The sequence below is a fragment of the Chionomys nivalis genome, chromosome 17 (assembly GCF_950005125.1).
Source record: "Chionomys nivalis chromosome 17, mChiNiv1.1, whole genome shotgun sequence".
In the NCBI taxonomy this organism is placed as follows: Eukaryota; Metazoa; Chordata; class Mammalia; order Rodentia; family Cricetidae; genus Chionomys; species Chionomys nivalis.
Window position 1 is genome coordinate 17,364,164 of NC_080102.1, and position 72,089 is coordinate 17,436,252.

A 72,089-nucleotide genomic window follows, 5' to 3' on the forward strand; every position below is an offset into this window, starting at 1 on the left:
CGCCTGTATCACATGGAAACTCTTGCCTACACAGGTTCCAATTTCACTAAGAAAGCGTGAATAATTTGGATTTTTCCCGGACCCAATGTGTCCCTAAAAACAGTCTACTCCAAATTCTTGAACCGCAGACATTTTTTGCTCCCACCACCACCCCCCAGCAATCAACCTGTGGATCCCTGGAGGAGTCTGACTCCCTGTAGAGACATGCCTGAGTCTCAGAACTGATTTGTGCAAATCGCGCTTCTGAACTTTTTTTTTTTTTTTTTTTTTTTTTTTTTTAATGAGACAGCTAGAAAGGAAGATATTTGTGAGGGTGGTTGGGTCCCAATGTTTCTGGAGATATTTTAAAAAATTAGTGTAAGAAAGAAGAGTCTTTGACTAACCAAAGGGTAAGAATTTTCTAAACATAGGGCTCATCAGGATGTTTCCTAACGAAGAGCCTGCACACAATTACCCATCACATGAGTTTAAAACCCAGAGGCTAGGCTGTGTTCCATAGTCTCGCAAGATTTGCTCCTCATTAGCTCTCTAGAAACATCTGTTGTCAATCTCAGCCCTGCTCACCAATTTCTCAGCAAACCGGCCCACCAGCAGACCTATAAACATGGCCAGGGAATCACACACTGAATATACACATCTTTCTTCGGACAGCCTTGGCATGCTTTTTATATTTTATCTGTTTCCATTCTTCTAGACTCTACTTAAATGTCCCTTGCTCTGATATTTTTCTAATTACCATACCACCTAAAGTGTTCTCTGTCTCTTCCTTTCCCAGACCCTGTGATTTAGCAAGAAGCACTACTTAGAAGTATTTGATTAATCTCTATATTTACTTGTCTTATGTTTAAACCAGAACAATACTACCAAAATGTATTTTAAACATTTGTCTCTACGCTTAGATTCATGCTGTTCTCAACTTTGATAAGATGGGCTTCTCCTTTTTGCAATATGTAGTAGGTAATACAGAGATTCATTGCTGATCAGAGTGCCAAGTATAAATGACAGAGTGTGCCCAGCTGTGGATGGATCATCAATATTAACCTTCCACCGTCCGAGGCTCAGGAATGTCACAGAAGAGGGGCCAAAAAGAAATGTAAGAGCTGGCAGCTTGGGAAGAGAGCCGTGAAATACTGCCTTCTGGACATGCCTAGACTGTTAACGTGAATTAACTTATAGAAGCTGTGGTTATTGCACAAGACCCACATGGTTCCAAGACGGTAAAAAAATTTCAGAATGGATTTGTGAAAGGTTAGTAAAGCCCCACCTCTAAATGAAGAGATCTTAACATCCGATGGCTGCTTCTTTCTTTCTTTCTTTCTTTCTTTCTTTCTTTCTTTCTTTCTTTCCTTCCTTCCTTCCTTCCTTCCTTCCTTCCTTCCTTCCTTCCTTCCTTCTTTCTTTCTTTCTTTCTTTCTTTCTTTCTTTCTTTCTTTCTTTCTTGGGTTTTGGTTTTTCAAGACAGGATTTCTATGTAGCTTTGGTGCCTGTCCTGGAACCAACTCTTGTAGACCAGGCTGATTCGAACTCACAGAGATCGGCCTGCCTCTGCCTTCTGAGTACTGGGATTAAAGGCATGTGCCACCATCGCCCAGCTCAAGTCACATTCATTAGGATAGTTGATTGCTGGTAAGTAATTCACGGCCCACCAGATAATCCTATATCCCTGCGCATTTGAACAACACTAATTTGATTTAGTGGGCTAAAAAAATAATATGAACTAATTTTTAAAAGAGGACATGAAATTGGGGTAGAGGTGCTGGGGGAAGTTAACTATGTGAGTAGTGGATTGATATGATCAAATACATCTTAAACATAAAATGTAGACCAAGCTAAGAAAAGTCCATGACATTCCTACATACTCTCTTCTCTCCCAGACCTGCCCCATGCAGAACATGCATTAGGCAGTCTTAGAACATACTTGATAAGGAAATCCACAGGAGCCCATTTCTGAAGGACCTCCTTGAGCAATTAGCCTGGCTACAACACGCACTGCCTGTGAAGTGAGTTGAACAGTTATGGTATTGAAGCACTGAGACCTGATTCAGCAGCTACTTGCCGTGAGTTATGCAGAATACATATCTCTTCTGATAATGTCAAAATGTACTACTTAGCGTTGGGGGAGTTCTTATTATTGTAAATAGTGACTTTGCAGCCAACATATTCTAGTTAAGAAGTTCAGACCTGATTACCTAATTCAGATGGAAGGATACTCCGAGATAGTAGATTCATATTTTTTTGTTTATCTCATAAACTTTTCACTTACTTGCTATAAATTTATGAAACCATTTAAGCCTATAGTTTCCTATTTATCAAACAAAGTAACACTGCCATGTACGTAGTAGCAACAATGGATTGGCAGCTACTGTATTCCTATTGTTTCTATTTAGGGGTTAATACTAATAACTAATATTTAAAATAACTCACGTTAACAGTATAAATAATACTTCTAATTATACTATTACATGTCAAGTATCATCAATATACAGTCACAAGTGCTATAAATATGCTAATGTCATATCTCATTGAGATATTAGTTATTTTATATAGAAATACATGTTAGTTTTAGAAAAATCTTATATGTATTTTTTCTTGATCAAATATTCAGATTTTTCAAATGTAATTTTACCCTATCTACCATGTATTAATGTTTTGACACCATGTTGAATATTCTTTCTGCTAATCCACAAGATTGTTTAAAAATATTTTTTATGACGATTGATTGTATCCTTAATCTGAGTACACGTGTGAGTCTATGGAGGTATTCTTAGGATGACTACTACTGGCCCAGAATGCACAGGCATGTTTTAGGCTGTTAGCTTCCTCTTCTGCTAACAAATTGTGAGCTGTGTCATGACATGCCTTCTAGGCTTATGTATCTGGTTAAAGAAAATACCTTACTTTGGATCTTGCCCACAGATTTCAGCAGGGTGTCAAGTCAAATTCAGCGATTGTGTAGCCTAACTCCCTTCTAACAGCATTGCATGAGAACCTAGTGTTCCTCAGCGTAAAAACCTTGGTTCAGAGAAGTTTCTGCTTAAGTAATTCGAGGGGAAGAATCAGCAAAAAGTGATCATCTCATATAACAGATAAGCACAATCTGTGTATGATCATAAATTATATTAAATGTATGCATTTAAATAGTTATAATAGTTAACAAATAAAAACATTTGCTTTAACTGTTTTCTGGAGGTAGATGTGCCACACATGACGGTGGACATATCTGAAGTTCACTTTTGATGGATGATGGCATAAGCAAATGCCCATGAGCTTATCACTGCTATACGTGTCACACAGAGAGTGAGAGATGTAGTCAAAGTCAGTATCAAGTGTCTTTGGTATGAGGAACCTTATAAAATGTGGTGGTTCCATAGGAAACAAGGGAGTGAACTTTAGAGTATTTGTGTTCAAAACCTGATTATTCCACTTAATTTGTAAGTTGGAATACATCCTTTAATATTTCCATATCTCCATTTCCTTTACTAAGTAATACATAATAAGCTTTTATTTGGAGACCATCCATGTGAGAAAGAAATCATGTACCTAAAAGTTACTATGTAACTAAGTCTCAAGTGACAAATTTTCACCACCCAAGAAACAATGGAAATAGAAGAGGGAGAAATTTATTTTAAATTTTGGGTCTCATTTCAAATGTATTGCTAACTGTGACAATTAGTCTTGTCAGATTGAATGCATTTAGGATATGGTGATGCACAATGCTGCGTAGGTCCGGGTATGAGATGATTGACATGTTGGGAGCTAAATGATAGGAAAAACCTGCCTTCAATGTAAGTGGCACCACTTAATTAGAATTAGGTGGGACTTAGATGAAGGAGAATTGGCAGGAGAGATCACCAGCGCAGATGTACAAACTCTGTTCTGCCCAAAGAAATGCCGTTTCAATGCTCCCATTATCCAGACTTCAGACTTGCAGTATCTTCAGACTTTCACCATGGTCTCAACAACAGTGAGTCTCTAGGCCTTAGACGGTTGGACTGGGACCACTGAGGCTAATGTCTCCTTTGAACCAAGTTGTTACATGTGTGAGAATGGGAATTGTTATACTAAGAAGCTCCTATTATGTAAGGAAACCAGGCAAACTCCCATTTTATTAGGGGTTGGTTTTGTTGCTCTAGAACACCAGTTCTTGACCTATGAGTCATGACCCCTATGACCCCTTTAGGGCTCAAATATCAGGTATTCACCTTATGATTTATACCAGTAGCAAAATTACAGCTATGAAGTAGAAACCAAGTAATTTCATGGTTGTGGGTCACCACATGAGGAACTTTATATTATAGGGTCTAAGCAGTAGGAACGTTAAGAAGAACTACTCTAGACAAATAGCACAAATTTTGATACCAGGAGTAGAGTTGTTTTTCCATAACACATTTCAAGGGATAATAACCTCTCAAATGTAGTATGATTCCTAACTGAGTTTTTAATAGTTAAATTTTTTATTGTGTGCTATTTTTATTAATTTTTGAGAATTTCACATATGCACACAATATATCTTGGGCATATTCACCTGAATTTTTCCTTCTATTTCCTCCCAGATGCACGTACTAGAGGCTTTTTATCAAGACTATGTTGACAATTGACAACAAAATCAAAGCATAAAGACATAAAAATAAGATTCAGATGAGGACAGTGGGAACTACAGAGAATTCAGATGCAGATTAAGCAACTGTTATTGTTAAGGCAATTAGTAATTTTAAAGAGAATCAAGGTACTTTTTCATAGGCCAGTAGAAAGATGTCTTGAGAACAAGAATGCACACATCAAAAGCTTTAAGATATGTAGATGAAAACCCATGTAAAAACCTTGATTAGAGTGCCAGAAAGCAGAGCTATTGACAAATACTTCCTCAGGTTCACCCATGCAGTCACCGGAGGCCACTGCTACTAATTGATTCCATTTTACCAGTAAGTTGTGAGTTTTGCAAGTATTCAAAACTCAAAGTGACTGGGGTTTATGTGAACCCCAGAGCAGCCTAGGCTGTCTCTAAGGCTATTGGTTACTTTTCATAAAGTGGTGATAAGGCCCTGTGATGACTATTCTTAGTTGTCAACACGGTTACATCTGGAATTGATCAAAAGTCGAGAATGGATGGGCACACCTGTGAAGAATTTGTACTTATTTTGAAGTGGGAAGATCTGCTTCTAATCCAGATCTTGGAGGCAGGAAAACACTCCTTTAATCCTGATCTTCTGAGCTGGGAAAACCCACCTTAAATCTAGGCCATGCCTTCTGCTGGAAGCCTATATTTGGACATGAAAGAAGGAAGCTTTTGCTCTTTGCCTACTTACCTTACTAGCAAGTGCATTCCTTCACTGGCATCAGAGCCTATTTCTTTGGGGTTCTGATATATACTGAACATCAGCTGAGACATCCAGACTCATCAACTGAACAACTACTAGATTCTTGAACCTTCCATTCATAGACAGTCAATGTTGGACTAACTGGACCGTACATAGCCTATAAGTTAGTCTAAAAAATAATCATACACGTGTGTGTGTGTGTGTGTGTGTGTGTGTGTGTGTGTGTGTGTGTGTGTGTGTGATTGGGTGGGTGGGTGGGTGGGTGGAGAGAGAGAGAGATTTATTTCATAAGTTCTGGCACTCAAAAGAACCCTGGCTAACACCTTTGGGCATCAGATGTGGTTCTACAGCAACAGAAACATGAGGATGACATCTTCAAGTATCTGGAATACCTTTCCAATTTGCCAACACCTTCAGTTACAGAAGCCTCTCCTATTGAGAAAGTATCAAAAGCCCATGATGTGAACTATTTTACAAACTTAAGGAGATAAAGGCATTTGATTATCCTAATGGTCAAAGTAAAGGTATTAACTGGAAAAGACCGAAATCCTGTAACTTGAGATGGAGATGGGTAGGAGGATGCTATTGAAGCTGAGAATTTTGAACCCTCAGATTCTCCAGGGTTTAGCCCACCTGAAGTATCTCTCCACCCTCAGCAGAAGATATACTCCCACCCCCATCCCCTGAAATGTTGCCCTTTTCACCTTTGACTGAAGAAATTCATTCTTTATTGTCCGCTAAATCGACAGTGACTTTCTCTGAAGAAAATGCCAGGAGAAACGATACTGATGTCACTCAGAGCCCACCAATAATTGCCTCTAGACCTATAACCAGACTCAAGGCAAAGCAGGCTCCTAGAGGGGAGGTAAAACGTAAAGTCCATGAGGTACACTATATTACTAAAATCCTAATGAGCTTGGTAATTCATTCAAGCAGAGGAAAATTGTGGGGATGGCTATTAAAAGTGTAGGGACAATGGAAGGAACATGAAACTGGATCAGGCTAAGTTTATTGATAGAAGATTTCTGAGCAAAGATTCCAAGTTTAGTATAGAAGCAAGCAAACATGGTTTTTTAAAAGTGCTTAAAGGTTCTTTGAATGGTTGCCTGAAACATTTGTCAGAAGATGACCTAGTGAAAAGGAGTTGGAGATGCCTGATATTCCTTAGCTTAGTGATGATGAAGAGACTTTAAGGCCTCAGGGAAATTCCAGTAGAGAGTACAGTGAGTATGCTGTGTGTGACCTAATCCTCCACAATGGGAAGGCCCAGAGACAGACACAATCCCATATGATACAAAATGGTGAGAGGGACACAAGCACATTTGAAAAGCTCTGTTGTCAGCCTGTTTCTTGTACCAGAGCTTAGAGCTGGAGACCATGCTGCTCAGTTGGGTGAGCTAAATGCAACAGGTTTAATTGGGGCCTTAGGTAACAGGGGCCAGGTGGCAACACTGAATTGTTAAAGGTAAGATAACCATAGTTATCCTATTGGGCAGCATAGACAAAACAAGCTCATAACGGCCTAACCCATAATGATCAACATGGGCAAAGTGAACTTTATAGTGTCATGACTCATATGGACCTTTGGTACTCTCTAATCAATCATGGTGTTTTCAGGAATGAAATAGATAAGGAGGCTACTAAAATTTTAAGCAGAAAAATTCTCAAAACAAATGAAAGGAAGAATAGCCTGGATCATAGCAACAGGGAATCTTAGCGCATGAATGAATTTTCAGAAGAGCCCATTTGCAGACCCAGAACCCCTAAAGGATGGCCAGGTTCCCCTGAGGAAGGGCCCCAATAAAATCCCTAAAAGTTTTACTGCTAGCCTTTCTCTAGTCCTTCCCCAGAAGGACCTATGGTCTTTTACAAGGGTAACTGTACACTGGGAAAAGCAATCAATCAAAGTTCTCTGAGTCTATTGAATATTGATTCTGAATTGACTCTGATTCTGGGGGATCCCAAGAAACATTGTGGCCCTCCAGTTAAAGTAGGGGTTTGTGGAGGTCAGGTAATTAATGGTGTTTTGGCTGAAATCTGATGCACACTAGGTCCAGTGGGTCCCCAAATACATGCATCTTTTAAGTCTTTGATAGTGGCACTAATTTCTGCAATATCTCCATACTGTTTTTGGTTTTCTATTTTTCTTTGCAGAGGCAACTGTAAAGACTTCCATTCAGTCTTTCTAACCATAACATTCCTCATTCCACAAGTCTGTGAACCAATGTGAAAATTCTGCCAACTTATGCCTGTATCTATCCTAATTATACATTTGAGACATGATCCAAAAGACTCAATGACACTTGACGTGTCAGTGACAGGTAGGGATGTTCTTTGGAAACTTTGGTGGGCCCCTATAGGTGAATTACAGAAGAGATCTTTGGAATATTGGAACAAGGGTCTACCATCATCTGCAAACATCCCCCATTGAATGACAGCTCCTGGCCTGATATTGGGCCCTAATGGAAATTGAACATTTGAAAACGGGTCACCAAGTTCCCATGTGACTTGATTTGCCTGTCATTAGCTGAGTGTGATCTGACTTGCCAAGTCATGAAGTAGAACCTTCACAGCAGCAACCTATTATCAAATGTAAGTTGTATACATGTGGTTGGATCTGAGCAGGCCCTGAAGGCATCACCCGGACACCCTCCTTCTATCCATTGACCAGAAAACACAGGTGGTTGATTACAGAGGGCAGTCATTGTAGAGGTAGTACCTCTGAAGTGCTGCTAGTTCTCACCACTTGGACTTGTTTGGTAGTCTTGTACCTCTAGCTCCACGATAAATACTTGGTAGACCTACAACACGGTTTCTGATTTTGCATTTATGGATTTTCTGTTTGTGTCTCAAAGGCTCTATGTGTTTCTTGTGCTTTTCATTGGCTATTATTTTATTTGATTTGGCTCATTCTGTTTTGTTTTCGTTTGTTAATATTATGACTGTTGTTATTGTTTTAGATGCATTTTTGTACTCCAATGAGAAAGAGAAAGAAAAAGGTATGGATTTGGGTGCAAGAGGAAATGGGAAGACTAGAGAGGAGTTGGTGGAGGGAAATAATCAGACTATCGTGTATAAAATATATAAATTTTCAGTTCAATAAAAAAGAAAGTGACCAGGTTACTGTCACCAAAGTTACAGTGAAAACCCCAGGAAGACTCCTGTAATGGGTAGTAGATTCTCCTCACTCTAGTGTATCTACTGAGAGAGCTGTATGTGATGCGTTGGTAATAATAGACACTCCAAGAATTTGGAGACCCTAGAAATGCACAACAGCCACCAAGTAAAGCTGTGAACACGTGGTAGAGCCTTCAGCCCAAGAAAGAGACTACTTCTGTTACAAATGTCAAGGCCATAGGAGAAGTACTTCACACACCACTGAAGCAAAGCCAATGCCACTGTATGCCACAGAAAATAGATATAAAAGTGTTTTGGGCTCTTACTTTGTATTCCTTCTCTTCCTGAATTTTAGAATGAGACTATTGATTTGTGTTGTCATATATTGGAAACAGGTAACTTATATTTTGATTTAGAAAGATTGGCAGCTAAGAGTTGATTTACCTTGAATCTCAGAAAGGACTGAGTTTTCAGTAGTTTAACATTGGTGAAAATATGGGAACTTTTGAACTTGCACAGAATATATTTTTCACTCTCTTGGACATAAGCCTGTGGGACTAGGGTTGAATACTATAGTGTGAGTGTCAAATGTGCCCCGTGGGCTGATGTTTTTGAATGCTCATTTTCTAGTCAGTGGTCCTATTTGGAGAAGTTGTATAGCCTGTAGTTAATGGGGCTTATCTGGCAAGGGAAGTCCACTAAGACTTGACCATATAGCTCATATCTGTCTCTGATTATAGGTTAAACCCTCTGCTTGCTCTTCCTGCTATTGTGTGAGGCTCTGAACCACACATTTTCACTGCTAAGGAACTATTCCACCTTCCTACCTTCTGAAATCAGCAACCAAAGTGATGCTTCAGACCTCAAATAGCTTCTCTTGGGTAGCTTGGCTTAAGGATGAGAAAAGTAACAGATACGTTAACGTGTGTTGAGATTTCTCCTTGTAGTAAGGATTTGTTATTTCTGTTTTACAGATTAAGAAATTGGAGGAAGATTGACCAGCGGGCAAACCTGTGGGGTATTTTCTCAATTGGTAATTGACATGGGAGGGCCTGGTTCAGGAAGCTCTCTTTTTGTCTGCTTGCTCTTCCCCACACTAGAAAATTCTTTTCTTTACTAGTATTAGGGCCTACTTCAGAATTCTGCTGTGTACTGAAAACCATGAGACATCCTGCCTCATGGACCGAACAAGTACTGAATTCTTGTGCCTTTTATTCATGAACAGTCATTGCTGGGTTAATTGGATCATAGTCTGCAAATCGTAATCACTTTAATAAATCCTCTTCATACACATATGTGTTTAAAATATATAATTTTCCTCATCTCAAAAATAAATTTCAATTGCTCAGTTATTGAGATTATAAGTCTCTGGAGCATCCAGGAAGGGAGGTCTGTAATGACACGAGGCAAAAATACAGTATGCATTGGGTGGATGTAAATGTTTGAACAAGGGTGTTTACAGTAAACACAACACAGAAACAAACATCCCTCTAATGCAGTGAGATCTTAGCCAAGTAAAAATGGCATGTAGAAAATGTTCTTAATGGAAGAGAGAGTGTGGAGAAGGTCTTTTGCTCTTCCTTCCCTGTATAGGAAATGGCACGTTGTCATGAGGGAAAGAAGCTTGGAAATGATGAAAATGGTCATTTCCAGCTCTGTTTCATATTAAAGTATCAGAACAATCACTAGATAAGCTTACTTCTAATCTGCTCTCATTTTGTTTTCGTTCGTGTTTATTTTCACGCTCCTCTTTTTTTATTATTATTTTTATTCTTTTTCAATTAAAATTCCACCTGTCCCCGTTTCCCATTTCCCTCCCCCTCCTCCCAAATATTGCCCCCTCCCCCCACTCCGCTTTCCCTATCCCCACTCCTCTTCTCCTCCCCCCACTCCATTCCCCCTCCCTCTTGATACTGAAGCTCAGTACAAATTCCCTGCCCTGCGGGAAGACCAAGGTCCTCCCTCCCACTTCTACTTAGCCTGTTTGGACAATCACGCTCCTCTTTTGATTGTATTTGCAGGATATGCCTCCCAATTACCAGTGACAGTCATTTCCTTCTATGTAAATGTAAACCACTACTTCTAGTAGAAGAGGGGTTTAAAATGGTGTCCAGAAAAGACAGTGTCCTAAAGAAGATGTGAGGTGATTTAATGATGGAAATTCTTATCTTGAAACCCCCACTTTGCTAAATCTATAGTGAGCTGAGAGACCTGTATGTTATATTGGGGGAATTGCTTGTTCAGAGGAGCAATCAATTGTTTTGCCCGTGGCAAGTATACAGCTAAATAATTTTGACAATATTCTCTCTCCAAACTTCCCATCTTCCTCTTTGATGATCGTTCCGTGTAAGCCTATTATACACATAATTCACCAACCTATCAGTTCAGCTCTGAGAATGTCTCGCCTGTTCGTCTGAGTGTCACAACTCCGTCACTCCTTTCCTGTAAGACTGAAAAGCCTCTCTCCCGACACTGAAAGGAAGACCACAGGAAATAATACATCATGCTTCGCTCAGCTGTGACTTTTTCTAATTTTTCTTTCCCAAGCAGCTTGACTGCTCTACTCAAAGAATCCTTCCTAGGAACAGTGAGAGAATGCTAGCTGAGAACACTGCCTTCCATCAAAGTGACTGCAGGATATTTCATGTTCTGTTGCTCGTCATCTTTTCCATCTTCACTTGGGTGTGTCTCCTGCGCTCGGAAACTACACAGCTGGGTTCCAGATGTGATTAAGCTCTTTTTGTTAATTGGGTGCAGCAATTGGCAATAGACATAAATTCCGAATAAAAAGAAACATAGAAAGGAGCTGTAGGATGAGTCCACCCACTTTGCTTGTGCAATGTAATAGACACCACATAGCTAAGGAATCAGCCCTTCCAGAAGTGGCTCCTTGCTGCTGGAAACAGAACATTATTAATCTAAAGCCAGCCACTATTGTTCAGTTCCACAAATCTGTGGCAGATCATTCCTACAATGTTGTCCAAAAACTCAAACCTGGAGTCACAGTCTGTCTAGTTGTTACAGAATGTCTTAAGCACCATAGTCTATGGATTCAAAGGCAGTAAGCACAGCAGTTAGGCACACATGCTCCATTACCAGAATATTCACATTGAAATGACAACTCAGGCAGTGGCTATATTATTTTGGCCAATTCTGACTAGAGTGCTTGTCCTCTGTAAAATTAGAGAAGCTACTTCTTTCAAGGATTATTATGAGAGGAAATAAATCAGCCTATTTATCTAAACTTATATCTGGAGCTTACAATGAGGAATCAAAAATAAGTATGAAAACAACAGGCAGTCAACTGTAGTCACGTTCGAATTATGTTTGAAAAATTACCTGAAGTCAACAATTTATTTCATTCTGAATACCTAACCCTATACCTTCATCTAAGCAATTTATTTTTATAGCAGATAGAGATCAATCAAAATCATACTTAACAAAAGGTGTTAACAGTGATTAACACTTAACTAGAGGGTGATTGACTGTGTGGTGCCCAGTCCAAATCAATACATCTATACACAATCTTAAGTATACTAATTTCAGGAAACATCATAGAGATAGATTAAGGAAATATTATACAAGCCAACAGACTAGGGCATCTACTTTGAAAGAGCGTCTTCTATATATAACAGGGGTGCTGCTCACATGAAATATCAACAAAATTATTGAATAAACAATGTCTGAAAAATAAGTGCTCCAACTGACCTGGCAACATGGAAATGGAAATGTGACAAGATCTCACCCAGAGATAGAAAGCCACATGCAATTAATGGCTACTTAGACAGGCAGAGTGATTCTTCTTGAGGGACAAGGGCTTCGGCAAACCGCCCAATCACCAGCAGTCTCCTCTACACACATACACATAGGAGCAATGATAAATGGACTCAGCATGCTAAAATTACATACACATGTGTGGGAGTATGTCTAACAATAATCAAAGAAGAGGTCATGAGTTTGGGAGACATTGGGAGGGCACAGGAAGAGTTGAACACAGGAGAAAGTAGGATGTAAATAATGTAAATGTTGTACTAATATATGAAGTACTCAAAAAGCTAAATAGTATAAATGGAGAGAGAGAGTAAATAAAATTATTAAATTAAAAATATTACCATTGTCAGACAGTTATAAGTGGAAAATTGTAGGTAAAATATGAAGTAGGTAAAACTAAAGTCCATGTACCATGTGGGATTTCCCCTCTGAATGCTGCGATTACCATTAATGAATGAAGAAATTGCTTTGGACCTATAGCAGGGTAGAACTTATCTAGGTGGGGAAAACTAAACTGAATACTGGATGTAAGGAGGCAGAGTCAAGGAGAAGCCATGGAGCCACTACCAGAGACAGACATGCCAAAACTTTGCTGGTAAGCCATTGCCATGGGGCAATACACAGAATAATGGAGATGGGTTAAATTAAGATGTAAGAGTTAACAAATAAGAAGCTAGAGATAATGGGCCAAGCAGAGATTTAAATAATATAGTTTCTGTGTGATTATTTTGGGGCTGAGCAGCTGGGAACCAACAAGCGGGCCCCCCTCCTAACAACACACTGACTGAATTTCTGCTTCATACCAGCACTGAGGCCAAAGAGCACAAATTTTCAATTCTGAGTTTTTAGTTAATAGTAATAATATATATTTCACATTTTTAAGAGAAGTGATTTCAAATGTGTTACTACTAGGAATAAGATAATGTTAATTAGCACAACTTGACCATTCACATTGTCTACACATATTAAAGTACCACACTCATTACCTACACATACATAACCACTATTTGGCAATGAAAAATTTTAAGATTAGAATAAAGTTAATTTTGCCAAGTGTTAATCTTTATGTTTAAAGACAATGTTATGCTATATAGGACTGCATGTGCATCCTTACACAGGATAACTAGGGTGCAGACAGCTAGCCGAGAGAGCTTTGAATAACATTCATTTGCTTTTCAACCCAGGAGCCAATTTCCTTGTTTAACTGTGTGTGAGATGTAGCAATTTATACACTATGACATATTCACTCATCCATACAGAGGTAGAGCCGTTAAGATGCCGAGTGAAATTACATCCCTCTCATAAAGCTTAAGCCCTCTCAAGTTCATTGTAGAATCGTTGCTATAGAAGAAACAAAGAATGACTTATTTTCACGGAGTCCCTAGGCTTCCTCTTACCTTCATGTTTTCAAGGCACTGCATCGTGTACTATCCACCAGAAAGGAGTACTCACACACAAGTTCCAGCCAATAAAAAATCTTTATGAGCCAACCAGCAACCCCACGAGATGTTTGGGACCCGAGTACAGTCTTGTGTCTTCTGGGGGTGGGCATTTAAGCAGAAAAGCCACACCCTGGATTGAAAAATTTCCATCAGAAAGAAGAGTTATCCAGGATTGGGAATACGAAAGCAAAAGGTTTGTACATGTAAGATTTTTATCAGGATGATGGAATTTGATGGATTAGTCCTTTATTCTCATTTTGGCAGGTGGTGCAGCTACCGTGCTGGGTTCCAAGGCCTGAGTGGTATTTCCATCATTGTGTAAGTTGTGCTAATATCTGGTAGTCAGCTAAGGTGTTGGACCTACCGGACTTGCGATTCTTAGTCTCATAAAATATTCTGGCATTGTTAAATACTGAAGCTTTTTGGTAACACAGAAACATTTTTTTTTTGTTTTGTTTTGCAGTGTTTTTAACCTATAGTTTATAATAACTGGGGAAGTTTTTAGGTATTGCTAATCATTAAATTTTAGAAAATAGGAATTCATTTTCTTATCAAAGTATATGCTAACATTGATTATGGAAAAAAATATCACTTTATTAGAATGTTGGTTGAGCCCTCCTGGCAGGTAGCCTAGTTACAGATCTTCATCTCTCCCTCCTTTCTCCAGAATCCAGTTCCCCAATCTTATCTGAACTCTGTAGTAGATACCTGTTGTATCCTCCTTTCCCCACGTGAACCCATCTCTTGTACTTCCCCTCTAAACTTCCTTTCCCCCATTTATTTTTTTATCCCGGCCCCTAAATCCAACTGACATCATCTGTAAACCCGAAGGCCTCTCCAACCCGAGGTTCCACAGGTAGCCTGGCTGTGGATTTTCCACTTGCCCTCCTCTCCTCTAAGACCAATTTTACAGTCTCATCCTCAATTCTGTAAGAAACTAGCTGATGCAGCCTCCCCATCCTTTTTGCCTCATCTCCAGTGTATCTTGTAGATCTTCCTCTCCTAACTTCCTCAACACCCAGGTTGTTATTCCTGGCCCTGAATCCAGCAGATACTCTCTGAGAACCCACCCTCCAATCTCCCAGAGCAAAGAAGGTAGGTAAGTTTCAAAGCTTTACTCTCCTTCTTTTCCTCAGTATCCAAGCCTCCAGTCTCATGCCGAAATCTACAGCAGACTACCTGTTGGGGCCCCCATTACCAGGGAACTAAACAGGTCTGGAACCTCCTGCTTTCGTTTGTTTCCTGTGGATCCCTTCAGACATCTACTCTGAACCCATTCTCATTCTAAGTGTCAGCTCCCAGCAACTAGAAATGCACCTTATTCAGAACCCCAATTAGCCACACCTGTCAGGATCCCACAGGTATGATTCCCTACCAAACAATACACAGACACCACAACCTCCTAAGAAGTAGAGGAGGCAACAGAAACCAAGGAACAAAATCATCCAACAAAGAAAAGACCAGATATCAGCTTTCCAAACCCAGAAGCCTGGATACAAACAAATAAAAGCCAGGACAATATAATATTTCTCCACCAGACCCCAGAAACCCTACCACAATAGGTCTTAAGAATTGTAACATAGCTGAAACACAAGATAAAGACCTTAAAGTAAACTTTATGGGTATTATTGAGGTCCTTAAAGAGGAAATGAATAAATCTCTTAGAGAAATCTAGGAAAACACAACCAATAGAAAAAATGAGCAAAACAGTTCAAGACTTTAAAATAGATAAATAGAATTAATAAAAAATTATTAGATCAGATTAGATAACTAGACTTAATAAAGAAAAACCAAGCTGAGGAACACCTGGAAACAAGAAACGCAAGAATTCAAACAAAAACCTCAGAGACAACCATCTTTAACAGAATAAAAAAATAAAAAAATCTCAGATACTGAAGACACTGTAGGAAAAAGGGATACCTCAAACAAAGAAAATGTTAACTCGAAACACACCCTGCCATAAAACATTGAAATAATCTGTGATACTATGAAAAGACCAATTCTAAGAAAAATAAGAATAGAGGAAGGAGAATCAATACAGGTCAAACACAAAACATTTTCAAAAACATCATGGAAAAAACATTCAGAACCTAAAGAAGGAGGTGCCTATCAGAAGGAGATGCCTATTAAAATATGAGAATAGAAGAAGCAGACATAGCACCAAACAAACTGGACTGGAAAATAAATTCCCCTCGGCACACAATAATTAAAAATAGTAAATGTACAAAGCAAAGAAAGATAATGAACAGCTAGCTTTAAGGGAAAAAGACCAAGCAACATATAATGTCAGACTTTTTTGAATAACCCCTGACTTCTCAGTTGAGACTCAAAAAATTATAAGGGCCTTGATGGATATCCCACGCATTAAACCAAAGATGCCAGCCCAGACTAGCTAGTATACATAGCAAAACTTTCAATCACAATAGGTGGAAAATATAAGACATTCCATGATAAAACTAATTTTCACTAATATCTATCTTCAAATCCTGCCCTACAGAAGCTTCCAGAAGCTAAACTCCAACTTAAAGTGTTTAATCATACCAAAAGAATAAAAACCCAAAATGAATAAATAATTCATACCAACATATCAAAAGCGGAGACACACACACACACACCACAACAGCAAAATAACAGACACCAGCAAACACTGCTCATTGATAACTATCAACACAAATGGTCTCAATTACATTAAAAAAGACTAAAAGACTGGATAAGAAAACAGGATCCATCCTTCTGCTGCACTGAAGAAACACTAAATCCTGGTTAGACGTAGCCTCAAAATTAAAGAATGGAAAAATATATTCCATGCAAATGAATTTGGGGAATGAGATGGTATAGCCATGTTAATATTTGACAAAACGGAGTTCACACTGAAACCATTCAGAAGAGATAAGGAAGGATACTCCATGTTTATCAAAGGAAAAATACACCAAGAGGACATTGCAGTTCTCCCCCCCCCCCCGTATGTGTGTGTGTGTTTCTTTCTTCTCTCTCTCTGAAATACATTTTTTATTTAATTAAATAACATTTTTCATTTATTTTACATACCAACTAGTTTTCCCTTTCTCCTCCCATCCTGTTCCCTCCCCGTTCCCCTTTACCTCCCTCCTCATCTACCTGCCTCATCCATCTCCATTCATCTCAAGAACAATGGCAATGGGTTTTTGATCCTACTGCACGTACTGGCTTTGTGGGAGCCTAGGCAGTTTGGATGCTCACCTTACTAGACCCGGATGGAGGTGGGTGGTCCTTGGACTTCCCACAGGGCAGGGAACCCGGATTACTCTTAGGGATGATGAAGGGGGGGACTTGATGGGGGAGGGGGAGGGAAATGGGAGGTGGTGGCGGGGAGAAGGCAGAAATCTTTAATAAATAAATAAAAATAAAATAAAATAAAAAAAGAAAGGGAGAGGCCTCCAATGGACTTGCACAAAGCATGACACATAAGATTGAGGCAGGACCAAATTTTTCCCTTTACATTCCTTACATCTAGGTAGGGTCAGGTAATCCACCACAGGGAACAAGTTACCAAAAGCCCGCAAAGCACCAGGGAGAGGTCTTGCTCTCACTGTTAGAAGCCTTACTAAGAGATCAAGCTACAGGATTGCCACATACATGCAGAGGGCCTAAGTCGGTCCTATGCAAGCTCCCTGACTGATGATCCAGTACCCATAAGGTCCTGTGAGCTCAGATCAGCTATGCCTGTGGGTTCCCCATCATGACCCACACCCTTGCCAGCTGGTCCAAGCCCTGCTCCCTTTCTTCTGCAAGACTCTTGAAACTCAGTGTGGTGCTTGTCTGTGGATCTCCAGCCTCTGCTTCCATCAGTTACTCAATATTCAGAGTAACTCTGATGGCAACTAGGGAAGTCACCAATCTGCTTAGAGTAGATGGCCAGAATGCTTAATTAAAACCTATGCACCAAAAAAAGGGGGAAAAAATCTATGCACCAAATACAAGGGTACCCAGTTCATAAAAGAAATACTACTACAGCTTAAATCACATATTGACCCTAGTACATGGACAGTGGAAGACTTCAATATCCCAGGCAAAAACTAAACAAAGAAAGGCTGAAGCTAATTGACAATATAAATCAAATGGATCTAACAGATGTTTACAGACCATTTCATCCAAATAGAAAAGAATATACCCTTTTTTCAGCCCCTTATGGAGCTCTCTCCAAAATTGTCCACATAATTGGAGAGAAGGCAAGACTCAGTAAATACACAGTAAATACAAGAAAATTTAAATAAAACCCTGCATCCTACTGGGCCTTTCTTTCTATTTGTCTTGTTTTATTCTGATGTCTTAGTTTTTGTTTTATCTATTATAGTATTAGCTATATTATATTAATTGTATTCTGTGAAGTACATTTTATTATGTTATAATCTCTTTAGAAACCTGTCTGTTTTCTAACGAGGGACAAAATTGGTGTGAATCCAGACAGGCATGGAGGTGAAGAGGAGCTAGGGGAAATAGAGGGAGGGGAAGCATAATTATGTAAGAACATGCTCCATTTTCAATAAAAGGAAAATAAAAGGAACACTGGGCTGAATGTTTAAATTGCTAGTTATTTATCTGTTATTACAAACTAGAGGCCTTAGCAGACACTGTGGGAAACATTGCCCCTTTTTTCAATAATTAGCAGAAGCCCTTTAGGGAGAAGCCAAATGAAACATAAAATAAATATAACACAATCCATTTGTCTTTATGAGTGGCCAGTATTTCTGAAAACAGCATGAGAGAAATTTGAAAACAAACAAAATGGATACAAAACATGGCTATTTTCTCAGCTTCACTGTGATTTTAAATTTCAAAATTATTAAAACATAGTTACACTGAAGTTGAAGTTTTCAACTTCTAAAAATAAAATGAATGTCTATGAGTAGCTATATTGCTTTGTTTTACAAAATGGAGTTAAATTTATATAGACTACGTGAGCAAAGTATAAATGAAGAATTGTGCCAATATTTTAATACTTTGGGCAATTTTTTAAAATGCATATATATATAGAAACCAGCATGTTTAATGACAAAAATAAACAGTGCGCATGAGATCAAACCATACTAGGTGATTCTAAATCATATAAAGTAGCCTTAAGTGCAGTATGCTTTGAAAATGAAGTACTTCACTTACTGCGTCTCTGTCCCCACCCAACAACTTAAAAATGTCTACGCTTTGACAGAACTGGTTAGTGATTCTTTTGGAGGGAAATCTGAGTAGTTTAGGCTTTAATCTTGTGTCTGGAAATGAGTTGGAACTGGTTTGAGCAGGATTTGTTTATCCTATGTATCTAAAGTCAGAGCCAATAAGTCTCTTAGCTTTGAACAGCTCTAAACGTCTACTCCCATTTGCACAGGATTGATAAGCCTATTTGTAGATAACTCAACACTCACATGTGAGCCGTTGTATGTGTATTGGCTGAACTAAGACACGACTTGAAAAATAGCCTTCTCTGCAATTGTATCTGTCTTTGTGTTTCAGGCATATGGGGTTTCCTTCTTCCTTGAGCATTTAAGGTAAATGTATACATTGGCAAATGTAACTGTGTAATGGTTGGCCTATCATCCTGTAGATTAATGAGGGGTAACTACACAATAGATCAAAGGCCAGTTCGACTGGTGTATGTTTCTGGGCAATGGTGGGTCAGCTCCCAGTGAGAGAAACCAGCTTTCAATTGTTTGGTCTGGGAGATAAAAAAAAAAAAAGAGGAAAGAGAAAAAAGCAATGGAACTTGGTGATAAGATGGGAAAATGCCGTGCAGTAAGAGAGATGAGGTTCCCAGTCACTCGCCCTGGACTCTCGAGATGTGGACCACAGCAATACTTAGCCGTTATCCCCATCTGTGGGTTCACAATTTTTCGTCCTTCACCTCACTTGCTCTGGAGATTCATGGGTCCCAAGATGTGGGATGGCGAGGTTTAGCACTATCCTCCAAGTACAGCATCCATGGTCATCACAAGAGCAACTGGGGCTGCTTACCAAAGAGCATCACATGGGGCTGTTGACTGTTGGCATCCCCTCCTACAAGGAGGGGCAGGGAGGGTCACTGGATCCTTCCCTGAGTATGCAGCCATGTGCTATTTCCGACACGCGTGCTGTTTCCGACACACACGCTGTTTTCGGCACGCGCGACAACACATGTCATTTCCGACATGCATGTCACCCCGACACGCATGTTTTTCGGCACGCATGTCATTTCCGACACGCATGTTATTTTCGGCACGCGTGCTATTTCCGGCACGCATGCAGTTTCCGCCGCGCGCCGACACATGTCATTTGTGGCACGCGTGCTATTTTCAGCGTGCGTGCTGTTTCCGACACGCGTGCCCATCCCGACACGCGTGCTATTTTCAGCGCGCGTGCCCTTCCCGACACGCGTGCCCTTCCCGACACGCGTGCCCTTCCCGACACGCGTGCCATTTCCGACACGCGTGTTATTTTTCGGCACGCGTGTTGTTCCCGACACGCGTGCTATTTTCGGCACGCGTGCCCTTCCCGACACGCGTGCTATTTTCAGCGCGCGTGCTATTTCCGACACACGTGCCCTTCCCGACACGCGTGCCATTTCCGACACGCGTGTTATTTTTCGGCACGCGTGTTGTTCCCGACACGCATGCTATTTTCGGCACGCGTGTCATTCCTGACACGGATGCCGTTTCCGACACGCATGTTGTTTTCGGCACGCGTGCTGTTTCCGGCACGCATGTAGTTTCCGCCGCGCGCCGACACATGTCATTTGTGACGCGCGTGCTATTTTCAGCGCGCGTGCTATTTCCGACACACGTGCCGACACACGTGTTGTTTCCGACACACGTGCCCTTCCCGACACGCATGTTATTTTCGGCGCGTGTGCCGTTTCCGGCACGCGTGCCGCTTTTGACAGGCGTGCCATTTCTGACACACTTGCCGCTTTCTCGGGGCAACCATGTCGTTTCCGACACGCATGTTATTTTCGGCACGCGTGCTATTTCCGGCACGCTTGCTCTTTCCGACACACATGTTATTTTCGGCGCGTGCTAACACATGTCATTTCCGACACGCATGTTCGCATGCCGCTTTCTCTGGGCACACATATCATTTCTGGCACGCATGTTATTTTCGGCGCACTGACATTTCCAACACGCGTGCCGTTTCCGGCACGCCTGTCTGTGTAATTATTTCAGGGCTGAGTAGTCGGGAACAAACTAATGGTGACTCCCCAACAGTTATTAAGGATATGGATACAGGCAAATGCAATTTAGACTGTTTTAGCAATCAGTCCTCTGCAAAGAAAGGGAGGAAATGAAGCAGCTAAGAGTGACTTGGGTTTTTCTTCCTCTAATTAGCTCTGTATTCTCTATTATAGTTTTCCATACTGTAAATATATAATTTTCCATAAACTCATGTTTACAAACATGAGAATTTTTTTCTCTAACCTTTTCATTTGGCAGAGTCATCAAAAATAAAATAAGCAAGGATCATTTAGGCAAAGAGATGTGGCCATCATCGGATACCGTCAGGTGAGACATTCAGGGATCAGGGCCATGACCAAGAAGAAACAGGCTATGACTCTGAGTCAGGGGGAGCAGGGAAGGAAAAGCAATGACATAAGTGGCTGAAGGGTCCAAGTTCTTTCATTAGCTGTGACTAATGATTTGACAGATGAAGAAATGTGCTTCAGTTGGCAGGTTACCACCTCACCATTGTGTGCCAGGCTTCACTTGATGAAGCCAGAAAGGCGGTTCCTTGGGCTCTTTGAAAATGGAAAGGCATGGTTTACGCTCTTCCATGGGCACTTGAAAACAGGGACTGGAGACTTCTTTCCAAATCTTATGCTGCCTGTGTGAGGGACTCAGCAGGTTTCCCCAGAACAGCCTGTGCCTGCCTCTATTCTCTTCCTTGGGTATTGCTGCTGTGGTGATTTGGGTTATTTTTGTTATCAGAAATATGAAAGGGACAATTTATTCTGTCTGCTTCCGTAAGACTCTTATTAGAGGTTGTGGGAATGTGAAGGCAAAATCACTAAAACAGCAACAAAGGAGTTTGTGAATCAGTTACAATGTGTACAGGGCACAAGGATGTTAGAGGACTGGCTCAGAGAGCAACTGACTTCTTAGGCTCTAACATCCTCAAAGAGGGTGAGGAACAATTGTAAGGGGCTGAGTACTAGGACCTCGGCTGTGAGGCGATGTCTTCTGCTGCACCATTTAAATCTTAACCATATGTTCAGCCACACAAAACTTACCCATTGGCACCATCAATTAGCATATAGTGGATGGGAGAAATCCCAAAAAGTCCTACGTGGAGGTGAAGAGCTACAGGCAATTAATGGCTTATTGAGAGAAGAGAATGAGTCTTCACCAAGAATGAGGCTCCTGATAGATTCTCTGAAATAGGTGGCTCTCAACCTTCCTAGTGCTGAGACCCCTAAACACAGCTCCTCATGTTGGGGTGAATCTCAACCAGAAAATTATTTATGTTGTTACTTCATACCTGGAATTTTGCTACTGTTATGAACTACAATGTAAATATTTGACATATAGGATATCTGATATGTGAGCTCTCCATCAGATCCTGTAATCTACAGTACCACTCCGCTCCCAAACTCACCCTTCACCAGATACCTCAGCAGCTACCTGAGATAGACAGAAACTGCAATGATAGGATAGTCATTGAGACACAGATACCAATTGCAAGGATTGTACCAAGAGGAAAAGATGCTGCTTGCACCAATTGGAGAAAGAGATGAGTAGGCACCAGTACAAGAATACATGCAACAACATAAAGAGCAATATGGCAACACTAGAATCTAGGGATTCTACAACAGAAAGACCTGAACATCATGACCCAGATGAAGCAGAAGAAAATAACCTTAAATATAACTTTATGAAGATGGTAAAGGAAATGAAAAATTAAAGAAGAAATGAAAAATCTCCTTAAAGAAATGGAGAAAAAGACAAACAAAAACTTGGAAGAAATCAATAAATCTCTTAAAGAAAGCTAAGAAAAAAATCAAACAGAGGAAGCAAACAGAACAAGACTTCAGAAAACTAAAATAGAGGAAATAAAGAAAACACAAACTGAGGGAATTCTGGAAGTGGAAAAAATAAGAGTAAATGAACAGGAACTACAGATGCAAACATAACAGAATACAAGAGATGGAAGAGAGAATCTCAGAAATTGAAGATACGATAGAGGAAATAGATTCATCAGTCAATGTTGAATCCAGCAAATTCTTAACACAAAACATCCAGAAAATTTGGGACACCATGAAAAGACCAAACCTAAGAATAATAGGAATAGAAGAAAAACTTCAGCTCAAAGACACAGAAAAATATATTCAACAAAATCATTGATGAAAACTTTCCCAGCCTGAAGAAAGATAGTCTATGAAGGTAAAGGAAGTTTACAGAACACCATATACACCGAACTAAATAAAAGTCCCTGGGCCATATAATAAACAAGACACGAAATATACAGAATAAAGAAAAAATATTAAGAGCTGCAAAAGAAAAGGACCAAGTAATATACAAATGCAGACCTATCAGAATTACACCCGACTTCTCAGTGGAAACTCTGAAAGCAAGCATTTCCTGGAGAGATGTGCTACAGACAATAAGAGACCACAGATGCAAACCCAGACTACTATACTCAGCAAAGTTTTTAATCATCACAGTCGGAGAAAACAAGGTAGTCCATGACAAATTCAGATTTAAAGAATACCTTCCACAAATCCAGCCCAACAGATTGTACAGAAGAAAAATTCCAACCAAAGAAGTACTGCACTCATGAAAACAAGGCAATAGCTAATATCACACCAGCAAATTCCAAAGAAGGAAAACACACAAATATTACCCCTGAAAAAAGCAGCAGGAATTAACAATCACTGATCATTAATATCTCTTAATATCAATGAACTCAAATCACCAATAAACAGACACAGGCTAACAGAATGAATATGAAAACAAAATCCATTCTTCTGCTGCATACAACAAACATTTCAACATCAAAGACAGATATTACCTCAGTGTAAAGGGATGTGAAAAGATTTTCCAATCAAATGGACTTAAGAAATAAGCAGCTGTAGCTATCCTAGTATCCAACAAAATAGACTTCAAACTAAAAGCAATCAAAAGGGATGGAGAAGAACACTTCATACTCATCACAGGAAAAATCTATCAAAATGATATCTCACTGCAAGAGCACCTACCTATGCAAAAGACTTTACTGAAAGTCCCATGTCTAATCCCACACACTAATAGTAGGAGATATAACACCCCACTCTAACCAATAGACAAGTCTGCCAGACAGAAACTTAACAGAGATATAAGAGAACTAACAGATACCATGACTCAAATGGACTTAATAGACATCTATAGAACATTGCACCAAAACACAAAAGAATGTACCTTCTTTTCAACACCTAATGTAACCTTTTCTGAAATTGACCACATACTCGGTTACAAAGCTAACTTCAACGGAGAAAAAAATTGAAATAATTTCCTGTACCTTATTGGATTACCACGACTTTCAGTTAGAATTCAACAATAACAACACTAATTGCAGAAAGCCTACATTTCCTTGAAATTGAATAATCCTTAACCGAATCACCTCTGGGTCAACTAAGAAAGTAAAGACTTCCTAGAATTCAATGAAAATGAAGGAATAACATAGCCAAACCTATGGGACCTATGAAAGCAGTGCTAACAGGGAAGTTTCATACTATTAAGTGCCTAACTCAGAAAGTGGAGAAGCCTCCCACTAGTAACTTAACAACACACCTGAAAGCTCTAAAACAAAAAGAAGCAGGCTCATTCAGGAGGAGTAAATGACAGGAAATAATGAATTGAGGGCTGAAATCAATAAAAGAGAAATAAAGAAAACAATATAAAGAATCAACGAATCAAAGTGGTTCTTCAAGAAAATCAACAACAAGATAGACAAACCCATATTAACACTAACAAAAAAAGACAGAGAGATAAATCCAAAATAACAAAATCAGAAATGAAGAAAAGGCAATAAGCACAGACGCTGAGGAAATACAGAGAATCTTTATATCATACTTCAGAAACCTGTCCTCTACAAAATTGGAAAATCAAAAAAATGAATAATTTTCTGGATACTTACTACATTCCAAAATTAAATCAATACCAGATGAACAACTTAAATAGACCTATTATACCTAAGGAAATAGAAGCAGTCATCAAAAGTCTCCCAACCAACAAAATTCCAGGACCAGATGGTTTTAGTGCAGAATTTTACCAGAACTTCAAAGAATAACTAATACCTATACTCCTCAAATTGTTCCACAAAAAAGAAACAGAAGGAACATTGCCAAACTCTTTTCACGCGACTAGAGTTATCCTGATACCCAAACTACACAAAGACTCGATCAAGAAAGAAAATTACAGACTAATCTCCCTCATGGTCATTGATGCAAAAATATTTAATAAAATACTGGCAAACCAAATTCAAGAACACATTAAAAAATCATCCACCAAGATTAAGTTGGTTTCATCCCAGAGGTGCAGAGATGGTTCAACATATGAAAGACTGTCAATGTAATCCACCGTATAAAGAAACTGAAAGAAAAAAATTATATGATTATCTCATGAGATGCTGAAAAAGCCTTAAACAAAATCCAACACCCCTTCATGATAAAGGTCTTGGAGATGTCATAGATAAAAGAATGTATCTAAATATAATAAAAGCAATGTACAACAAGCCAACAGCTAACATCAAATTAATAGAGAGAAACTCAAAACAATCCCACTAAAATTAGAAACAAGACAAGGCTTTCTGCTCTTTCCATATCTATTCAATACAATACTCAAAGTTCTAGCAAAGGCAAAAAGACAACAAAAGGAGATCAAGGCAATGCAAGGGGGAAAGGAAGAAGTCAAACTTCTGCTACTTGCAGATGTTATGAGAGTATACGTAAGTTGCCCCAAAATTCTATCAGGGAACTCCTACAGCTAGCTGATAAACACCTTCAGTAATGTGACAGGTGACAAGATCAACTCAAAAAAATCAGTAGCCCTCCTGCATACAAAGATGAAAGGGCTGAGAAAGAAATCAGAGAAATATCACTCTTTACAATGACTACGAACAACATAAAATATCTTGTGATAACACTAACCAAAAAAATGAAAGACATGTATGAAAAGACCTTTAAATCTTTGAAGAAAGAAAGTGAAGAAGACATCAGAAAATGCAAAGATCTCCCTTGCTCCTCAATAGGTAATAATAATGAAAATGGCAATCTTACAAAAAGCAATCTAAAATTCAATGCAATCCCCATGAAAATCTCAACACAATTCTTCACACACCATAAAAGAACAAAATTCAACTTCATATGGAAAATCAAACAAGCCAAAAGAAAAAAGAAAAAAAAAAAAACAGGATAGCCAAAACGTTCCTATACAATAAGGAACTTCCAGAGGCATCACCATCCCTGACTTCAAGGTGTATTATAGAGTTAGAGTAATGAAAACAGCTTGGTATTGGCATAGAAACAGACAGGTGAACCAAGGGAATCAAATCAAAGATCCTGGTACTAATTCACACACCTATAAACATTTGATTTTTGACAAAGAAACTAAAATTATACAATGGGAAAAAGAAAGCATTTTCAACAAATAGTGCTGGCATAACTGGAAGTCAACGTGTAAGACAATGCAAATAGATCCACATTTATCCCTATGCACAAAACTCAAATCCCAATGGACCAAAGACCTCAACATAAAACTAACTACACTGTACCTCATAGAAGAGAAAATAGGAAGTATCCTTGAAAACATGGGCACAGGAAACCACACCAGTAGAACAGACACTGTACTCCTGAGAGGTAGACAGACACTGAAAGATCCCAATAAATAAATGGGACCTCCTGAATCTGAGGAGTTTCTGTAAGGCGAAGGACACAGTAAATAAGACAAAATGGCAGCATACAGAATAGGAAAACTTCCTCATTAACCCCACATTTGACAGATAGCCAGCCTCCAAAATATGTAAGTAACTCATGAAACAAATAATCCAATTAAAAATGGGCTACAGATCTAAGCAGAGAATTCTCAACAGTAGAATCTCAAATGGCAGAAAGACATTTAAGAAAATGATCAACATCCTTAGCCATTAAGGAAATGCAAACCAAAACAACTCTGAGATACTATCTTATACTAGTCGGAATGACTAATATCAAAAAACAACAGCTTAGGCTGGAGAGGATGTGGAGTAAGAGGAACACTCCTCCATTGCTGTTGGGAGTGCAAACTTGCTCAGCCACTTTGGAAATTAATATGGCAGTTTCTTAGAAAATTGGAAATCAATCTTATCTCAAGACCCAGCAATACCACTCTAGGGCATATACCCAAAGGATACACATTCATGCCAATAGGACATTTGCTCAACTATGTTCATATCAGCATTATTCATAATAGCCAGAGCCTAGAAACAACCTTGATGCCCCTCAACCAAAGAATGAATAAAGAAACTGTGGTATACAATGGAGTACTACTCAGAGGTAAAAACAATGATATCTGGAAATTTGCAGGCAAATGGATGGAACTAGAAAAAAATCCTGAGTGAGATAGCCCAGACCCAGAATGAACACAGCATGTACTCACTGATAAGTGGATATTAGAAATAAAGCAAAGGATAACCAATTTTTAGTCCATAAAAGCAGTGAAGCTTGGTAACAAGGAGAACCCTACGAGAAACATACAGGATCCCCATGGCAATAGGAAATAGATAAGATCCCCTGAGTGTTGGGACCAATTGAGTCCTGGCCTTCAGTTGCTCTTCCCTGTCTAGAGCCTTCTAATTGAAGTTACTGGAAGTTGTGCCTAGCTTAGAGGATCAGAGATAAGATTTTCAACTCTTGGCCATTGACTGCAGGGTATTTAAGCCTCCATGGTGCTATTAAAGAAGGGCTATTTGTACCAGCGATTGAAGGTCCGTGTGTTGGTCTGTCTCTGCGTGTGTTTTCTCAACCTCCAGCCCCTTGCCCGAAGCTCGTGAACTGGGTTCTAGCACATAGAGCACGGACAGGGCTGCCGTGCAAGGTACCTGAGAAAATTTGGAGGGTAAAAAAGGAGGGCAGAAGAGGAGGGACAGGGGAGAAGGGGAGGGGGAGGAGAACATGAGGGAATGGGATGGCCAGATGGGGGAAGGACAGAGAGGGAGATGAAGGAAAGAGGTATCTTGATTGAGGGAGCCATTATGGAACTAGCAAGAAACCTAGTGCCAAGGATATTCCCACAAATCCACAAGGATGACTCCAGCTAAGACCTTAAGCAATAGTGGAGGGGCTACCCAAACTGCCCTTCCCTTATAATCAGAATTGATGACTACCTTAATTGTCATCATAGAACCTATATCCAGTAACTGATGGAAGCAGATGCAGAGATGTACAGCTAGCCCTGGGATGAGCTTTCAGAGTCTAGTCGAAGAGAGAGAAGAGCAAATGGGTCAAGACCATGATGGGGATACCCAAGAAACAGTTGAGCTGAGCTAGTGGGAACTCACTGACTCTGGACTGACAGCTGGGGAACCTGCATAGGCCCAAACTAGGCCCTCTGAATGTGAGTTACATTTATATGGCCATGGCAGTCTGTGGGGTCACTGGCAGTGGGACCCGGTCTTATCCCTAGTGCTTGAACTGGCTTCTAGAAGTCCATTCTCTTTGGACAAATACCTTGTTCAGCCTATATATGGGAGGTGGCTTTTTTCCTGCCTCGAAGTGATGTGTGGGACTTTGTTTACTCCCCACAAAAAGCCTTACTTTCTCTGAGGTGTAGATGGGGGTCGAGGTAGGGGGAAGGTGAGGGGACAAGAAGGAGGGGAGGAAGTGGGATTGGTATGTAAAATTAGAAAAGATTGTTTTAAAATAAAAGAGAGAGGTAATTAAGACAGGATATTTGTAAACAAATATGCATACATATACATACACACACTCATATACATACATGTGTACGTTTGTGTGTATGTGGTATTTGTATATGCATGTGTGTGTGTATGTGTGCATGTGTCTGAAAACCATCCTTCTGGAAGCTTTTGCTAGGGTCTTGTAAACCAAATAGTTTAGGTTGTAGTGGTGACACTTGTGTTTAATTCCAGCATTATTCAGGAGGCAGAGGAGGCAGGCAGGCGGATCTCTGTGTGTTCAAGGCCAGCCTGGTCTACAGAGCAAGTTTCAGGACAGGCACCAAAGCTACAAAGAGAAACCCTGTCTCAAAAAACAAACAGAAAAAAAGAAAGAAAGAGAGAAAGGAAGGAAGGAAAGAAGGAAGGAGGGAGGGAGGGAGGGAGGGAGGCAGGGAGGAAGGAAGGAAGGAAGGAAAGAAAACAGACTATATAGCATTAAACAGATTGAGAAAATCCATTTTTCTTTTCAAAGAATTGAAACAACTGAATGCTCTCAAATTCTGGTCTTAGAGTGCCATTAGCTTAATGTCTCTGGAGGGGGATTTGGCAAAGGTGTAAGAAACCATACAATTAAGCATTCTTCTCATCCATAATTTTTCTTCAATTAAGTATCTCTAATAATGACTTGGAAAAATATCCAAATATCTGTAAGAAACATCTCCACTTGATTTTATAACTCCAATTAAAAGTACAGCCTACCTGCTCATATGCTGGATACAGGCCATGCATGTTATGGTATTCAGGAAAAAAAATAAGGAAATTATTATATAATGTTGCAACTTAGTTGCAATTGTATATAAAATGCTAAATTATAAAGCAGATCCCATGTTTTTATTTTTTGTCCACTCTGGTAGCTATGAGTTTATGTCTTCATCTAAATTTAATGTGGATTTGAATGAACATACACACAAATGAAGCAATCTGAACCACTGCCCAGGTATCATCCATTGCCCATTGCCACTGAGGGACTTGAGCTATTTCCATAATTAACTGTAAGTAAGTTAGGCAGATTACAGAGGATCAGAGGTTTTTCCAAACTTATTCTTAAAGAGAATAACTCAGGAATCCAGTTTGGCTACCCTGAGTGAGGTAACCCAGAACCAAAAAGATGAATATGGTATGTACTCACTCAAAAGTGGATACTAGCTATAAACATTTATATATATATGACATTGAGCCTATAGTTCATGATCCTAGAGAAGCTAAGAAATAAGGTGAATATAGATCCACCTGGAAATTGGAAACAGACAAGATCACCTGACAAAATTGGGAGCAAGGAGATTGGATGTATACCTTGATCAGCCTGGATATAGTAGGGAGGACCTTGGACCTTCCTCAAAGCAATGTGCCTTACCCTTTCTGAGGTTTACAACAGGGACGGGTGGAAGAGTGTAGAGGGAATGGGAGGAGGGGAGGGAGTGAAAACTGAGATTGGTATTTTTTTTAAAATAATCTAATAAATTTTTAAAAAGAAAGAAAATCCAGTTTGTTGTATCTTCCCTTATTATCTTAAGTCTGTTGCTATAGTATAGCTATGCGATGTACTTTTATTGAAGTTTTGGACAACACGATATGCTTCACAAGTAGAATTTTGGGAAGTGAATGGATCTTGAGGGCTCTGACCTTAACAGTATTAAAGCATTGATGGATTGTCAATGGAGGAATGGGGGAAGTGACAGAAACACGGAAGGTAAATCCAACTGAAGCAGAAGTCTTTGGGAGCATTTCTTTGTGTTCGATGCCCTGTCTTGGGTTCCCGTCTAGTTCTCTCTGCCTGTTTCATGACTGTGATGAGGTGAGCTTCTTTTCTTCTGATACATGACTTTCCCATCATAATTCTTCTTTCTCATTATGATCCAGATACAACAGAGCCAGGAGACCATGATCTCACACCTTGAACTTGGGAGTCAAAATAAACCTGTCCTCCATTTAAACGCTTCTCTAAGCTGCTCTTCATTGTGACAAAATGCGATCACATGTATGTCACTGGAAATACACACACCCCCATTGTGACTAATTTGTGCTTATCTATTCAGAAATAGACATGTATCTCTCAGTATAACTTAGGATAGAGTATTGCCCCACCCATATACACAATTTAATTCACAGGGATCCAAATCCTCCAGCTGTATCTTTATTACAAAACCTTTTCCATCTTTACAACCACTGCCTCCAACCAAGAAGGGTAGATATTCAGATTTCCAAAACCCAGCAAGAATTTGGAGACCCAGACAGCTTATTCATATGTTTTTCCTTTCTGGTTTCTGGCTGAGACATATGATGTTGGAACATTATAAATCCACATAACAGTGTTTTGAAAAATGAGGAAATAACTCCATAAAGAAACAGAGGCTCCTGAATTGGATGGCGTTAGAAATCCAACAAGTTATAAATAGCCATTACAAGAGGCAAGTTGGTGGCTAAAAGAATGTGTAGATAGATATGTGGTCTTCACGCTACTGAAATAATCATTTGGGAAAATTAGTGATGAAATACTTAGACACATGAGTTCTCTGAAATCACACAGCCAGAAACTGATGTGCCAGAAGCAACGAAGGAGACTCATTTATATACTCAGTCCCAGTGACTTTCTCCAATAATGTCAGGAATTAATTCTTAACACTGTTGAGTTATGGATGATGGAATTAAGAACCAGAGACTAAGTACATAGCTTGAGGCTTCAGTATTTGAATATGGCACAGTTTTGCCTCTGTCTTCACACTATCCATTGAATAGTAGAGAGGACATGGGAACAGGACACAAGAGTGTTAATATTGAGAGGATAAGGTGTATGGTGTGTGTGTGTATGTATAATTAACTTTGTTAAAAATAGAGTCCGTAATAATTCCTTGCCCTGGCCAAGTTCCAAACAAATTAATAAAAAAAGATAAGGCAGATGATATCAGTCACGTTTGTACACAGTGGTAATCCCAGCCTCTGAGAAACTCATTCATGATGATTGTAAGTTCACAAAGCTATCCTGAGCTTCATAGAAAGTTCTAAGCTGCCACGCACCGCACCCCCTGTCTGCGCTCTATGCATTAGAATCCAGTTTGCAAGCTTTGGGCAAGGGGCTGGAGGTTGAGGAAACACACGCAGAGACAGACTGACACACGGACCTCCAATTGCTGGTACAAAAGCCCTTCTTTAATAGCACCATGGAGGCTTAAATACCTTGCAGTCAATGCCCAACAGGTGAAAATCCCATCCTCTGATCACGAAGTACAGCTTTTAATAACTTCAATTAGAAGGCTCTATCAGGGAAGAGCAGCTGAAGGCCAAGACTCAATTACTTCCAACACTAAGCCACACTAGATAGAATAATCCTGTTTCAAAAATAATGAGTAAGAAAAAAAGAAATGAAGGTGGAGGAATGTGAGGGAGTAGAAAAAAAAAGCAAAGAAAGGAAGTACAGGAGAAGACAAAAGAGGAGGTAAATGAAAGCAGTGCTTTTAACATTGACAAAGTTAAAAGAAAGAAATGGTTAATGTCTTTGATTGGCAAAAGCATTTTAAACCAATACTGTATCCACAAGAAAGCCAAGCATCATACTGGGTTGTCTCATCCAGCCTAAATTTGAGGGTATGTGCCTAGTCTGGCTGTAACTTGATATGTTATGTTTGGTTACTGTGCCTGGGATACCTGCCCTTTACTGAAAGGAAACAGAAGAATAGTGGATCTAGGATAGACATAAGTATGGGGGTGGGGAGGACTGCGATGATAGGAGGGAGGGGAAACTGTAGTCAACATGTAATATATGAGAGAAGAATAAATATAGAAAGAAAGAAGGAAGAAAGGAAGGAAGGATAAAAGACATCATTTTAATCAAGTACAGGCCATTCTGAAAATTCACAGTTTCTCTGTGAGTAGAGGGGGAACAAATGCAAGCCCACGTTTTCTGCAGAAGGCTGCTTCTCAGTGTTGGAAGGGATCATTTGAGCATGTTGTCTAGGACTATCTTACCCTTTCTAAATTTACATATGAGAAAGTCTTTCCTCATTGGGAGTTGTTCTGTCTTGAGCCTATACATGTCTTGTGTAAGCTATCACAACTGGTATGAGTTCATATGTACATAGGGTCTCCTGTATTACAAATGTACCTTGTAGTCATCTATCACCTCTGACTCATATGTTTATTCCATACTTTCTTTCTCAAACATGCCTGAGCTTTGGGAAGAAGGGATGTGTGTGTGTGTGTGTGTGTGTGTGTGTGTGTGTGTGTGTGTGATATATATGTCATATATATGGCATATGCATACATATCCTATATAGGACTGAGCATTCCACAGTATCTTATTCTCTACACCTTGACCAGTTGTGTGCCTCTGTGTTACTCATATTCTACTGCAAGTAAAAACTTTTATAATGAGGGTTGAAAGATGCAATGACATCCCATATCCCAAAACCGAGAAGGAAGCTAGATATTAAGTCTCATACCTAGCTGATGAGCTATTATTAACTGATAACTGCAGGAAGAGGGAGAGGCAGGTCAGTTTTCTCTAAGTATTACCCCTGGTAAGTAAACCACTCTAACGGAAAGCTACATATTAAAGCATATATGGATTTCACTAGTTGGACTCGATGCCTGAAAAAATATAAAGAGAACATGAAATTGGGTGTGTAGGGAATGGGAGTGATCTGGAAAGGGCTGGAGGAAGGGAAGAACATAGATATGATAAAAATGCATTATATGAAATTCTCAATGAACCAATAAATTCATATATAAAATAAAAAGATTGTTTAAAAAAGTAAACACTAAAAATAATGGATTTCTGTCAGTGATAAATAAGGGGCTTCATTTGAAAGGTTGAGCCTTTTAACAAATAAACAATCAATGAAAAAAATAAACAATCAAAAGGAAGCCTCTCCCCCTCCCCTTTGGAACAGCAGACAGCACAGTACAGGAGGTGAGGGGTATCACATCAGAAGGCTTCCACCACCAGAAAGAAAAGTGATGGATGTGGAAGAGTCATCCGTACTGAATTTTGGCTGCTGACAACAGCAAATATCAGAGGACATACTGGTTCCCCAAATACCCTAAATTTGATGGATTGCTGGGAAATGGTAGAGAATATGACAATCAGATAAAGCTACACAGCATTTTATTTTCTCCCTGGTTTTCCAAACTTTCCTAGCACGCTGTGTTCCCAGATCAAGAGCCTGCTGCTCTGAGTTGAGTTGGATGAAGGAAGTTTCTTTGCAAAAGGAGGGAGGGTTTTGTGAAGATGAGCCTACCAAGAGGTAGAAGCAGGTGATAGTCCCTTGATAGAGGGAGGGTCTGTAGAGTAGGGAAGGCTAAAGATTTTCTCCACAGTTGCTGTATTGTGAGAAAGTTCAAGATAAAAGGTCTTTCAGATTCTGGGCATTGTCAACAGCAGAGGAGAGTAGGTAGACAGTGATACTGGGATGCACCCAGAGTTTTCAAGGCATCGAGGGCTAATGGGCAAAGATTCGCAATAATTGATAAACACGTGTTTTGGTCGTAGGCCCAGGATAGCATGTGATCAGCAGAGGGGAAGTCTACTGAAGCATAGATTCAGGGTATTATTGGCTGGTTTCCACCTGAAAGTCTGAAGAGGACCCAGCAGATTGAGAGTGGTATGTCGAGACTGAAGTACCTTCTCAGGACAGCAGGGAAAGGAACTACCCATCACCCTACATAGCACGAAGCCAATGATGGGGAAGTTCAATCAGAGGAATGAATCAATTGCCCTCTGCTCACATGAGAAATTTTATTCTCACCGTGCCACAGTTTTCCACTGCCCAGGGGTCCAGCCTCCAGCAACACAGGACTCAAATGGAAATCCCCAAAGTCTGTGGTTTCAGAGCCTGAGATTCACCCATAAAGGATTTTTCTCCTGTAGGGCTGAAACTTCAAACTTCAATTGCTACCTGCCACACCTCTCACATGGCCATGGGAAATTCTTGAGGATTTATGACCGGCAACAGATAGAAACCAAACAAAGTCTAAACAAAACAAAACTGGATCCTAGAAACAAGTCCAGAATTTAAATACACACAAAGGCACAGGACTGAACTTGAAAAAAAAAATGTCAAAATCATCCTTCATGTCAGGATAGAAATATCTAACTTTAATATTTTTAAAATCCCCATTGGAAAATTACTATATATGAGTTTTAATGCAGTTACTCTACATGGGAATTATGTTCCTCTGAGATTCCATGCCTTATCATATAAAAATCCCAGTACCAGCTTTAGAATATATCTCTTGATATTGTTGATTAGAGACCTCCAAAACAAGATTGGGCTATTCCATTACATTTGAAAAACCACCAAAGATGGATGACAAAGCCCTATTAATGAAAATACCATGTATTTTGGTCACAAGACCCTGGGAAATCAAATTCTGACAGATCTAGAAGCTTCTTTCCTGCTGGTTAGCTTTCAAGATACTTCAAGGTGCCATGTGGGCTGCTAGAAGAGAAACATCCTCAACAACTTCAGCCAGTGATGAACTGTGTGAGATACAAGGACCAGCCTGACAATATATGTCCACAGGTGCAAGAGAGACATGAACAGTGTTGACAACTATTTCCTGATTGGTTTTAAGACTTGCTCCAAAGGAGAAAACTTCTATCTGCTACTGCAACTGTTCAAAAACTGGAGGCTGGGGAGCTCATAGGCCATGGGAGTGAGTCTACTGCTACCAGATTTGTATTTAAACACTCATTTCTATACCAGTAGATTAGTGTATCCCTCGGTCTTTATTGGAGAAGCATCTTTGTACAGTGAACAATAATTAATATAGATTTAAAGCTGGTCAAGCTACAAAGAACACTTGTCTGTGGAGTGCTCAGCCATAAACAGTACATCTATATTGCATCTCTCCTACCAAAGACACTTAGGAAACTATAAACAAGAGGGACCAGAAAGAATTAAGAGCAAGATATATGAAAAAAAAAAACTTGGCTGAAACAGTGTCTTCTAGGCATGACAGAACATTATTTGCACAAATTAATGCACATCACTGTGGTTGACTGCATATGACCTACACAATATCAATACAGTAATCATGTGAAGAAAAATGAAGGAGGGTTGTACCAACTAGCCCCCAACCCCAGCAGAGTAGTGACTGACAATTGATGGGTACCAGGAAAAAGAAAGTCAGTCTTCCTTAGGGGTATGCTCCGTGGAAGGTTGACCATGCCTGGTGAATGACCACACATTCATGAATGTATAGGCAGCACTATCTGTACTTAGTAGTTAAGGAAGGACATGAAGTTTGGAGGTAGACTGGAGCTAGAGAATTCAGGAGGACTTGTATGGGAGTGTTTGTACCAAACATGAAAAAGTTCATTGTATGTATATTTTAATTTCTCAAAGAATTAATTATATATATGATATATATATAAATATATTTTTAAAAGTACTTATTCTGTTAAGAAAGAATTGACAATCTAAAGCTAAGTTCTCTTCCACACAAAGATTTTTGGTGATTTATTTTAATCACAGAACAGCATTAGCTATCTATAACTTCATTTTGCCCTGCTCCTGGGTGGCATTAAAATACATCAAATGTGCAATATCTAATATAAGAGTAAGATTTTACATATTTTACTCTAAACTTCTTGAGGAAGTCAATCATAATTGTTCCATCACACAATAATCTTTCTCAGCAGTTCTTTGGATTCCAGCCAAGACCCTCAAATGTGATAAAACCAGACATACAGCCTCTGTCAGCAGTAGCTAAGAAGGGATTGTTTGGTTGATGCCATCTCCATGACAACCTATGCTTAGCCTTAAAAAAAAACTACATCAGTGGCGCTAATTTACTTGACGGTTGATGTAATGGCTTTTCATGCTAATTTTCTTTCTTTTTATTTAGAGTCCTTGTGTGTGAAAATTATGATGTAAATACTGAACCAAAAACAAAAAACAAAACAAAGAAGAGTCTCACACATGCTAGTCTCTTACTTTGTTGTCATGTTCCAGCTGTGTTCTCCTTGATGTAATTAGAAGATGTTTGTAAAAAATCACCAACCTACAGATATGTATGTGGTAAACGATACACACTCAAGAATCCTGGGTTCCAAGAGAGAGGAGAAGACATCTAGATTTTTCTAAGGTCTATACACCATGCCCCAGTTTTGAAGCTAAAGACCCCAATACTCAGCAAAGCATCGTCACTTTGTTAAGATGACTAACCCCACATGTGGTGGAGTGAAGAGGAGATTGCAGGTCTCACAAAGCCATTATTGAACTTGCAAGCAATAGCAATATGTTCTTATTTGGATCCAATTGCACTGGAAACACAATCAGCTGTGGAGATGAATTTTTAATCCAGAAACTGTCAGTGAGCCATACAATTTCCAAGCTCGGTTTCTGAAGCCAGAATACTTGGTATCAATACTAAATACTGCTGCACTTCTTAACCATGTAAATCGAAAAATTCCACTTAATCTCCATGGTCCAGTTTTTTCATTTGTGTCAGGAAACAACAGTAATGTCCTTCTTGTAGAACTTTTGTGAACTTTCAATATTTTACTCATAAAATGCTCCTAAAACAAGTAGTCCATGTAATATATTTCTGTGTATTGTCTCATCATACAAATGGGGCTATGTACTTGTAAATATCAACCAATGAGATAAGTATTTATGCATCTAATCTGGATGTTTGAAGATATGACAGTTATTAAACATTGGTGGAGTTGCCACATCATTGTGAAAGCCCAAGGAATCTTGAATAATTCATCCCCTTAACTTTAGAACTCATTCCTTGTCCTCACAGCCATTATCTCCCTCTATGGTATTATTTTTGAAATATTAAAGAAAACTTTAAAGAAAAGAAGAAAATTAAGAGTAGCTGATAGAGCTTTTTCCTTTCTTTATTGAACACAGGAAAGTTTTGGGAAAGTGACCCACATTTAAATACAGAGTTCCTCTGGATGCCTTTGAATTCCAGATGTGTATTGCCTTTCTTGATTAGCCCTATTCTGACTCTAAGTATTTCATCTAGGGAGTTCTTATTTGCTGACCCTAGTGTGGCTTCATTTATGTGAATCCTGGGAACCCAGACAGAGCACACAGCATCTGGGAATCATGGAAAAAACTCCATTTAGCTTCCCCAAGGCTATCTTGGGATGAGAAACATCTGTTACCATTTTTTCACTGACGGGATATCTGATCGGTCCATATTTTGCCTACCATGCTCTTAACTCAGCAAAATAGTTTCATGAGTCAGTAAGTCAGCACAAGTCAGGTATGAGAAACACGTGAATCTGAGGTGTTAGCAATCATAAAGGAAATGTATAATTTCTCAGTTAAACTCTTCTCCCATTCTTGAAAAAACATAGTGAAGATACTGAAAAAAAAATGGTGCTTTTGGCTCTCTGCAAAACAATACTAAAGAAGCAAGCAGTCTGTGTTAGTTGTTTGAACAAAACTGTAGGAAATAAAGCATGCATTGAAACAGGTGCAAGGGTGTTGGAGTCATTGAAGCATTGATGTAACTGTCTCAAGTCCCGTAAAATAGTAGCATTTGGCAGGGCTCTGTATAAACCATGTTAGGCTTGCCAGAAAAGTAAAGTAACACGGCTGGTAAGTTAGAAAACCATATCCTATCAGAATTTCCCTTCATTCCATCCAAAACCTTCTATGAAACCTTGGTAACAGGATGAGTCATCAGTTATAAATTCCCTTCCCAAAACATGAGAAACTCTAACTTTCCCACCAATGCTCTGTACGAAGGCAAATAGTAAAGATACAGGTGCCAATCTTCACAGATAAATACATCACTTTTATTTAGTGTTGTTACTTTTCCTTCACCTGTACCTCATTACACTAGAAGTATAAAAATAAGGTCATCACTTGCTAAGGGGCTATGGAAAATGATTTACATGTTACAACATAGTCTTTCTTGTGAATGGACAGACTTTGGTGAGCTCCTGTAAGTAATGCAAGGGTGAGCTTGTCTGACTGCAAATTGACATCCACGTCAATTTCAAACTGAAATATCACCTCACCAAAGAAGCAGTCATTGAAAATCAGCTCATAACTGAAACTTAGACGAATGGCTTTAATCTGGGATTAAATGGCATGAGCGTCATAGTCATCAAATCTCGATTTTTTTTTTTCATTATGGGTGTGGAGAGAGGACAGGCTGGGAAACCAGCCCTTGGATGAAGCTCTGGAGAGATGTTTTTCTTTTAACTATTAGGATATGTTTATACTTTGAATCTGCAGAGACCCTTTTGCAAAGCAATTTAGCTGTAATACAATGACAACTGTTCTCTGTTTATAACTGAAGGATTCCTGTGGCCACAGTCTTCAGCTTCTAGAGATCTTTCTAACTCAAACTTCAGTTTTTCTTACCCTTAGGACTTCGTACCATCTGCACTTTTAGTTCAGAATAATCAACAGTGAGCCCCTCAGGATCTAACAGGGTTATCTGTAACATGAATTGTTACATGTGAAAATTTACCATGAGAAGTTAAGTGCTTTTTTTTTTTTTTTTTTTTTTTTGGTAACCCCAGAGAGTACATGAATTAAACTCGGGAAATACAAATTGATCAACACTAGCAGAAATTCAGAAATAATCTACAATAATGTACATAACCTTCTTTTGGTTTAGATTTCAATAGTTGTGTTCTTAAGATGGCATAAAAAGGAAAACAAAAACCTTTAGAAATGTGTGGAACTTTATTTGCCAGGATATATTGACAAACAATATGATTACCCAGTGGGGACCACAAAAAATACATGACACCTCCTGTCAGTATATTTATCTTTTAAATAATGTCCTGTAGCACGTAGTATAGTTTTGCAAATAGAATTAAAGACGCAATCTAGATTCAGTTCATGAACATCATTGTTATTTAACATTATTTAAATGACTTAGCATCCCCAGCCTCGTTTTCACTTAGCACAAGTAAGCAAATAAAGCTTTGCAAAAATATTAGTTGTTTCTTTGTTTTTCTCCTTGGTTTTCACTCTTTCACCAGGCTCAATCTGCTATTTAGCATGCATCAAAGAGGAATGAGGGCCACTGGCTTACAACAGAATAGATAGATCTACATACGGATCACAGTAAATATGTCAAAGCAATTCCATTTACAGAGCTTCTGTTATTCATACCCTTTTCATCTGGCCTTGCAACCAACCTAGTGCTCGGATGCATCTGAGATTTCAATAGTTGCATTCTTAAAATGACATAAATGCTTTGAGCATACATTACAGAACAAGATTACAAAAACTGTCTGCTTCTTATTTTTATATTTCTTATTGAAAGTAGACTTTTTTTTCATACAATCCCTTCCACACCTCCTACCAGATCCGTGCCACATCCTCACCCACACAAACCCATGCTTTATGGGTAGGGCTTTAAGAAGTAGATAAGCATAGTTTAATTCTCTGTCTGAGCTCAATATCTGGAAGTAAAAACGCTATTTAAACAAGCAGCAGTGGTCAAGAGTAGCAATGTATTTCAGGAAGGAGACTCAGGGAGTTAATTTTAAGGGTGAGAGCCAGCAGAGGCGTAGAAACTTTATAGAACTCTTTTTTTTTTCTGTTGCGTGGTGATCAGTGCACAAATTACTTTCACAGTGAAGTAAGAAGAGACTAGAATGGAGAAATTAAATGTACTGGACTGTATCTTCTTATCAGTCCACATCATATCAAGATGTTTGTAAGGTTGAATAATATTTCTCAAGAGCAAATAGTTCCTAGAGGACAGTCAAGACAATGGGCCCAGGTTTATGGTATCTAGTGTAGATTCGTCACCATTGCAAAGCTGTTAGTACTTTTCTGTAGAACACATTAAATATGTTTTCATAAAATTTCACCCCAGATCTTAGAGAGGCTGATTTATATGAGAACTGAGAGCATCCTGGTCTTCATAATGAGTTTCAGGCTAGTAAGGGCTGCATTGTATAAAATACAAGCTTCTAAAGACTTAAGTTCATGTTTATCGATACACATGCTATTGACATATCAACTGAGATCACTTTGGGCTAATGTATGTAAATAATAAAAAATCCAAGGCTTCAACTGGATATTCTTTTGGTAAGTTAAAAATTTCCCACTAAACTTCCTTTAGACATCAGTTTCTATGTCACTATGTCTAATAATACGAATATTTAGAGCAGAGAGCTTGTAGGCTTTGTGGAAACTTGTAACCTCATAGCACATCCTGATGAAATGGTAAAGATTATCAGAATTCCCCCAATGAAATGGTAAAGACTGGCAGAAGTCAATTTTACTCTTTTAGCCCTCCTGAAGCTCATTAATTCATCTTTAATTTACTAAAGATGATAAAGTCAGAAAAGCTTCAGAAATATTGAGAGTCAACCAGAATTTAGTTGAAACTATCTAAGTTTTATTGATTCATTTATCTCCCTAAAAGAAATTTATCAATTTTAAAAAGACATATTTCTGTGGGCCGGGTGGTGGTGGCGCACACCTTTAATCCCAGCCCTCGGGAGGCAGAGGCAGGCGGATCTCTGTGAGTTCGAGGCCAGCCTGGTCTACAAGAGCTAGTTCCAGGACAGGCTCCAAAACCACAGAGAAACCCTGTCTCGAAAAACCAAAAAAAAAAAAAAAAACATATTTCTGTTGGGCCCCAAGTTGGTCTTTGAGCTTCACGAGTAAGAGGAACTTCAGCAAGCGGGGGCACTATTTCAGTGGGCTTCCCCATACTATAGTGGTGTCTCCACTGGAGAGTTATGATTCACTGTCGTTAAGATGAACAACCTCATTTCACCTCTGGAATTGTTTCACGCCTTATTAAATGGTGGTCATCCATCCTTCTAAGCTAAGATCAGAAACTGGAGTGCTTAACTGCTATTGAGAAGCACATACTATGAGTTAAATTCCTCCTTCGTGTATGACTTAGATTCAAATATAAGTAAAAATATGGTTTTAAAAACACACTCATAAAATAATGAAAACTAGAGGAGGAAAATGCCAAGTGAATATGAAAAGGGCTTCGGGCTGTTGGATCATAGCTTTTCTAGAGCATTTTGAAACACTGTGGGTTAAATTTGGCATTGTCACCGTGCATGCACATGATGTCTCCCTTACTCATTCCTAGGATGTTTATATGACTGTCCTTGTCTGCTTGAGACTCCCAGGCATGGAATTATACTATTGGGTTTCCCGATGGGTGTATCACATATTTTTATAGCTTGTTAAATTTTACATTGACATTTGTAGATATTTCTTGCCAAGTGCAGAGACCATTTAAAAATCACAAACATGTACAAAGTGACCTTATGTGTAAGTTTTTTTCAAATAAAAGATGTTACCTCCTATTTGCCAGTGATAAGAAATATAAAATCATCTTGACTATAGATGATATGAGGAAGCCTCACTTTATCTCAATATAAATAGGCCGAGAATATGAGCCAGATTTTCTCAATTACATGGATTTCTTTATATATTTGTTTGCTGTCAAAATAGTGAGCAAATCATCTAGTTTAAATGAAAATATTTGGTAACCAGAGAAGCTGATAGCCCCTCTTCCCATCACTCTGCTACAGAGAAGAAAGTGAACGTGTGTGGTAGAGCTGGCCCTGGTTCTTTCTTATCTCATGGGGTTTGCTAAAGATCTGAGACTGAGATACACACAAAAGTCATATAAAAGTCAGAATCCCATGAACAAAAGACTGTATTCCCAGAAGACTATCACACAGGCAAAAACGCCCCACAACTGACATTGTTCTCAGTATCCAGATAAGACCTAGTGATGCTATCCAGACAAAAGCAAAATTCTGCCTCCTCAACTGTGCTCCTCTCCTCTCTCCACTCTGTACACAGATGGTAAAATTCATCTATAAGTGGAATTAGAGAGGAAAATATGTCCTGAATTCTCAAACATTCCAACCGCATTTTACCAGCCTCCAAAAATCCCAGAGACCACAATGACTGAAGAAGAACACTGTGGGCTACTTCCTAATTTGTCCTAATTTGAATTAAATCAAAATCCGAACATCATTTCGTGTGCATTCTTTTTTATACATATTAAAATTGATGTGTAGTGCAAAGAATCTCAGTTATCTCTTTCCTGTACCCATTTCCCTTCTTGCTTAGCCTTAAAAAATAGGCCCTAAGGATCCACCCTTAAAGCTTGAGGCTTCCAGCTGCCTTGACCTTTGGCAAGTCTCTAAGCAAGACATAATATTCAATGTTCTTGGGGTTATAACCCCAGAATACTGGGTCAAGTTTCTGATGTCAGGCTACTGGGGATTGATAACAGGGTTTACAGAGAAAACACATTGCTAATCAAATGCTCTACCCAAAGCTTTCCAAGGACCAGCTGCAGACCCTAATTATGGTGGTTAGCCACTCTTAACACAAACTTGAATTAGCTCAAAAAAGGAATTGATTCTGTTGGATTGGCTTGTGAGAATGTGGGGAATACAGATATTAATATTTGATGTAGGAGAACCCAGCCTACTGCTACCCTTACATAGGTGGTTCAGGGTTGTATAAGAGAGCAGGCTGAACAAATCATGGAGAACAGGCCAGTAACTATTATTTTCTTGTGGTCTCTGTACCTCCAGGTTCTGAACTAGAGTTCCCACTCTGGTTTTCCTCACTAATGAACTGTTTGTTAGCTAGAAGTATAAAGTGAAATAAACTGTTTCCTTTTTCAAGTTGCTTTTAGTCATTATTTTTTTCATAATAGCAGCAAAGAAAACTAGAACACTTGCTTTCCAGTTCTATTCTTTGTTTCTTATGAGACTCAACTATTTCTTGAAGGAATGTGTGTTCTTTCAAGCACCCCTGATTATTCCATTTAAAACATAAACTGAAAAGAAAATCAATAATGAGGAACTTCTTTAATCCAAATGCTCCTAAGCCACGACCTACGAGTCTTAAAACACTTTCATGCCCCAGAGTTTCTACTCTTATTTTTGGGTATTTTATTTATTCATTTATTTTATAAAATCAATCTTTTCTTATTTTACATATCAATCCAACTTCCCACTCCCTCCTGTCCTCTCGTTCCTCCCACTACCCCTCCATTCCACCTCCCTTCCACTCCTCAGAGAGGTAAGGCTTCTCATGGGGAGTCAACAACTCTGACACACCATTTTTACACAGGACCAGGGCCTGGCCCTCCTCCCATTTCTAAACTTAGCAAAGTATCCTTCAATAGAGAATGGGCTCCAAAAAGCCAGTTCATATACTAGAGATAAATCCTGGTCCCACTGCCAGCAGTCCCAAATCCTACCCTAGCCACACAAATGTCATCCACATTTGTAGGGTCTAGTTTGGTTTATTGTAGGTTCCCCATTGTCAGTCCAGAGTCAGTGAGCTCCCACTAGCTAAAGTCAACTGTTTCTGTGGATGTCCCCATCATGGTCTTGACCCCATTGCTCATATTATCACTCCTTGTGCTCTTCAACTGGACTCTGGTAGCTTGGTTCGGTGCTTAGCTGTGGATCTCTGTATCTGTTTTTATCAGTTGCTGGACGAAGGTTCTATCATGACAATTAAGGTAGTCATCTACCTGATTACAATGGAAGGCCAGTTCAGGCACCCACTCCACTATTGCTTAGGGTCTTAGCTGGGGTCATTCTTGTGGATTCCTGGGAATTTCCCTTGTGCTAGGTTTCTCACTAGCCCCATGATGACTCCTTCAATCAAGACATCACTTTCTTTGCTCTCCCTCTTGGTCCTTTCACTTGCACGACCATCCTGTTCCCTCATTTTTTTCCTCCTCGATTCCGTTCTCCTATCCGGCTCCCCTTCCATCCTCCCCCGCAATCCCAATCTTCTCAGGAGAACTTGTCTATTTCCCCTTCCAAGGGTGATCCATGAATTTCACCCTTAGGGTTCTTCTTGTTACCTAGATTCCTTGGGGTCGTGGACTATAGACCAGTTATCCTTTGCTTTATGTCTAATATCTACCTATGAGTGAGTACATACTACGTTTGTCCTTCTGGGTCAGGGTCACCTCACTCAGGATGGTTCTTTCCAGTACCATCCATTAGTCTGCAAATTTCAAGTGTTTTTTTTCCTTTTGTCCATCAACAAATGGTGCTGGCATAACTAGATATCAACATGTAGAAGAATGCAAATGATCCATATCTATCCCCATGCACAAATGTCAAGTCCAAATGGATCAAAGACCTCAACATAAAGCCTGCCACACTGAACCTCATAGAAGAGAAAGTGAGCAATAACCTAGAACACATGGGTACAGGAGACCACTTCCTAAATATAACACCTGTAGCACAGACACTGTGAGCAACAATTAATAAATGGGACCTCCTGAAACTGAGAAGTTTTTGTAATACAAAGGAACAGTCAATAAGACAAAATAATAACCGATCAAATGGGAAAATATCTTCACCAACCCCACATCTGACAGAGTGCCAGTCTCCAAAATATGTAATGAACTCAAGACACTAGACAAAAAATTATCAATCCAATTTAAAGATGTGGTACAGGTCTAATCAAAGTTTCTACTCTTAAAGAGAAAGTCTTTTCCAAAGTCTATATACAGCCTGCAAGTATTGGTTAGCATCCTCAGAGGCTGCTTCTGTCACTTTAGCCTGAAATTGACTGAGAGTTATTGGGTGATTAGGAAACCTCCTTATGTTAATGCTGGCTCCATAATGATGCATCTGATGACCTGGAAATCTAAATTTCACATGATTTTTCCCAATGTTAATGCTTTCAAGACATTAAAAAACAGTATGCAATAGATATTAGTAAATATGTGGAAAAAAGACCCCCTTGCATACTTTTGGAGGTAAATTTAAGTTAATTATGTCATTGTGGTAAACAGTATGAAATTTCTTCAAAACTTTAAAATTAGAATTGCCATATGATCTATGAATCCCGTTATTATGTGTATGCCCAACAGAAATGAAGCTTAATATGTAAAAAGAAGACTGCATTTGTTCAACTACTACACAATTTTATTCATGAGAATCAAATATGAAGTCAACATAAGTATCCATTGGTGGATTCATAGACAAATACTGTGTGGCTTATGTACCAAATGGGGAATACTATTGAGCCTTAAAATGGAAAAAAATCCTGTCATCTGTAACACAATGAATGAACTAGAGATAGCTAAAGAAATAAACCCCAAGGTACTAAGAGATATCATGTGACAGGAGTATTTTATCATGAAATTCTTGCTAAATGCTGAAGTAGGTACTTAATAAACACTCAAATGGCTTCCTAGTTCATTTGAAGAAAATAAAAACCATCTTCCTTACAGTTCTATACAGCAGAAGTTCTCAACCCTGGGGACGCAACCCTTTTGGCAAACCTCTATCTAAAAAAATATTTATATTATAATTCATAACAGTTGCAAAATTAGTTATGAAGTAGTAAATAAAATAATGTTATGGTTGAGGCTCACCACAATGTAAGGATATATATTAAAGGCTACCAGCATTAGGAAGGTTGAGAAACACTTGTTCACTGGGTCTTACTCACCTGTTTCCCCATTCAATAAACTCCTTCAATCCCCTTCTCTTAACCAATTCCTATCTGTCAACTCCCCATATCTAGGAAAATATTTTATCTAGAACCCTGGTTGGTTACAACTTGTCAAGATCTCAAAAAAATTTCCTACCAGGCAACACACAGCTACCACACTCTCCTAAGAGCCAAAGAAAACAGCAGAAACCAAGGAACAAACCACCCACACAACAAACCAAGACCAGATATGAACACAGACAATATGTCTCCACTAGAACACAGCAATGATGACAAAGACAGCCTTGAGAACTACAATATAGCAAAATAGTCATTATGGTTATGACAGATGTCCTTTAAAAGGAAATGAACAAATTCTTCAAGAAATCTAATAAAACATCAGCAAACAAGGAAGTAAATAAAAATGTTAAAGAACTGAAAATGGAAATAGAATCAATAAAGAAAACCAGAAAATTAGGGAAACCTGGAAATGAAAAAACAGGAACCTCAGAGACAAGCCTCATCAATAGAATACAAGAGATGAACAAGAGAATCTCAGACATTGAAGATATAATAAAGCATGAATATAATAGTCAAAAATGTTAAATTAAAAAAATCCTGGGAAAACATCTGGGATATCTGGTACACTCTGAAAAGACAAAATCCAAGGATAACAGGAATAGAGGAAGGAGGAGAAATACAGATTAAAGGCCCAGAAAAATTTTTCAGCAAAGACTTAGAGAAAATCTCCATAATCTAAATAGAAAATGTCTACCAAGAAAAAAAAAAGCTTATGGAACATCAAATAGACAGGCCCAGAACAAAAAGTCCCCTCAGCAATACAAATAAAATACTAAATGTACAGAACAAGGAAAGAATATTGAAAGTCACAAGGGAGAAGACTAAGTAGCATATAAAAGGAAACCTATTACAATAGCCCCTGACTTCTCAGTGGAGACTATAAAAGTCAGATGGACCAGGACAGATGGTCCACAAACTCTGAGAGACCGAAGATGCCAGCCCAGACCACTATATCAAGCAAAAGTTTTAATAGCAATAGATGAGGAAAATAAGACATTCAATGATAAAACCAGATTTATGCAGCATCTATCTATAACTCCTGCCCTATTGAAGGTGCTGGAAGGAAAAGTCAACAAGAGGATGGATGACCTCAGTCAAGAAAACACAATGAGTAAATAATCCCAGACTGGAAAAGCAAAAGAGAAACACACACACATACACACACACATACCACATCACCACCACCACTACCTTCACCATCACTAACACAACAACAACAACAAAATAACAGGTATAAGCAAACACTGTTCAGTAATATTTATCAACATCAATGTTCTCAAACCCCAATATAAAGACACAAATTAACAGAACTGATTATAAAATAGGATCCATCCTTCTGCTGAATCCAAGAAACATAAAAAGTTTGATATTATTTCTTCTGTTTCTGTTGTGTGGAACAATTTTCTGATCTTGTTAATTTTGATATTCTTTCTCAGTCTTTTGGCTAGTTTAGATAAAGCCTGGTCAATCTTGTTGATTTTTCTCAAAGAACCAACTATCTGTTTCATTGATTCTCTGTATTCTCCTTTTCTTAAGAAGAGATTCTTTTCTCATACAATATATCCTGGTTACATTTACTCCTTCCTCTGCTCCCTCCAGTTCTTCCCCAGTTTCACTCCCATCATTATCCATTCTGTTGAGGGACATCTAGGTTTCTTAATTTTCTGGCTATTATGATAGAATAGGAATGAACATGGTTGAACCAGCATCATTGTGGAAGGATAAAACATTCTTTGGTTAGATGACCAAGAGTGGAATAGCTTAGTCTTTAGGTTGATTGTCTCCCATCTTTCTGAGGAACCACCATATTGATTTTCATGTGACTGTACAAGTTTACTATTCAACCAACAGTGAATGGGTGTTCCCCTTTTTTTACATCCTCACCAGCATGAGCTGTTCCTTGAGTTAGTGATGTTAGCCATTCTGACAGGTCTAAGATGGAATCTTAGAGTAGTTTTCATTTTACTTCCCTAATGACAAAGGGTGTTGAATATTTCTTGAAGCATGTCTCAGTTATTTGAATTTTTTCTATTTAGAATTCTCTGTTTATATCTTCATTCCAGGTTTTAATTGGGTTATTTAATATCTTATTTTTGGAGTTCTTATATATTTTGGATATTAGCTTTCTATTGGATATGTAACCTGATGATTTGTATGAATGATGATATCTTTTACCTTCTTTTTAAGTTTGTTGAGGGCCCATTTTCTAATTGTTCATCTCAGTGCCTGTGGTAACAGTGTTTTGTTGGGAAAGTCTTCTGCGCCAATGAAATCAAGGCTATCCCAAACATTATCTTCTATCAGGTTTAATGTATCTAGTTTTATGTTGATGTCTTTAATCCATTTTGGAGTTGAGTTTTGTGTAGGGTGATAAGCATAGATCTATTTGCATTCATGTACAGAGAGACATCCAGTTTGACCAGAACCATTTGTTGAAGATGCCTTTTTTCATCCAGTGTGTATTTCTGGCTTCTTATAAGCTACTTTTAAATATATACATATATATTCTCTGTGAGAATTATTCATCCATTTTTTTCCACCACTCCCTCAGACTCCTTGAACTCATTGCCCTGTGCTATTCTTCCTTCAGAACATTTGAGTCCCTACTTCATAGTTAAGTCTAAAAAGTTGCACAAAAATTCAGTGACTCAAATAACAGCTATTGTTGTTTAATTCCATTGGGTCTAGAGCCTGATTGCTTTGTTGATTTGTCTAAATTCATTTAAGAAGATACAACCTTAAAAAGTGAACTGCAACAAAGATGGTCTCCCTTCTGTTTCCCTGTCTGTTGGAGCACACTAGTCCTCCCTCATATGGCTTCTCATTCTCTAGCTGTTGGAGGGGCTGCCACTGAGATTTACTCAGGGCCATTCTCTAAGGGAGTGAGATAAAGTGGTTGCTCTCCTACATTAGGTGGAGACTTCCACATCTCAAAGATCTCTTCTATTATATCCTATTAATATAGAATCACAAATGATGAGAAGGGGATTTTACCTCTTAAAAAGAAAGACTTTAATTAATTGTGACATATTTTATAGACTAATGCATTTCTAGTTTATTGATCATCTACCTACCTACCTATCCATCTACCTTTCCTATTAAAATGCAAGCCTTGTGAAGATGAGCTTGCTTTGTTCCTTATTAAGTCACTTAGCACATAGTAGGAACTCAATCAAAAGTGAATGAGTAGCCAGCTTGATTTGATCTCTGCACTTCAATGCAAAATAATTAGGGAGTTTAAATTTCCTGAGATGAGAGCAGGCTCTTTTTGGAATGAAGCAGTGCCCTTACTTAAAGCACAGCACCTGCTGGAGGAGCAGCGCTGGAAAGAGTCCGTTGGTTAGTTATTGCAATCATGTTCTTACAGATAAGACTAATGAATGCACAGACATTAACTGATTTACTCAAGTGTTATTAAGGGTGGAATTTCTGTTTTTAAATATGATATTTCTTACTACCCTATTCCATATTCACTTCCCAAATTATATCATGCGCACTGAATCAGATATGTTGCTCTGAGTTAAATATACAAGTAACAAAAGGAAGTTTTGTTCACAAACATATGATATTTAATATGTACTGAAGGAGTGAGACACTAGCTAACAATTTAAACAAGGCATTCTCATGTAGTCCCATGATGTGGTGTATAAAAAAATATTATGACAGGTGATTCAAGCAGACACTATTATTTCCCCCATGGAGTCTGTTGGAAATAGCATGCAAGTAGCAACTAGAAATAGAGCGCTTTTATAGGACAGTGGTGCCCTGAGTCACAAGACCTGGCTATATTAAATATTACCGCAACCTAGGAAACACTTGCCTTTCTGTTCCATAAGGACGCTAGTGCATGTTTTAATTGGGCAAGATAGGCATATTCATTGTTTGGGGGCCTGTTCTTTCCCATAATTTTCTATTACTTTCAGTTTCAGATCTCTCTGGATGAGATTTGAAGTAGGCTTGAGGTCTAGAATACTCTAGTGCCACAGTTACTAGAAGGGAGCATTTGATTATGCAAATGAGAGGCCTTATTCTAATTCTCACTGTGATCCTGGCTAATCATTGCCTCCATATAAGTTAGTGCCCACTTAGGACCAACTTGTTCACTTTGTTCAATAAAACGTTTCTAACAAATTCATTCCAATGACTAATTATGAACGGAGGGCATATTGCTACCGCCAGAGTCTAGTGCACGTACATTTCCCCCCTGAGAAATTTAATTTTTAATATTTAAGATTCATACATGCTTAAAATGTGTTTGGACCAAAACCATCCCTCAATTCCTCGCCTTCAATTCCTCTTCAATCCTTATTATCCTGACTTTTCCCCTTTTCTCTCTCAACTTCACATGTGATCTCTCTCTCTCTCTCTCTGTCTCTCTGTCTCTCTCTCTCTCTCTCACACACACACACACACATACACACTACCCATTGATTCCATTGTTGTCTGTATGTGCAGGGTCATGGGTGCTATAGTACAGAACCATCTGAAGTATGAACTGTCTCTCAGGTCCTACATTCCTGGAGAAAACTGACCCTTCCTCCCACAGTGTACATCAGTTACAAATAGAATAGCTCCTCAGATCAAGGTAGGACTTCATGGCTACCAGGCATTTTCAATTGATTTTGAGACAACCCCTCTCCAGTTGTTCTAATCACATCTGGTAACAGGTCTATCACAGGCTGGGGAACCCCGAACGGAAAATGGGAAGAAGTAGCGCCAGGCACAGAAAGTGATGTCATGTAGACCTCATGCTGAGATAGTGCTTGTTTTCTTCCTTTGCAGACCCCTTGCAGCTCCTGACAAGTGTTCTTTGGGAGGGAGTGGATGTGGCAGTTTTTAAACTCATTTAGCATCGTCCGATGTCCTTTTCATCATGCGTTCTCCCCCCACCCCGTCCCTTGTCTCTGAGCTGTAATCACAAAGAGAGCACATTGTGAAGTTCTATAGTCTCAGTTTTAGGGAAAATTTGTTCCAGGAAGGAAAGTGCTATTAACTACAAAAAAGATGGAGCGCATGCTATGTGCTTTGCAAATAACTCCTAATAAACAGACAGGACCAGGTGTGAAGCATGATTTATTTCTTCCCTGCACAAAGTCGTGTGGATTATAATGCTTTGGCTGCTGATGGTCCTGTTGGAAGCGTGCCACTCTCCCTTAGGACATGGTTATGGTCTAGTCCTGCAGGTGGGGAGCAGCAATTCCTTGCCTTCCATCCACCTTGAGAAGGAAAGCAAGCCAAAATTAATAAAAAGCACAAGGCATGGGGGGAAAGGAGATATGTGAGCAGTGGTGAGAGAAATCTCTTCCTGACTGAAATGCTTCTGGCCTGGAGCCTCCATTGGCCTGAGAGAAGGTGGTCTTTCTCTGCAGTGGAGAGCACAGGTCCCCGAGGGCCCGCCATCCTTCCCTGAGTGTGTCTTCTAGTTCAATCTGTTTAGACATGGGCAAGACCATGTTTATGTCAGATCACAGATGTGACAGTGCAGAGACATCTCTTCCACTGCTCGGCATCTTTGTCCCATATGAGGGAAGGAAGAAGTCTTCCAGGGGCAAGGAGAGCATAAAATAAAACACGAGGAGAGAGTGTCCATGGGAACAGCGTAAAAGAGAGTGAGAGTCAAATGCAGCATGATGGAATGACCCGTGATCCCGAACTTAGTCACAAGCATTTTGATAGTTCTCCTTAAATGCGACTTTTAATATTAACTTTGTATTTCAAACATTTTCTGAAAGTTGGGGAAATTGTTATAAAGATAGTCTCAAGGAGCCTAAAGGGGCATCTTGGATTAAATCTGGAAAAGGAAAACAATTTATTTCTTGGGAAAACTTGTGACATTAGCTTTTTCATGGAGTTACCTTCTCTTTCCTCTGTCCCTTTAACTGTCACAAATCCAGAACACTCCAGTTCAGAAGTTGTATAAGCCTAAAATCATGAGATTCTCACAGATAAAAGACAAGTCATTTTTGAAATGCAAATTTATTTGACAGTGCACAGCTTTCAGTCATTCTTGTCTGAGATTAGTTCGTTTTAATTTCCTCAGCATCTTTTTAATACCTCAGTGAAAGCAAAATCAATATCATGTTACCGCAGGAGGAAAAAAAATGAGAGAGGGGGAACAGCTAGACTCAGAAAACCGTGGCCATGTGAAGCGCAAAAACAGGAGGTTTCGGCAGAAAGAACACAGGTGAAGTAAGGATGTTGCACATCAGCACGTGAGACCGGTTATCCTTCATGATGCTTTTGAAGAGTATGGCTCCACCGTATTTCCTTGTTTGAGTTTCTCTGGAAGAACGCAGTGAGTTTGTTTGCATAAATCTTGATTTTGAGATAAATAATGGGGTGAGAGACAATACCACTGTGGCCAGTAATTTAGGTTTAATCCCATGGAGGAAATCTGATGTGATCCTCTGAGTTCTCTAGAGCAGAAGGCAAATTCAGAATACCAATACTCCAACTCCCATCATCCATCATGACCTATATTCTTATACAAAAGGTGTTCTCCAGGAGTCCCAACCTAAGTTGGTACTGTCCCTGCAAGTCTAAGACAGGACATGAGTTTCTCAGAGAAGGGAAATGGAATAAGTACCGACAGCTTCTGCTCCAAGGGAAAGACAATGTGCTTGCTTGTTTTGAGCCCCAGTTCTTCTACCTACCAGTATAGACACACTCTATCACACTCTTTTCCTGGATTGGTTGTTTGAAAGCATTTAGTTCCTAGTTTGGGATGTAAAACCTACCCAATCATCATTCTCTCTCTGGTTCTGCTCTCTCCAGGATATACCCTCTAACTGTGACCCAGATCCACAGTTCTAATCTCAGTCTCAAACGTGCTGGGGCATAGAAATTAAGCAATCTTCAGACTGTATATTTCCAAGGTCAGGTCAAGAATATTTCCTATCACTTGAGGTGGGAGAAGAATGGGGATAGAGGAAGAAGGTAAAACAAAATCATGGAAATTGAGTGACTCTCTAGATTTTGAAGGTCCATGCAAGAAAGAAATCAGGAGAGTCTGTTTCTACAAATGTCTTTCTAATAGGGTTTCCCAGGGGTTACTCCTACACAAGTGCCCCCACTTAGCCCTCAACATATGTATTACATATTCCAGCCTGTGGAGTTGAGGTACTGAGTTGTTTTATTTTATTTTTTTTTAATGAAGTGCATTCATGGAACATTGCCAAGAGCTACTCAGAAAAAAACTAATATATTTTCCATCTCTCATATCCCTGGGGAGAGATGATGCTATATGCCATTATACAGAGATTTTTCTTAAGACTTTCCCAGCTTGACAGCTCTTCCAGACTCCTTTCCTTGAAGGCTGAGTCCAGGATTTTAAACCTCAGTGTTTTGTGAGGTCCCCTTTGCATCTAAAATCTGAGATTAAATGTAAACCACATAAACACAAACCTCCTGCTACAAACATTAAATAACTTATATGAAACAAAAGAAGGCAACAGTGAGTAAACAGGTCTTTGGAATCAAAGAAAAATATTAACCGACCTATCTAGTACGAGGATCATATCCAGGTGAATTCCTTACAGTTTACTCCTTCAAATACCATATATTTTTCCTTTATTTTCAAGAACCAAAGAAAACACCCAATTTTAAAAAGTCCATTTTTGCTGAAAATATGACATCATTGGTCAAAACACTTAGACCAACTCTTTCTCGCCTGAAAAGAATCATATCAATAGACTCTCTTTGGTTAACTTTGTAGCTGACAAGGTTTGTCTTCCATGAAAGAGGGAAAGTTATGAAGAAAAACTGAGAAGTAATTATAAAAATGTGGCCCATTACTCATTAGGTGTCTTACATATCAGCATATTCTTTATTTTCTTTTGTTTCCAAATTCTGATCCTTGCAAAATTAGTCCAGTTCAATAGACATGTAGATGGACATCACTCTGAGTCAGTCAGTCCAATGGTTTATTCCTTCTATTTACCCCGCATTAATTACTCAGAAACCTAGCAGTTCTCTGCTTCTTTGGGGAGGCAGGGAGTGGCAATGTCCACAGCTAGGGTACAGTTCCAAGCCCTAACAGCCACTGCTTCCCCATGTAAATCCTTAGTTTTGCAGGCCAATCCTTTTTTATACTCCAACACTTCTTGTGCTTTGGATTTTTTTAATTTATATTTTACTTGTTCACTTACTGGGAGTGTGTGTGTGTACATGAACACTTTGGCACATGTGGAGGTCATAGAGGATCTTGCAAGGGCTGGTTCTCTCCTTCCAACATGAGGGTACCAGGGATTAAACTCAGGTGTTTGGGCTTGGTGTTCAAGTGTTTTTATCTGCTGAGCTATTCACTGCTTCAATATTTCTCATTTTTCCCCCATACAGATTAGTTTGCCAATACTATGACAAAATACATGAGATAAAAAAGGTTAAAATAAAGTATGCTATGGTATTGATAATTTAACTTATGACTGCTGGGTTCCTTTCTCTGTGCATGTGGCAAAGTAAGTGTTAGAGGTGTGAGTAGTTCAGGGCTTGTTACATCAGGGCAGTAAAGCAATGAAAGAAAAAGAAGAAATGGCCTCAATATTATTTTAAAGGTCATACCTTTGGTTCACTAATCTCCTCTTATGAGATTATATCTCCTGTAAGGATCCACCAGCCCCTGATATCTTCATCACCCTGTGGACCAAACTTTTCATGAAGAAACTTTTGTAGCCGGGCGGTGGTGGCGCACACCTTTAATCCCAGCACTCGGGAGGCAGAGGCAGGCAGATCTCTGGGAGTTCGAGGCCAGCTTGGGCTACAAAGGGAGTTCCAGGACAGGCTCCAAAGCTAGAGAAACCCTGTCTCGAAAAACCAAAAAAAAAAAAAAAAAAAAAAAGAAAGAAAAAAAGAAACTTTTGTAGAAGAGTCCAGATTGTATATGGGATATTTGTTCCTTGTAAATATTCAAATAGCAACCATTAAACAAAGACTGAGAAATTTCCCCAACATAAAATTCACTGAAGCATGAAATAAAAATATGCTGAGAAAGATTTATTGCTGAAAAAGATACTACATCATTATTGGGATGGATTATAAGGGAGAAGAGTAGATGACACATAGTGGATCTATTGTTTTTGGAAATTTAGTTAGAATCCACTGATTAAATGTTCAAAATTCACTGTTCCTCTAGAAAGCAAGAATTTTAATTCTCTCTTATAGACATCGCATGGCATTAATTAATGTCTGTGAGGGGACAATGAATATGTACAACAAACATAGTGGTTGTTTTCTGATCCGCATCTCTAAACACATGGGTTTTCAAGTTCTGGGAGAGAGATTTCCCAAAGAATGAAGATCCATGAGTAGCCCCGAAAGTTTATTTTGGCCAAATATGAGGGAGAGCTTCAGTTACCAAAGCTGTCCTTAGATATGGTGAACTGCTTCAGTATTTCATGCATTTCCCATCTCTGGGAGCATTTGAGCTATGCTACATTTGGAGAGATAAAGTAGCCAAGAAATAGCGGTCTGAGTAGGTTTTCAAGAGAGGTCAGAAGAAGTCTTCTTTATGTGGAGATGACCTTCTCAAGGATGGCTAATGCAGCGAATGCAATAATGTAGTGATGTTGCAAGGGTGGAATTTCAGTAACAAATTTCTAGGCTCTTGCAGAATACTTACAATGTCTCCCTAAGACAAGAGATTCCAAGGGATGCCGTTCTCTTGTGGGCGATAACTAATATCTAAAATATTTTCTCCTGGTTTTCATAGTATCAAGTGAATAGTATTAGCATAGAAAAACATTATGCATCTATTATTCTTTCTTGGCATCAAGTTTGTTTGGCCAGTTGCAAAAGGAGAATACAGAGGGAATTTAGGGGAGAGGATAAGAGTCTTATCTTTTCTTCTGTGATTTCTAGTAGCTCTTTTTGGCTTGTCTTATGCCAGAGGGAAAGGAAAAGATTCTTGATTGTACTCTAATAAGCACTAGTATTTTCTATATGCAGATTGTCTCCTAGAGAAGGAATTTATATGACCTCTCTTCCCAACCTCCAGTCCCCAGCCTGCTCTCTGCCTCCGAGGAGAATCCACCTGTGTAGGAAATTCCAAAAGGGGAAATCAGTCTCTGCCTTTTTTTCCCATCAGCTCTATATTTCACAAGCCTTATATACAAGTTCCTTGAAATCATTGCAGCCTTGGAAGTATTGATGCTATAGTTTCAAAGAGAGCACAAAGGAAGCTGTAAGTAATGGAACTATGAATAGGAAGGACTATCAACCCAATTACCTACCTATATACTTATTTGCAAATGATGTCTCATGATCTATGCTCATATTGGAGAAGAAATGAGTCAACAGAAATATCAAGGCTTGGATGATGTATGTCAGTACCCTTCATTACCACTCAAATGCTCAAAACCCTTTAAGAACTTATCTTACTGAAAGGCAAACCCTCACAGCATCTCAGGCAGCCCGCTGTGACTCAGTCCCTACTATTTTTTCCAATTTACCTATCATAACTCTTTGGTGCTCACTCTGCTCCACCTTTACTGACTTCCTCACAGTTTAGAGCAGCCAGGGAGGCCTTCTTTCAAAGACCACATTTCTTTTATCCAGAACTCTTTCCCCTGTAGAAGGAGCTGTGGGCAGGCCTGCTTTCGTCCCACCTGGCTCCTGCATGGTTAGCTTTACTCCTGAAATAACAACACACAAACTGTATTCGTTTAAACACTGCCTGGCCCATTATATCTAGCCTCTTCTTGGCTAATTCTCACTTCTTGCTTAACACGTTTCTAATAATCTGTGTAGCACCAAAAAGTGGTGGCTTACCGGAAAGATTAAGCATGTCTGACCTGCGTCCATCTTGGCTTCTTCACATCTGACCCGGAGAGGAGCCGCATGGCGTCTGCCTAACTTCCCTTCTTCCCAGCATTCTGTTCTGTCTACTCCACCCACCTAAGGCTTGGCCTATCAAAATGGCCAAGGCAGTTTCTTTATTAACCAATGAAATCAACAGATAGACAAATGACCTTTGCCACATTTTCTTTATTCATTCCTCATTTGAAGGACATCTAGGCTGTCTCCAGATTCTGGTTATTACTAACAAAGCTGCTATGAACATAGTTGAGCAAGTGTCCTGGTAGTAGGATTGGCTCCCATTTTATTACTTTCATTTCTGATTTCCATCAATTTCCTCTATTATTTTGGGATTGGCTTGTTATTGTTTTTCAAAGATTTGAGATACACCATTAATTTTTATCTGAGATAATCTAATTTTAAAATTTATTTATTTATTTATATTACACCTGGGCCACAGTTCCCCCTCCCCCTTCTCTTTCCAGTTCCTCCCCCCATACCTCCTCTGTTCTCTCATCCCCAACCAATCCATTCTTCCTCTGTTTCTGTTTAGGAAAGGGTAGGTATCCCATGAGTATCAACAAAACATGGCATATCAAGTTGCAGTAAGAGTAAAGAACCTACCTTCCAATGTATTAAGACTAGTCAAAGCAACCCAGCATGAGACGTAGAGTTCCCAAAGACCGTAAAAAGGGCCAGACAGCCCCTGTTCCTGCTGTTAGGAGTCCCACAAGAGGATCAAGTTATACAACTGCACCATTTATGCAGAGTACCCAGGTCAATTTCATGCAACAAACCAAATAACCCAATTTTAAAATGGGGTATAGATGTAAACAGGGAATTTTCAACAGAAGACTCTCAAATGGCCAAGAAACACTTAAGGAGATATTCAACATCCTTAACTGTCAGGGAAATGCAAATCAAAATGACTCTGAGATTCCATCTTACATCTGTCAGAATAGCTAAGATAAAAAAAAAAAAAAAAAAAAAAAAAAAAAAAAAAAAAACCACAAGTGACAGGTGACAGTTCATGCTGGAGAGGATGTGAAGCAAGGGGAACACTCCTTCATTGCTAGTGGAAGTGCAAACTTGTATAACCACTTTGGAAATCAGTGTGGCTATTTCTCAGAAAAGTGGGAGTCAATCTACCACAAGACCCAGCTACACCATTCTTGGACATAAATCCAAAGGGGCTCAATCCTACTACCAGGACACTTGCTCAACTATGTTCGTAGTAGCTTTGTTAGTAATAACCAGAATCTGGAGACAGCCTAGGTGTCCCTCAACCGAGGAATGAATAAAGAAAATGTGGCAAATTTGCACAAGGGAATATTACTCAGATGTTAAACCAAGGACACCTGGAAATATGAAGACAAATGGATGGAACTAGAAAAAAAAATATCCTAAATGAGGTTACACAGGCTGAGAAAGACAAACATGGTAGGGATTCACTCATGAGTGGATAGAAGGATAACTTTGTGACAATCCACAGACCCAGAGAGACTCAGTGACAAGAAGGGTCTTGGAGGGACACTCAGTTCTCCTGGGGAAGGGGAAAAAGAAGAGATTTTGTGAGTGAACCGAGGGCAGACCCAGCCAGGAACATAAACTACCAGTTTGGGAGCAGGGGTATGGAAGAGAGTACAGAAAGAGACTACTGGAAAGGGGGTGGCATTTCAGAGTCCAGTAATCATCTGTCACAAGGGGTTTCCCAGGAATCTACAACGATGACCCCAGCTAAGATTCCTAGTAATAGGGGCTATGTAGTCTGACCTTACCATCTCCTATGACTAGACTGGTGCCTAGAAAACTCAGAGAATCAATTAATTTGGGCTTGCAAAACCTCACAGAGACTGAACTGATAGTTGATATATTTTTATTTTTTTTAGTATAGTCACTCACAGATACAACTTCCACCTTCAAAATTATCCTGGAGCTTTGAAGGTGGCTCAGTGGTTAGCAAAACATGCAGCCTTTCCGAGGGAACCCAAGTCAAACAGCTCACAACTGTCTGGAACTTCTTTTCTAGGGCAGCCAACATCCTTCTCTGACTTCATTGGATACCTGAACACAGATGGCATACACTCACACAGACACATATATGTAAATAAAAATAAAATTTCTTAAGGGATTGGAGATTTAATTTGAGCACGAGGCCCCAAGTTCAGCCCACCCTACTTCTCATGTAAAACTGAAGAAACTAGAAATTCTTCCTGGATTCTTAAATATTCTGGTAAGCAGTGCTTTATTGTTTTTTTAATTTTAAACTTTCCTTGCCATTTTTTAAATGGCCTACTTACTACTCAAAAGCGTATTGTTCATTTTATGTAGTTTCTTTTGATGTTATGTCTAGTTTTATTCCAGTATGATCTGACAAGACACAGAATAATTTATCTTATTTGCATTTATTAAGATCTGGTTTATGGCCTAAAATATGATCAACTTTGGAGATGGTTCAATGGGCTTCTGAAAAGAACATGTATCTTTCAGCTGTAGATTTCTGTACAGTCCAGATCTGTGGGGGGGTAGTTTAGCTCTGAAATTTCATTATTAAATGTTTATCTGAATTATCTTTTTGTTAATGAGAATAAGGTACTGAGATCTGAAACTTTATTACTGTGTCTGGACTTTGAACCCACTATAAATATGAAGAATAATAAAAGCCCTGAAGAAACCAAGAGCAGAAGATTCATACCTCAGTCAAATAAAGTCTATATACAAAAAACTCTACAGCTAACATTAGAATTACTTAGAAAATCTAAAATATTTCCTCTAATATCAAATGGGATGAGTCTGTCCCTCATTAAATTAATATAGTAACTATAAAAATCAGTATTAGATTCTTCAAAAATTTAAAAATAATAATACTTCAATAAGATCCAAGTGTGTCACTTTTGGATACACACCCAAAATAACCCAGACATTTTCTTTACAGATACCTGCAAAGTCATGTTTATCATAAAAGTAGGCAAGCTATGGAATCCAACAAGATAATCGTGAATGGATTACTGAGTAAAGCAATTGTGATATATGTCCATGATAGAGCATTGATCAGTCATAAAAATATGCTCATTAACCAGAAAATGATGGAACTGAAGATCAGTCTATTAGGAGGGACTAAACAAGGGAAGTGTTGGATGATTTCTCTCAAAAGTCTGATGTTGGTGGGTTACAAGAGGACATCAAAGAACAAGAGTGACTATTAGAGATATAGAAGCCGGGTGGGGGAGGGAGGAAGAGAATAGAAGAGAGGATGAATATGGCCAAGGTACATTACTTGCATGCACAGAAATGTCATAATGAACACCTTTACTTGGTATGTTTAGTATACGCTAATAAAAATTCACTGTCTTTATTGACAAGGTTCAGTAGAGAGCAGCCTGAGTGAGGGGTTGTTCTTTTCCTTGGAAGATGCAGTAACCCAGGGTGTTTCCATTACCTAACTTGAATCTGAGCCATCGTCTTCCTGGAAAGTAAGTGTCATGTGTTAGATGGATTTTTTTTTTTCTTCATCTGAGGGCTTTCTACTTTGGCCTCATGGTTAAATGTAAGCATGTTTTATACAATTAGACAGATGTTCGGGCAGCTCAGCGATGGTGCTAGTCCTCGGATCTGTCAGTGGAATTTGGCAATGTCATCACTGCCTGAAGTTACAGGAAAAGATCTTAGCAAAACATGAAAGAATTTTGTAAAGATGGCAAAGGAGATAATTTTTTCCTCCTTAAAAGCAAATTAAATGCATTCTCTTCCAGCCCTGACTGAAATTTCCCACATGTAAAATTAAAAAAAAAAATCAGACATTGACATCAAAACCCGAGAAAGAACCAAAGAGCATAAATCTATCTTTTGACAAGGAAATGACTAAGTCCATTCACGCCATAGCTTCCTCAGCTATGACATAGCTCACTAAAGCCACCTCAAAGGATTTTATGTGTGTATATGTGAGTGTGCATACACACATGTTAAAATGTGTATATTTACACAAAGCTTAACAAAATTCTTCTAATAATTTTAGATAATCAGTTTATAATATATTTGTTATATAGTATATAATAGTATTTGAGATTCCAGAGTGCCTAGATTTCCTGTTTAGTCCTGAAGTTTATCTAAAAATCAGTGTTCCCTGTCCAGACAATTAACAAAGACCTTCACAGTTTCACTTTTTTCCCATTTTTTAAAATTTAAATATAACTGAAACGTTTTCCCCTTTCCTTTCCTCCTACAATTGTTTATATGTTACCCCTTACTCTCTCATTCAAGATCTCTTTTTTATTTTAGTTAGACAGACAGGCTGATAGATAGGTAAATGGTAGATATATACATATATGTGATGTATAGAAAACACACCCAGTTTATATACATATACAAATATGGTATATATATGGTATTTGTATGTGTATATGATTTCAGATATGACCAGTTGGTATTGAAGAAGAGATCAAGGGTATTGAAGAAGAGATCAAGATGAAAGCATCTTTGGGAAAGGCTATTTCTTCCACTATCAGCATTCCTTTTTAAACTGTAGTTCTTTGCTTAGTGGTGGGGACCTGTGAGATTTCCCCTTTCATGGTAGTATATCCCCTGATGTTGTCTTTGGCCATGTCTGCTTTAAATAACCGTATTGTTGGGTATAGCATCTTTATCAGTTCTGAGAAACACAACCTCACAGTAAATTTCCTGATTCATATCTTCATAGAGCAGTATTGTGCACCCACACAGGGTAATTCCACTTGAGTTCATTTTTAAAGTTGTATTTTGAAACTGACTTACTAACTGTTGAGTTTCCATAAGACTTAAGAAACTATTACTCTGCTTAACCCACTCAGTAGGCCTGCTTTTCCTACATTCCTCTGTCTCTATTTCTTCTTAATATTTAACCCTGTGCCTTCTCTTATTAACCTTATTTGGATCCTATTGCTGTGATAAGGATCATGTTTGCTCCATGGACTTTTTATTAATTCATCATTGATCTCTGCTATTCCTATTCTGATGATCCTATTCCTTTATCTTGTCTTCCATTTATGATACTCTACTATCCACACAATCTGTTCTATTACTGTAGCTTTCTGTTGATACTTTTGTTTGGCTTATTACATGTTTCATTTACAATATCATTTCATTTTGGCTTGTCTTCAACAATCTTATTCCTTCATTGAATTTTCACTTTCATCTCTTATATTGGTTTATACTACTCATCTCTATTTGTTCTTTTGGAGTACACTTCTGTCTTATTTGAGATGTTCAAACATACTTATCAACATTCTTTTGAATCCTTGGTCTGGAAGATTTTTGAGGTTATTTGCATCGGGGTCTACCATTATAAGATTTGTAACTTTAGGATGATACATATTGTCTTGGATTTTAGGGCTGCTCCAGGTTTTGTACTGGGACTTGCACATCTGGAGTTAGGAGGTTGGGTAGTGGTGTTGGCTTTTGGATGCTGGTCTAGGGAATGCTTACCTATCAGCCTGGGAACTAGGGAAACTGGGAAGGTGAGGGAGTAATCAATGCCTGAGGACATCTTATCTGCTGATGCAGGAGCTGGGCAGAAAGTAGAAGCTTGGATTGGGTTATCTAGTGCCTGAGGACCACTGACTTGTCAGCACCAGAAGCTGAACAGGCCCAGCTGTCAGAATCCAGTTACATTTACCTGTTGTTTCTCTCTCCATCCACCTGGATTTGGGTGGGGAGAGAAAGTTTGTGCCGAATGGGTTGGGTTTTTGGAAGTTCTGACCTACAGACATCAGGAAGTTGGCAGGGAAAGTGGTAGGAACCATATTTGTACATTTGCAGGCAAGTTTCTTTTTTATCTGTGGAAGTAAGCAAGAAAGATGTAATGGTTCAATCACCTATCATCAAACGACCTGGCAATGGTGACTCTGAATGACAACGATATTTGTGTAAGATGTCACGGGGCTTGAATCTTCCATTGTGTGTGATCTCAGTTTGGCCATGCATAAAATATGATCTGAACTGTGTCTGAAGTTAGCTCAAGGCTATCAGAATATTCCTCCTGCGTGTCGTTAATACATTAAACTACAAATACCCCAAAGGCAGCATAAAGTCTAATGGAAAGGACTTAAAGACAAATCAAGATTGAAATCTTCACATAAGAACTTATCAGCAGATGTTGGGTATGTTGTATTTTCCTCAGTTCCTCTCATTTATCAGGTGAGAACTATAATTTTAGTTCTTTCATAAGCTTCATAGCTGGATCAATTCAGAAAAGTCAAATAATACTGCAAAGTGGTGCCAGTGTGCAAAAATATTTTTCATTTTGTTTTATGTACATCATTTTATGAATAGAAGTGTTTTGTTTGCACCTATGGCCTGTGTAGTATGTGTATGAAGTTCCCATGGAGGCCAGGAGAGAGCAGCAAATTCTCTGGGACTGGAATTACAGATACTTGTCAGTTACCTTGTAAATGCTGAGAATTGAACTCTGGTCCTTTGGAAGAAAATCTGATGCTCTTAGTCATTGAGCTCTCTTTCCAGTCCGAGAATCTTTTCTGTTTTTAGAGACAGGGTCTCATTAAGTAATCCTGGCTTGCCTGGAACTCATTCAGACTTAGCTTGTGATGAGCTCACAGAGATCTACCAGCTTCTGCCTCTTAGTGCTGAGATTAAAGGCATGTGTCCCCACTCCCACTGTTACTGGTTTGTATAATATCATTTATTAGACTACAATCATTTAGAAAGGTAAATGTTCAGTAGTCACCAAAGTATCACAGTACACCTTCTCTGCCCTTGATGAAATTTGACAAACACACCTCACTCTCAAAACATTTGATTAAGCAGATTTTTCTAATTAGTCACAGATCTCAGAATGACCCCAGAATTTATTCCCAGGATAACAGATGGCTACAAACTAAACTTCATACATCAATCCTGGTGCAGGAATCTATTGGCTATGCCATTATTACAAAACGCTCTCAGTTGACCTGAATCCTTCAGGCATACTACATTTTTTTTTTTTTTTTTTTTTTTTTTTTTTTTTTTTGGTTTTTCGAGACAGGGTTTCTCTGTAGCTTTGGTGCCTGTTCCAGAACTAGCTCTTGTAGACCAGGCTGGCCTCGAACTCCCAGAGATCCGTCTGCCTCTGCCTCCCGAGTGCTGGGATTAAAGGTGTGTGCCACCACCACCCGGCCATACTATATGTTTTATGTGACTGTCATTATTAACATTGATATTTCAGTTTATTGGATTAAGAGCCAGAGAGAATATCTATAAAGCATTCCTCTGAGTGAGTCTGTGAGTACATTTTTTTGAGGGAATTAAACCTAACCAAGGGTTTAAATCATGGATGTTTACAAAAGCTGAACATAATATTGGGTGGGAGATACTGCAAATGGCAGGGTCATGGAATACATATATTATGAGATATGTCTTTGAAATGCATTTCTTGTCCTGAATCAGCCCTACCTTCATTCTTTTGTTTCATTTTATGTGACGACCCCCATTTAGTGAAACCTTGGAAACTGTGAACAAAATAAGCCTTGCACCCTTTATCACGGGCATGCAAAAAGAAACGCATAATAATAATTGCTTTGTTGTGACACTCCTAAGAAGAACACTAAGCACAATCAACAGTCAGCATCGATTTCAGGCCCTCAAAATCAGTAACTCGGGTTGAGGAAATCTCAAGCCTGTCGGAAAAGAAAGAGTTAAAAATCACAGTAGTGCTCAGACTTCAGTGATGAGTTTAACCAGAGAAATGAAGCCTGGAGAACACTCTCAGATTATATGATTCATTCCATCGGTCCTGGAGTACATAATTTTGTAACAAACCTTGAAACTTTTAACCTAACATGTTACTAAATAATGCTGAAACAGAAGCTTCAGGGGTCACCCTGAGAATCACCGCACCAGGAAAAGAGTGAGAAGACTTCTTTTGGAGACATTCTCCTGCTTTTTATAGTACTCATGTTCTCAAAAAAATACTCCAAACTATTTCTAGGCTGCATCTCAGAGTTTTCTAAAATACTTAGCAAGTTTTGATTTGCTTACTTGGTGGTTCTTTGCAAAAATCTTACACATGGTTCAATATGAAAGGAACATGTATGAGTGCTTCAGATGTTGCTTGTGGAGGATGAAAACTTGTGAGTCTGCAAGCTCATCAGCTGCCTGTACGGACTCACCTTCTCTCCTCTCAGCAGTCATGGGCCAACCATAGCAGAAAGCTAATGCAATTTTCCAACCAACTTCTGAGATTAACCAGACTCTTAACGAAGCTAAAGTTTTCCAACTGCTTAGGGTGTTTGATCCAAGACATTTTCCCACTTCTCTGCTCTACAGAGATTAAGGAGAATCTGTCAGTCGGAGATGAACTAGGGTGGAACCCTCAGCCATTGGCAGTTACACATCAGAGTCGTACTTATGACTCATGACAACAACTTGCCCGGAGGATGGGATGGAAATCATCTGGAAAACACCCTCAATAACACTAAACAAATGTTCTGGGAACAAGACAAAGAAATAAAATATGGTCACGATAGTTAAAGTCCCCTTTAAATTCTATGTCTTTCCGATAGTGGAAAGAACCCAGAGTTTGCAGTTCGATGTCCTAGCTCTGTGACTTAGTGATATATTTGAAAAAGTTACTTCCAAATTTTGTCAGCTTAAAAGCTCAGCTGTTGATTTGAGCTAGTGGGAGCTCACTGACCCTGGACTGACAGCTGCGGAAATAGTGTAAGACTGAACTTGGCCCTCTGAAGGTGGGTGACAGTTGTGTAGCATGGGCAGTTTGTGGGGTCACTAATAGTAGAGGCCGTATTTATCCCTAGCGCATGAACTGGCTCTTTGGGACCCATTCCCTATGGAAGGAGACCTTGCTCAGCCTAGGTATAGTGGGAGGGCCTTGGTCCTGCCTCAAATGATGTGACAGATTTTACTGACTCCCCATGGGAGGCCTCACTCTCTCCAAGGAGTGGATGGGGGTGGGGTGGAGAGAAATCAGGGAAATATGAAGGCGGGAGGGAGAGGGAACTGAGATTGATATGCAAAATAAGATTATTTTAAAAATAATATATATTCATATATAAAGCTCAGCTGTATTTTCAAAGAATATAAAATGTTTTTTGATCAATAAATCAATGACCTAGCAAACATTTCTTGACTTCAGTTCCCTCATCTGCCAAATAAGACAATATATAGGCTATGGTCATGGTCCTTTCTTACTTTCAGCGACTTAAAAGGTAAGGTCCTTTTGCAGAAGACCCCAGACACTTCAGACACAGGATTGCGAGGAATCAAGGTAGAACTGACTTGGATGCTTCCTTCCTGAGGGTCAGAAAATGTTATGCTGAAGGCGTATTCGATAGGTACGCTAAAATAACCAGACCAGCTCAAAACAACAGATATAATTTAATAATTGAAAACGAGGAAACTCACGCGACCGGAGTAAAAGTTCGATGTCCAAACTGGTCAGGCGAACACCGCGGGCAGAGAGGGAGGCACCTGGATCTTCAGGTTTATCTACCTGGCTCCAGGCGGCCACACCCTAGTCAGATGTGATTGGCTGAGCTTCCCCATCATTATGCAAGCTGGCAGCAGGCAAAGGGAATTATGGGTCCTCCCCAGTTATAAACCCTATGAATCACAGCAATGACTGGCCCAGAAAAATATCCGCAGTGGTACAATAATGACGCTTTTATCTTGGGAGTACCAACAGTTATGTAATTGAACCTAATAGGTATGGTCAAAAGGAGGAAATCCATGCTTGATACTATAAACCTAGATATCTGCCCATGAATGAAATAGCCATAGATCTGAGAGGCCATAGATCTGACCCTCTATTGCAATTTCCTAAACTAATATAACGTAACTGTATTCTAAATGTTTATCCTTATACCTACAGAAAAGTGAAGTTCTCACCTCTCATCAAGAGAGCTTCATTTTGCAACAGATGGAAACAATTGCATAAATCCACAATTGCTCAAAATGCAAAAAATAAGTGACTAGGGAATGTTCAATCTCAACTTATTCACCAGTAATTTAACCCCTCCACATAGGACTCACAGAAGAAGGTGTGGAAAGACTGTAAGAATCAGAAAGTCATCAGGATATCTGCTGCTCGATAATGTCTTATGAACACTATGGGGAAGCTGTACTTATTATGCATGAATATCAACAATATGGTGACTTAAACAAGACCTGCATAATGACAGCATCAGTTGACATGACGATGTGTCTAGGAGAAGTTTTACAAGGTCCTACCACTAGATGAGGGACTACAGGAAACCAATTGTTGCTGAGAGCAGAAGAATCAGTTTTCCTAAGATAGAGTTGCCCTGGTAGGTTGCCCCATCCCAAGGGGTCAGCCTTAAACACAAATATGTAGAAGCAACACCAAATGGACTCAGCAGTGTGTGTGGGGGACAACAATAATTAAGAAAAAGTCATGATTGTGAGAAGGGGAAAGGGGCACAGGAGGAACTGGAGCAGAGAAAGGGAGTGTGGACAAGCTATAAAAACAGTGCACACATTAAATTCATTAAAATTGTTCAATAAAAAGAGTTCATTGATAAATAAAATTGAAATGAATGAATGAAATTTATGCCCTGGCAATGCCGAAGCATGCTTGGGCAGCCCATATATGAAGGTTTTGTTAAACTTGCGCAGTGGTTTTCATGGTCTAATTTGATGAGGACAACTGATCAGGTCTCTTCCTCAAGAGTGCACCAGCTCTCATCACAGATGGTTGTGAGTCACCAAGTAGCAACTGGGAATTGAACTCAGGACCTTTGGAAGGGCAGGCTGTGTCTTTAAATATGGATAGACAACTCTTCAGAGCCAAAACCAAAGAATCCTAGCTCTTAGTCTCCTTGCAAATGGCACATGAGGTAAGGAAGTTCGCTCAGAACATAGTAACCCCTCACGAAGTACAGTCTGCAAATGATGAAAGGGCTGCTGGGAAGGCATTTGTGTGATTGGCACACTCACATCACTGTTTCAGATATTCAGGGCCCACATTTTCATTATTTTCAATAGTTCTAGAAGAGAAACAACTTTATCTCACGACAATGAAGTGCTGCTTTAGCTGTGACGTTACCAGTTGTCCCTAATGTGACTGTACTACTCAGTTCTTGTCACTCTAAGGGACCAAGGGTACTACAAACTCCTTCACAAGCGTGTCCTAAAAGACGTAAAAACTTCTCACATGGCCCTGATTCCTAAAGGTTCACAGAGTCTCTCAATGATATACTAAGGACCAGGCCTTTAACACACAGGGCTGTGGAGGGAATCCAAACTGTAGCTGTGAGCGATGAGAACTAATTTATTCTCCAGTTATCATCATTTTACATGAAAGAAAATACTGAAGTTAGTCTCTTGAATGGTGTCCAGAACCTCATCTTCATCTTCCCTATAAGATAAGATCTAGGATGGGGAACAGGAGGAAAACCACTCCAGAGCACTAAGAGATAAAAGCAGCACTGCTGAGCCTGCTGCCTATCCCCAGAACGTAAGAATGTAGAACTTAATCTCACCACATTCTGAGGGCCTGAAGGATTAGGGATCATTAAAGGATTTGGTGCTTTAAGTACCTGGAAAGAGCACCTTAATCACAAGGCTTACATGCAAACGTGCACTTCTTTCTGAAATCCCGAGGACCAAGTGTTGTTGCGCTGTGCCCTTTCAGCCCATTTGTTCCTTTGATGAAGCATGCTTGGCATTTCTTATATATTAGTGCACCTGCATCTCATTAACACAAAAGATCCCAAGCACCCTCCATCCTCGAGTGTTTCTTCCAAGTCTTGTCAACTACCAGCAATGCATAGACATAGCTGTTTTCGAATTCCCGTGGCGAGAATGCTGAAGGACCAATCCAATAGGACATTGTGTTAAATACAGTATTTAACAGGGTGATATTTTTTTCCCCTGATGTCTCTTAAATGGATTTGTTTACTTTGCCTCTAAGTACAGGTATCAAGGGTTTGTCTATTCTCCTGAGGTCCTCAAAGTACAGATGTCTGATTGGTTTCAGGACTGATTTCTCTTTGACATGGTCCCCAAAACGAAAGCCAGTAGATTTCAAGGCCATCTGTAGAATAGTGTTATGCAATTTTTCTTCCTGGCAGTCTTTTATTCAAAAATGTTTGCATTTATAGGAATGAGGACAGTCAAACAGAAACACACTTGGAGGCTTTCCCCCACCCAGTTTGATTTTCCAGGTTCCTCTTCTAAGGGGACTTTTCTTCCAGGTGACTTCACTGTGCACATGTCTCAAGCTTATGATGGGGCTGATGATGTATCCCACGGTAGACTACTTGCCTAGCTTTCCTGAAGCCCTAGATTCAACCTCCAGCAGACTGTTCCTGCCTAAAATGAGATATAGGATACATTTTTTCACTAAAATTCCTAGTCTTTCAGACGTCAGCCTCTGTTTGGCTTCTTGATATCCATTGGCCCATTTTCCTATTTGCCTACCTTACCCACACTTCTGTCACCTACCCACTGATACAAGATGGAATCTGATCTGCTTTTAATGTCTAACTTTCCAGCCTAGATGATCACTTCCTGAAACCTTAGTCCCAACATCTCCAAGTGAAATGCATTTTGGCCGGATTCCAAAGTTAAGCTTAAGAACTGTCTTAACATCAGCTAAGATTTTTTGAAGTCTATGTTCCAATCACTGCTCTGATTGTAGTACGACTGACCTTCAGAGCCTTTCTCTGTCACAGCTGCTTTCCCAGGCAGGCTGTGATTCTGGGCGACCCTAAGTCTCCTCCTGCCCTACTTGGTGAACTTTTTCTCAGTTTCTCTTACAGCAGCCCCCTGAGGTCAGCATCATCGTTATCCCCATTTTTCAGAAGATGAAATTGAGGACCAACGATGTGAAGCAACCCATCATAAGCTAGCAAGTAGCATGACATGAACCTGAGTAAAATACAGCCCTTGTTCTACTAATGATTCATCATGATGATTCTATAATTATACTGTTTCCATTTTAAGAAAAACAACCGTTTCTAAAAGTAAAGTCTAGTGATTATTTAGTGTGGAGGATGAAGCAAAATTTAAGTATGAGCAATGCAAAAAATCTCCATCCTAAATCGCTGTTCTGTTCTGTGTTCTCCACAAATGTTTAACTCCTTAGCTCTTTCCATGACCTTTTCCTTCAGAGTTCCCCCAGCCTAGTATCTGAACGATAAGACATATGAGAAAAATATTTTTGATCTTTAGTGTTTGTTTAATTATTTTATTTAATAAATTTTTTAAAATTATTTTTGATCTTTACTGTTTATTTAAATTTTATTGTTTTTATATTTAAATGTGTACCTACACACCTACAAAACTGGATATCTTTTATGCTTTCAAGGTTTTTTTAAGGATAAAAACTTAAAATTTGGCAAAATAAATAAAAATAAAGTATCAATTATTGATTCAGAAAAATGTCCTTATGAATTCCTTTTCCCTAAAATAACACTTGCAGGGCAGTTATGATCTCACTTGCTCAGAGAGAATTATTTTCAGCTTGGCAATCCCAACTACCAAAGGTCTGCATGTAGTCTTCTAGCAACTGTCTTTATTCCATACTGGAAAACTTCAGTGCAAACATTATCGGCTGCCACTGGATATTAGAACAGTTGCTCAGCATGTTTACCTCTGTTTTCACGCACAGCTTACTTAGTGAAAATGGTTTTGATTGGTGCTGTTTGTCTTCCGTATCAAGTGTATGCAGCTGGTCCCAGTAGAGAATAAAGGCAAATTTCATCCATTAACAAACTTCATCTGAAGGTCACATAAAATTGAGAAGATCTGTCTTGTCAGAGTCAATGCTTGATATGGGATTCCCCTCTGCAAGCTGGGAATACCACTGGTGAATAAAGAAACTGCTTTGAGCCTATAGCAGAGCATGGCAGAACAGAGGTAGGAGGGGAAAATTAAACTAAATGCTGGAAGGAAGAAGGCCTCAGAGTGAGGAGAAGCCATATAGCTCCGCCAGAGGTAGACACCGAAACTTTTCCCTGTAAGCCACAGCCTCGTGGCAATACACAGATTAATAGAGATTGGTCAAATTAATATGTAAGAGTTAGCCAATAAGAAGCTAGAGCTAACTGGCCAAGCAGTGATTTAATTAACATAGTTTTGGTGTGGTTATCTCGGGGCTGAGCTGCCATGGGGCCAGGAAACAAAAAAGCGGCCCTCCTACTACAAACTGACACCCACTTACTAAAAATGCTTGCATGTATGTGCTCATGCATACAAAACCCGCTTTATGTTGTCTTTTTTTTTTTTTTTTTTTTTTTTTTGCTTTTTCGAGACAGGGTTTCTCTGTGGTTTTGGAGCCTGTCCCGGAACTAGCTCTTGTAGACCAGGCTGGTCTCGAACTCACAGAGATCCACCTGCCTCTGCCTCCCAAGTTCTGGGATTAAAGGTGTGTGCCACCACCGCCCGGCTCCCTTTATGTTGTATTAAATGCCAAATTAAATTCACCTTTAATGTTCTATCAAACATTTGTTCTGGGAAAGGAGAAGAAGGGATTTTAAGTTAGAAGCTGCTCAATGTGTAATTAAATGGCCATTGCCTAAAAATGTGGCAGCACTTAAAGATTAATGTGAAAGCTCAGATTTGTCCCCAAACTTAGTTAATGTGCTCCGGCTTCCAGGGAAAGAGAGAAGGGAGCCTGGTCAATGGTCTGGTAGAGGAGAGCCACAAGAAGGCATTTCTCCTTCTCTGTTCTGTTAAAGGAAACAGAAAGACGAAGAGGTAAGATTCCAGAAGAGTAAACTTCCTTAACAGAGACGTACCGGCTCCTTGGAGTGAAGATGACCCAAGAAATTACCATCCCAGGAGCAAGGAGTCTGGAAGCAGTCTACAAAGACTGAATACAACAATTAGCCAAGTTAATCTTTGTTTTAGGAAATTTGGAAAAACAGTAAAATCCAAAAATCTAGATGCCTTCAACTTTTGTAATTGTAAACATGACTTTGTGTGTATTTTAAAAGTAGTCAGGGCTGCTTTAATAGTAATAATTTCCACTTCTTGGCCTCTCTAAAATAATCTCTGGTCATAGATTATGCTATTTGCTGGACTTGATGTGAACAGCCACAAGAAATAGTCACAACTAAAACCTCTGATTTATTTTTTACTGACAAAAATAATTATCTGTATAGAAATCTGGGCATGAAGAGGTTAATAATTGGCCCAAGGCCATAACATCCCTAAATGACAGAGCCAGGATCTGAACCTATGTCTCAGTGATCACTCAACATGAGCTTTTAATCCTTAAACCAATTTCACCTTCCATAAAGCACTCTGCAGGT